This window comes from Eleutherodactylus coqui, chromosome 2 (genome assembly GCF_035609145.1).
Source record: "Eleutherodactylus coqui strain aEleCoq1 chromosome 2, aEleCoq1.hap1, whole genome shotgun sequence".
Classification (NCBI taxonomy): Eukaryota; Metazoa; Chordata; class Amphibia; order Anura; family Eleutherodactylidae; genus Eleutherodactylus; species Eleutherodactylus coqui.
The window spans coordinates 333,263,682-333,335,770 of NC_089838.1; the positions used below are offsets into that span (position 1 = coordinate 333,263,682).

Here is a 72,089-nt window from a genome sequence, read left to right on the forward strand (position 1 = left end):
TTTCATTTTGTACATATGTAGATGCATGCTGGTTGCCTGGTCATACAGCTGTATGTACCTATACCACCTTATTTCTATAAAAGATATCCATTTTATGTGGGCTTTGGCTCAGAGAAGATATTTGTATTTCTAGTTTGCATTAATGTATTGGTTCTTCTTTGCATTTGTGGATTGCATAGTGAACTGCTTTCATGGACAATGATTTCTGGAAGTATTCTTGAGCCCATGCAGTGATTACAGTATCATGCCTGTTTTTAATGCACAGCCATCTGAGGGCCTATATATTTAGAACATCCTATATTGACAATTGTCCTTGTGCACATTAATTTCTACAGATTCTCTGAATCTTTTGATGAGATTACATACTATAGATGGTGAGATATTCAACGTCTTCATACTTTTACATTGAGGAACCATTCTGAAATTGTTCCACAATTTTTAGATACAGTTTTTCAGATTGGTGAACCTCTGACCATATTTGCTTCTGAGAGACTCTGCCTCTTTCACTTGATCTTTTTATACTCAGTCATGTGATTTATCAGAAAATTTACCCTTTACCTGTTTTTAATTAGTACCACTTATTTTTCCAGCCTTTCTTTTTACCCTGTAAAAACTTTTTTTTGAGATATGTTACCGCCATTTATTTCTAAATGAGTTATTTTTTAATGAAATGGAAAAATGTCTCACTTTCAACTTTTGATATATGTTTTAAGTTCTATTGTGAATTAATATGGTTAGATGAGATTTCCAAATCCTTGTATTCTCTTTTTCTTAATATTTATTTACATTTTACACAGCGTCCAAACTTTTTTGGAATTAGGGTTGTAGATAATATATCTATTAAAAGTTTTAGAAGACCTCAATTTTTCCAACATCAACATAGTTCAAGTCTAGCAAATAAAAGGAAGTGGTGCTAATGTTGAAAATGAAGTTAAAAACATAAACATATTATGAAATGTAAACCTAAAAAGCAACAATAAACAAAATTTATAATTTTAACCAAAAGGCTTTTTCAGGAAACACATCAATGAAAGCAACTTAAGGTTTCAATCTGGATCCATACTATTCCTACAGTGTCTCAACTTTCGTAGGTTACTTTAAAACCCTCCATTTCTTTATAACTAATATTGGAACAGACGTATTTACAACACCCTTTAGGGGAGATTTTGAATAGTTTTGCCCCTCATGACAGAGTACATTGCTATCATAATGGCAAGAAAAAGGCAATTAACCAAAGAAGACAGACAAATATTACCCATAGAAGTGTACGTCTGTCCTACAGAAGAATTTCCACGGTCACAGAAAGTACAGTTTTCTATGCCATCAAAAAGCACTTAGAAACTAGAGAAAACTCTGACAGGAAGAGGTCTTGTAGACTGAAGGCAACAACAAAATTAGATGACATGTGTGTGTGACTGCTGCCTCTGATTGGCTCAGCGGGACCAATCAGATGAGAGGCAGCAGTCACTCACCCATTCATAAATTCATGAATGGGTGTGTGAGTGGAATCTGCCTCTGATTGGTCAGGCTGTGACCAATTAGAGGCAGCTCATTCAGCAGGCGGGGATTATAAATCCCCGGCTGCTGAATACTACTCACAGCTGTTCAGAGCAGTTCAGGAGGACTGCCGCTGGCCGCGCTGAACTCCGTCTGCCGGGACCAGGTGAGTATATATATATTTTTTATTTTTACACATTTCTGGATGAATTGCAGGGAAGGGCTTATATATTTAACCCCTTCCCGACAATTCATCCCGCGATCGCTGGCAGCCCATTGCTTTCAATGGAGCCAGCTGTATTGCCGACTCCATTGAATTCAATGGGCTAACATCATTCTTCTCTGCCACAGCTGTTACAGCTGTGGCAGAGGAGAACGATCTTTATGCTGACAATGTGGGGGTGGGGGGTCTCACTCTTGCCACTATTGTGGCTTAATAGTCGGACCTGGGAACTTGAGATGCAGCCCAACATGTAGGCCCTCGCCTGCCCTATCCGTTTCTGTGTCGTTCCCATCACTTTCTTGAATTTCCCAGGTTTTCACAAATGAAAACCTTAGCGAGCATCGGCGATATACAAAAATGCTCGAGTCGCCCATTGACTTCAATGGGGTTCGTTACTCGAAACGAACTCTCGAGCATCACTGAAAGTTCGACTCGAGTAACGAGCACCCGAGCATTTTGGTGCTCGCTCATCTCTAGTTATTTCGGTAAGTCAGGAGTTGGCAACCTGCACATGATCAATGGCACACTAAACAAAAAGGGCTACCACAACATTTTTATATTCCACGCAGTACTCTCTGGTGCATGTCTATTTGGTCATGGGTTCATATTACAGCAAGGCAATGATCCAATACATAATTCTAGGTTATGTTAGAAGTACTTAAAAAGACAAGAAGAAACCGGTAAGCTTCAAGGAATGGAATGGCAAACATTCACCGAAAAGAACTTTACTGGTAGTTAAAAATTAAACCTTTATTCATATATATTTTAAAAGAGCCGTATGCATATATACGTAAATAAATTCCCGAATAAAAGAACCCTTGTCCGTGATACACTTGGACAGATAATGGTGGTTATTTTGGTTATTTATACAAATAGCCACAATTTTCTTATACCCATATAGCCGAGGGTGTCAAAACGGACACACTCTGTTATGCTAGTAACACTATAGCTGTCAATTTTACTCTCTTATCTTAGTCAAATAGTGAAGCAAAATTGTTTAGTATAGATAGTGTATTATAGTTGTTAAATAGCTTGTTCCATACGTGTTTTTTTGGAGTCAAACTTTTTTTTGACAACATGGAGCTTTAATCAGATTATTCCATCTATCAATATATCAACGCGTTTCTATGACACCGAACATACATGTCATTTCATCAGGATGGAAATTATACCACGTTTGGCTTTATCAGAACCTTTCTGTTATACTTTGAATTTTAATTGTACGTGCTCCAGTCCACATTAAGTGGAATATAGCTTACAGGTTCGTCTTGATGTTAAGATTCTATTCAGACTATGAACCCAGAGATCACATTTATTTGAACAGTCCGTACTGGTAGAGACAGACCAAAATTAAGTGTATCAGCTTCTATTCACTGACAGGTGTCCAATGTGGGCTTTTTGACTTTGTTGTATGCCCCGTAAATGTGGGCTTTTTGACTTTAGTGCTCGCCTTTAGTGCTTGACTTTATATGCCCCATAAATGTGGGCTGTTTGTTTCTGCATGCCCTGAAAATGTGGGCTTTAGTGAGGACAGATTAGTGTTCAGCCTAATTTGATGCCTGTCAGTAAACATAGGCTGACACACTCACTTGTCTGTCTTTATCAGTACAGACAGTGTTAGCAAGATTGACTTAGTATCTGTGCATGCCCCGTAAATGTGGGTTTATTGAGGGTAATCAAGTGATCAGCTGGAACAACCTGCAGGTAGTTTTGATTGGACACCTGTCAGTGAATATAAGCTGTTACACTTAATTTTGGTCTGTCTCTACCAGTACGGACTGTTCAAATAAATGTGATCTCTGGGTTCATAGTCTGAATAGATTCTTAACATCAAGACGAACCCGTAAGCTATATTCCACTTAATGTGGACTGGAGCACGTACAATTAAAATTCAAAATATAACAGAAAGGTTCTGATAAAGCCAAACGTGGTATAATTTCCATCCTGATGAAATGACACGTATGTTCGGTGTCATAGAAACCCGTTGATGGATTGATAGATGGACTAATCTGATTAAAGCTCCATGTTGTCAAAAAAAAAGTTTGACTCCAAAAAAACACGTATGGAACAAGCTATTTAACAACTATAATACACTATCTATACTAAACAATTTTGCTTCACTATATAAGAGATATAAGATAAGAGAGTAAAATTGACAGCTATAGTGTTACTAGCATAACAGAGTGTGTCAGTTTAAACAATTTTTGACACCCTCGGCTATATGGGTATAAGAAAATTGTGGCTATTTGTATAAATAACCAAAATAACCACCATTATCTGTCCAAGTGTATCACGGACAAGGATTCTTTTATTCGGGAATTTATTTACGTGTATATGCATACGGCTCTTTTAAAATATATATGAATAAAGGTTTAATTTTTAACTACCAGTAAAGTTCTTTTCGGTGAATGTTTGTCATAGTTTAAAAGAACTTATAGGCCACTGTGACTTCAAGGAATGGAATGGCCTTTACACTCTCTAGACTTAAACCCCATTGAGCTTGTTTGGGCTGAACTGAACAGAAGTGTGAAAGCAGAGCAACTTACAAAGTGAAGCATATTTATGGAAACTCCTGCAACAATGTGGGGGAAGAAATTTCTGAACAATATCTGAGTGTAATTGAAGAAACAATTAGAGATGAGCGAGCACCAAATGCTCAGTGTCAAGTGTATAGACAGACCCCTGTAACATTTCTGTAGCAAGAGTATAGGCAAAACCCTCAAACATTTCAGTAGCAAGTGTATAGGTGGCCTCCTGTAACATTTCTTTAGCAAGAATATAGGTGAACCCCTGAAACATTGGTGTACCAAGATTATAGGCGAACACCTGAAAAAAATTGTTTACCAAGGGTAAAGGCGAAGCACGGAAAAATTGGTTTGCTAATAGTACAGGCGGGGGCCTGAAAAAACTGGTGTACCAAGAGTACAAGTGTAACCGTGAAAAATTTCTGAACCCCAAGGGCAGGTGAAACACATAAACATTTTTTTAAAGATACAGCTCGTTGTTGCTTCATTTGTAACAGAGCCTGGAGGCAGCCCTCTGAAAAAAAGGGGTTTAAGTTAAACTTTTAAAACTTTAAAAACTTTTAAAACTTTTAAACAGAGCCCTTTGGGCCGCAGAAAAATTGGCAGTTCAGCGTGATGACATGCTGTTTCAGGAGGAGGAGGAGTATTATCCGAGAGGGATAGACAAAGCTAATTCTGACCTTTTTTGGGGTGATAGAGGATGCATTTTTCTCCTGTTGCAGCAAAAAGGATCTTTAAGATCAACTGCTTTTCACTGGTGGAGAAGAGAATTCTGTGAAAATCCAGCCTTTGTTCTTCTTTATGAGGGTAAGCATGTCGGCGTTGTCAGTTGAGAGGTGGCTACACTTATCCATGATGATCCCCACAGCAGCACTAAACACCCTCTCTGATGAAGATGCTAGCGGCAGGGCAGGCCCGAACCTCCAGGACGTACAGCGCAAGGTTGTGCCACGTGTCCAGCTTTGACACCCAATAGTTGTATGGAGCAGAGGCATCACAGAGATGGGTGGTACGGTTGGCTATGTACTCCCTCACCATCTTTTTACAGTGCTCCCTCTGACTCAGTCTTGACTGGGGAGTGGTTACACAGTCTTGCCGGGGAGCCATAAAACTGGCAAAGGCCTTGGAGAGTGTTCCCCTGCCTGCACTGGACATGCTGCCTGATCCCTGCACCTCCCCTGCTAGTTGGCCCTCTGAACTGTGTCTTCTACCACTAGCGCTGTCAGATGGGAACTTTAGCATCGCTTTTTCCACCAGGGCCCTGTGGTATTGCATCACTCTCGTACTCCTTTCCTCTTCGAGAATGAGAATGGAAACGTTCTCCTTATACCGTGGGTCGAGAAGGTTGTACACCCAGAATGCGTCTAACGTGTGGGTCAAGGGAAAGGCAGCCTAATGTGAAGTCAGCCATGTGTGCCAGAGTCCCAGTATGCAACACATCATTGTCCTCACTAGGAGGATCCCCCTCGTCCTCCTCTTCAGCCCATACACGCTGAAGAGATGAGAGGGAGGCAGCATGGGTACCCTCTGCAGTGTGGCCAGCAGTCTCTTCCCCCTCCTCCAAAACGCGCTGAGATATAGACATGAGGGTGGTCTGGCTATCAAGCGACATACTGTCATCCCCCATCCCCTGTTCCGACTGCAAAGCATCGGCCTTTATGCTTTGCAGCGAACTTCACAGCAGGCAAAGCAGCGGGATGGTAACGCTAATGATTGCCGCATCGCCGCTCACCATCTGGGTTGACTCCTCAAAGTTTGTGAGGACCTGGCAGTTATCTGCCATCCAGGCCCAATTCTCAAGAATCCAAAGAATTGGAGAGGCTGACTACCACTACGCTGCCCATGTTGGAGTTGGTATTCCACTATTGCTCTACGCTGCTCATAAAGCCTGGCCAACATGTGGAGCATAGAATTACAACGTGTGGGCATGTCGCACAGCAGTCGGTGCACTGGCAGCTGAAACCGATGTTGCAGGGTCCTCAGGGTGGCAGCGTTCCATGGTGGACTTGCGGAAATGTGCGCAGACGCGGCGCACCTTGCCGAGCAGGTCTGACAAGTGAAGGTAGTTTTTCAGAAACCGCTGAACAACCAGATTGAAGACGTAGGCCAGGCATGGCATGTGTGTGAGGCTGCCAAGCTGCAGAGCCGGCACCAGGTTACGGCCGTTGTCACACATGACCATGCTCGATTGGAGGCTCAGCGGCGAAAGCTCTGTAAGACCCTGCAACAGTTTGGGGGCCGAGTGCCTCTTGTCACCTAAGCTGAGTAGTTTCAGCACGGCCTGCTGACGCTTGCCCACCGCTGTGCTGTCGCGCCGCGCAATACCGACTGCTGGCGACGTGCTCACACTTATTAATTGAGAGGTAAAGGTAGTGGAGGAGGAGGAGGGGGAGGGTTTGAAGGATGGGGCATAAAACACCGTAGATACCAGCACCGAGGTAGGACCCGCTATTCTGGGTGTGGCTAGGATGTGAGCGGTCCCAGGCTCTGACTCGGTCCCAGCATCCACCAAATTCACCCAATGTGCCGTCAGGGAGATATAGTGGCCCTGCCCGCCAGTACTTGTCCACGTGTCTGTGGTTAAGTGGACCTTCCAAGTAACCGCGTTGGTGAGGGCAAAATTTATGTTGTAGGAGACGTGCTGGTGTAGGGCTGGGAAGGCACATCGGGAAAAATAGTGGCGACTGGGGACCGAGTATAGCGGGACCGCCACAGCCATCATGTTTCCGAAAGCCTCCATTTCCACAAGCCTGTACGGCAGCATATCCAGGCCGATTAAAGCTTGTGTGTGCTGGTGGGTGGCAGCGTATTTGCGCTTTCGCTCCAACACTTGTGTTAGCGACAGCTGAACGCTGTGCTGAGAGACATTGCTGTATGGAGTGGAGGACGGTAGAGGTGAGGGTGTGGGTGCAGGCCAGGAGGCGCTCGTGCCTGTGTCCTGGGAGGGGGATTGGATCTGTGTGGCAGGTTGGGGCACAGGGGAAGAGGCAGTTTTGTGACCCGGAGGCGGTGAACAGTCTACGTCCCACATTGTGGTGTGCTTGGCCATGATATGCCTGCGCATGCTGGTTGTGGTGAGGCTGGTAGTGGTGGCTCTCCGGCTGATCTTGGTGCGGCACAGGTTGCACACCACTGATCGTCGGTCGCCCGCGCTCTCACTCAAAAACATCCACACCTTTGAACACCTAGCCTTCTGCACGGAGGCTTGCCGTGAGGTGGTGCTTTGGGAAACAGTTGGGGGATTCTTCGCTCTGGTCCTGCCTCTACCCCTGGCCACCCCACTGCCTCTTCCAACCTGTCCTGCTGCTGCACTTGCCTCCCCCTCTGAACCCCTGTCCTCAGTAGGCTTAGCAAACCAGTTGGGGTCAGTCACCTCATCGTCCAACTGCTCTTCCTCCGAATCCTCTGTGCGCTCCTCCCTCAGACTTAGTGCCCTTACTACTATCTCACTGACAGACAACTGTGTCTCATCATCATCATCCTCCTCACGCACAAAAAGCTGTTGAGACAGTTGCCGGAAGTCCCTAGCCTCATCACCCAGACTCCAGGAACTTTCCAATGGTTGGGCATCGGTCACGACAAACTCCTCAGGTGAGAGAGGAACCATTTTTATCCAATCAAGGCAGGGGCCCGAGAACAGTTCCTGGGAGTCTCTCTGCTCATCGGAATGTGTCACTTTCATGGAGTGAGGAGGCTGGGAGGAAGGAGGAGCAGCAGCCAGAGGATTCAGAGTTGCAGCAGTGGACGGCGTAGAAGACTGGGTGGCTGATACATTGCTGGATGTATTTTCTGCCATCCACGACAGCACCTGCTCACACTGCTCTGTTTGTAATAAAGGTCTACCACATGGACCCATAAATTGTGATATGAAGCTGGGGACCCCAGAAACTTGCCTCTCCCCTAATCCTGCAGCAGCCGGCTGCAATTCACCTGGACCAGGAGCTCGGCCTGTGCCCACACTCTCACTTCGACCTCCGCGTCCTCGCCCGCGTCCACGTCCTCTAACCCTACTCCTACCCCTCAGTATGGTGGATTACGAATAGAGCAGACACAGAGTGGTGAAATTAATTATGAAATTATTTGCGTACAGTTGGAGGCTGACAGCGATATTGCAACGCTAATTCCAGGCAGAAGCAAAGAATACGGAAGGCTGCAAAGTAGCCTAGCCATGCAATAGTGATTCACTACACCTCCCACCAGACACACAGTAAATTTCAGACGGTCAGGGGTAGCCCAACGAAGGAGCTTTTCTTTAAGTTTTTTTGAAAAAGAATACAGGCTATATAGCGTGCATATGACTTTCCCTCTATCAGTGGCTGTCGCCGCACGCTGTGCCTTAAGTTGACGGCAGACACAGGTCCTCATGGCAGGGACCCGAGAACAGTTCCTGGGAGTCTGCCTGCTCAGAATATGTCCTACTCCTCATCATGGCGGATTAAGAATAGAGCAGGGCCAAATAAATTACCCCACTGTACAGCATTGACAACTGTGGCTTAATTCACTGCACAAAGAGACTTGTAGATAGCGGAGGCTCTATGCTGTGACTTGAAAAAAGTAACCTGCTGTCCTGTGCTGATACTTACGGGTAATTTACTGCTCGCAGAGACTTGTAGATCATAGAGGCTGTGTGGAGTGGGAGAAGACTCTAAAGCCAGTGGATAGTGCTGGTAACTGCAGCTATCTCAACCCCACCAAGGAAAGGGTATTCTGAGACGCTCTGCACAGCGGCAGAGCTGAAATACTTTGCAGTGGCCCCGGTAATATTACAGTACTGTTTAGCGGTGAGACGGCTGTCTAATTCACTGCGGACAGAGAAGGTATAAATGAGGTAGTTCGCAGCAGGCTAGGAATTATTTGAGTGCACTTTCACGGTGATAGCGGTATTGTACGGCCCTGCAGTCAGAAAAATGTATTACTGAAAGACTGCAAACAGGCCTAGCTGCGTAATACAAAAATGAAAGCACTACAACTCCCAGCAGGCCCCGACTAAAATGCACACAGTCAGATGTTGCCCAACAAAAGAGCTTTGGGGTTTTTGCACGGAGGATCCTACTCTAACACTTTCCCTATATCAGCAGCAGCCATTTCCCTATACTCTGTATAATATACTGCAGACTGAGAAATGATCTGCACAGCCCGAGATGAAAAAAAGAAAATGGTACACTACTGCTCCCAGCCAGCCACAACAGTAATGCACACGGTCAGATGTAGCCCTAAGAAGGACCGTTGGGGTTCTTGAAGACAGGACCTACGCTATCACTTTCCCTATATCAGCAGCAGCACTTTCCCTTAGCTCTGCCAGCGTGTGTCTGAGGCGAGCCGCGGTCGGGACCGTTTTAAGTACTCGGCGGTCACTTGATCTCGCCAGCCAGTCACTGCTGGGGGGTGGGATAGGGCTGGCACATCACAGGATGAAGGGGTAATGCCTTCCCCGCATATCTACTGGCTGGAAAATGGCGCTAAACATGCGGGGAAGGAAATGGAATTGACTTGAGTTCCGCATGGTGTTCGACTCAAGTAACGAGCATATCGAGTACCCTAATGCTCGAACGAGCATCAAGCTCGGACAAGTGTGCTCGCTCATCTCTAGTGTTAACTAACATCCTATCTCTTTACTAAACACAGAATTCAAATGGTGGGCAAAGCTTATTGCACAGCGCATATCCACAGTAATTTCCAGACTTATCCACCCTGATCAAATGGGTTTTGTCTCAGTCGAGAAGGCAAATTTAATACAACCCGCATTATCAATGCCATACATTTCACCAAATCTAACAAAATTCCACTCACCCTCCTTAACACAGATGCCAAAAAGGCATTCAACAGAGTGAATTGGACTTTTATGACTTACACAATGGCCAAATTCGGCTTTCCGCCCCAATTCATAACAGCTATATTATCATTATACTATAAACCTTCAGCTAGAATCCTAGCAAATGGATCACTCTTAAACCCCTTCCCTATCAACAATGGAACTAGGCAGGAGTGTCCATTATCACCAACCATTTTTATTTTAGTGATGGAAGCAATACTACAAAAGGTTAGGCAAAACCCAGAAATTAGGGGACTAAAAGCGAGGAACAGCGCCCACAACACAGATGCATTTGCAGCTGACCTTCTTATCCTAATGCCTAATCCTGAAGAAGCACTTCCCAAAAGCCTTGAAATCCTTGACCTATTTGGAAAAATCTCAAATTTTAAAGTGAACTATAGTAAATCTGAAGCCCTTAATATTTCAGCCCCAAACAACATAATATCTTTACTTAAAAAAACAACACCCCATCATGTGGCCCTCCTCTGGTATAAAACATCTAGGTATCACCATGACCCTAAACCCTGCCCTTCTATTCAAAGCAAACTATATCCCTCTTCTTAAAAAAAAAGTCCGTTCACTGCTACATCAATGTCATATTCCATACCTCCCATGGATGGGTAGGAAAAACCTCATTTCTACCTATATCCTACCCTATATTCTTTATACTCTACAAACAGTGCAAATGGAAATTTTGCTCCACTTCTTCACTAAACTCAACCAAACCTTCTGCAACTTTATTTGGAATAAACGTAAACCTCATTTAACTTTCACATATTAACCCAGAAAAGAGCAGAAGGCAGCTTCAACCTCCCAAATATCCTACTTTATTACAAGGCTATACACTTAGCCAGATGGTTATCATTGTCTAACTTGGACACAAATCTACTTGACACAGGTCTCGAAAAAAAAGACCAATATCTCCTTTGGTCAGATGGTCCCCTTACAACTAGACTTTAAGCTCTCAGCCTGACCACAAAAGATACTAATAAGGTTGTTTGCTCCCTATGCCCTGCTACAGAACCCCAGGCAACACTGGCTCCAATGGTCCCAGCCTCACTAATTCTGGCTATATCAGCCAACAAACTAATGGAGATATTAGGAGCCTGGACACATCTTAGCTCCATGACTATCTTCAATATTATGAAGGGTAGCCACCTAGCCACCTCACCGACCAATCTCAAATTAAAATATTACTACCAGATAAATCACTTAACTTTATTGAGACCCTAGATATATTTAACTCTATTAAGAAATTTCAAACAATTTTTTTGTAAGCGATTAAGAGACCCTATCTGGTTTATGGCTCTCTTGTACAAAGGCTTACTGCTTAATCAGTCCTCAGAGAAACCTTGGTTTATTAGGGAATGAGAAAGGGAACTAAAAATGTATCTAAAGAAGAAGGAGGTTCAAATGGTATTTAATAATTCACATGGTTTCTCCAGGTGTGTCTGAATCCTGGAAAATTCTTTCACAATTCTTACAAAATGGTACAAAGCACCTAGCTCCCTATACAAAGCCAACTTCTCACCAACCAACAGCTGTTAGAGATGTGACACTGACAAAGGCTCTTTATTACACATCTGGTGGCAAAAATCATTTTTGGATCAAATAAACAAAATATGTAAATCCATGTATGACTTTGCTCCAGAGGAGGTCCTATTATGGAAACTTTCTCCACAATTCTAATCATCTAAGAAACACCTTCCGACAGTACTGCTGACAGATGCTAAGTTAATTATCCCTCTCCTATGGGAAGAAAAAACGACTCCTACTTTAGACCAATGGAGGGGCATGGTCTCTCAAATATATAGGTTTGAGGACTTGGTGACTTGGGAGACAGGCAATAGAAATAATTTTCTTGGATTCACTACTCTGCATCTTCCTCGCAATGATCAGAGCCCCCCAATCTTTATTCTAACCATTTGTTCGCCTCAACGATGCTCTCTCCTTTTCTCTTAGCACTATAAACTGCCATCTCGTTGATGTTCTTGTTTTTTTTAATCTGGTTATACTCAATTATCTATCTCTCCCTTGCTAACTGAACACCTTCCTGTTGTGCGCAAACGTCAAGGTCCCACCTCTGGGGCCCAAACCTCCGGGTCTGCAACATGAGATTAGACTTATTTACCAAGAGTGACATTATGTATGGTATCTTCAATTTACACTTGGAAATGGCAACTCATTTCCATACTTCATTTTTCATTAAGCTGTGCTGAGGTTGTCTTTTTATTGTAAAATAAATAAAAAGAGATAAAATAAAACCAGGCTTGGTTACTAAGGGGTTAAAACATTCTTGACCAATGAAAACTGTATAATAAGTTGCATGGTATAAATTCACCAATTGCTACAAATGCTGCATATCTAAAGCTGAGGATTAGGCATGGTAGTGTGGCTACAGAATTTGCGAAGCCCAACAATAATTTTATGTCCATGGCTACTACCATTTGGTGCATTGAATAAACAGATAAAGCATGCCAAATATTATTTCTATTCCATTTCAGCCTGAAGAAGAACCTGAGAGGTTCACAAGCTTGCTATAACATCATGTATAAATGTATTAGCCATTAAGAGGTATCATATCTTCAAGACTATGTGGTTTCTATTGCTGGGAACAATCACATTTTGTGCATGTTACCTAGGTAAATCTATATTATTCTTCAGACACCATTTTGATACATATATATTGATTTTGGATCAAACACTGACAAAAAAATAACTATTATTTTGTTCTCTAATTATCTGCATTATTATACTGATCACAAAGTCTTACTTTTATATCATTTCTAATTAAATATTGCTAAATAGAAATAAATAAGGTGAAGCCCGCAGTATCTTCCAGTATAAAGTCAATGATGTACAGCATATTATATTATTGTTAATTTACCAAATTGCATGCTTAAGAAATGTTTCCTGTATGGCTCTCCTAATGTCTTTATTTTTTAGGCTGTATATAATGGGGTTGACCAGAGGTGTAATCACGGTATATAGCAGTGATAGGATTTTACTAATGGTGACTGTTTGGCCTTTTGTTGGGACAACATAAACACTGAACATAGTCCAATAAAATATGGAGACCACAATGAGATGGGTGCTACAGGTGGAGAAGGCTTTATGTCTACCAGTACTGGATGGGATCCTTAAGACTGCTAAAACAATATAAGTATAGGATGATACAATGATTGTGGTTGGGATTATTACAATTGGAATGCTCATCAAATAAACCTCTAATTGAATACTAAAGGTAGCAGAACAAGAAAGCTGTAGTAAGGGAAGAAGATCACAAAATACATGATCAATGATATTTGGGCCACAAAACTCTAACTTTGATATTGTTATGATGTAAATCATACTAATGGAAAATCCACACAACCAACAGAAGACGGCCAATATCACACATAAAGTATTTGTCATTACAGAGGTATAACGAAGAGGATTGCAGATGGCCACATATCTGTCATAAGACATCACTGTAAGGAGAAGGCATTCAAATGTTTCTGAGGCACCAAAAAAATAAAACTGAGTCATGCAGCCAATAAAAGTAACAGTTCCTCCATTTTTTTGTAGGATATGGAGCATATTAGGGACAATAGTTGTTGACAACAAGATGTCACTGATGGACAGTTGTGAGATGAAGAAGTACATTGGAGTGTGAAGGCTCTTGCTGTTGGACACCAGAGTGATGATCAGGAGATTCCCACATATTGTCCCACAGTAAAGCATTAGAAGAGGACAAAACAAAAACATTCTTAAATCTTCATTGCCCTGAAATGCTAAGAGATAGAAATCAGGGGAAACAGTCAGATTGTTCTCCTGCAGATAGAACAGATAGAAGGCATGGTGTAGTTAAACAAACAGAGTACATATTTTTTGCTCATTACAATATAGAGTTACTGTGGTCCAAACTGTAATACAGGTTACATCTTATATGGATCCCTTACATTGTTCAATTAATCCCTAAAACATAATCACCAACATTCCCAATATTAAAATTAATGTAGAAAGCATCATATAGAATGTAACAATCGCTTGTGCTATACAATTTTATATTTTAGATTATATTGCTTATTATTTATATTATGAATTTAGTTAAAAAAAAAAAAAAGGTTAAATACAGTAATGCAAGTAAATAACATATATTCTATTTTTTATATTTACAGCCTGGCATGTTTTACATTTTTGTAAGAGGATATTCTGGAGTTTGGGAGCAGCAAATGTTTTAAAATAGAAAAAATAATTCTCTTATTTATTCACCTGTAGCCCCAGTGTTGATGTTTCGTTGGTCCATGACCATCTGTGATTTTTTGTTTCTTTTAGCAGTGATGTGCCATACATTCACGTAAAGACTGCAGCCAATCATTGGCTTCAATAGTCATACATACTAGCCTCACCGTTGAGGCCAGTGGTGGGCTGCAGCAGTCACATAGATAGGGCTGCATAAAAATAAACAAAGATTAGAGGGAATGGCAGAATTTGCATCTGCAGTGAGTTTAACAATTGAGGAGTGTTAATTTTTTATTAGTTTTTTTTTACAGGAAGTGTCTGTAGCTTAAAATATCTTAAATTGGGGTATGCCTTTTAAAGAAACAAATAATGAATAAATAAAATATAATTTAAAAAGTAAAAAAATACATTTGTATTAATAATAGAGATGAGCGAACGCGTTCGTCCGAGCTTGATATTCGTGCGAATATTAGGGTGTTCGGGATGTTCGTTATTCGTAACGAACACCATGCGGTGTTCTGGTTACTTTCACTTCCTTCCCTGAGACGTTAGCGCGATTTTCTGGCCAATTGAAAGACAGGGAAGGCATTACAACTTCCCCCTGCAACGTTTAAGCCCTATACCACCCCCCTGCTGTGAGTGGCTGGCGAGATCAGGTGTTCGCCTAATATAAAAGTCGGCCCCTCCCGCGGCTCGCCTCAGATGCCTGGTGAGTTAGATGAGGGACAGTGCTGTTTATACCGGAGCTGCTGTAGGGAAAGAATTGGTAGTTAGTGTAGGCTTCAAGACCCCCCAAAGGTCCTTATTAGGGCCACTGATAGCTGTGTGTTGGCTGCTGTTAGCAGTGGGATTTTTTTTTTTCTCAAAATCGCCTCTGCAGACCGTTGCACCTGGCATTAGGGACAGAAGTGCTGCATAGGCAGGGAGAGTGTTAGGAGTGAGTGTAGCCTTCAAGAACCTCAACGGTCCTTTCTAGGGCCATATTTATCCGTGTGCAGTACTGTCCAGGCTGCTGTTAGCTGTGCTGCATTTTTTTTGGGCTTCTCAAAATCGCCTCTGCAGAGCATTCCACCCTCCATTGATACTGCAGGGAAAGAATTGTATAGGCAGGGCCACAACACAGTTATTATTCATAGAATATACGCAGTGCTGCCTGTTGGTGGGAAAAAACTGAAAACAAATCTATTTGTCCAGCCTCTGTCCGTCCTTACGGGCGGTGGACACGTGTGAGCTGCGTGAAAAACATTGCTAAATCATACGCACCCAGCTACGCTTTACTGCTGGCTTTGCCATTTGCTTTCCTTAATTGGGAAAAAAATACCTGCTCTGCCAGAGTTATAATAACTCTGCTACCCTCACGTTCTGTGACACATAAGCAGGGACACAGCACAGTTATTAAACTTCTCATGTTCATTGAATATACGCAGTGCTGCCTGTTGGTGGGAAAAAACTGAAAACAAATCTATTTGTCCAGCCTCTGTCCGTCCTTACGCCTGTGGAGACGTGTGAGCTGCGTGAAAAACATTGCTAAATCATACGCACCCAGCTACGCTTTACTGCTGGCTTCGCCATTTGCTTTCCTTAATTGGGAAAAAAATACCTGCTCTGCCAGAGTTATAATAACTCTGCTACCCTCACGTTCTGTGACACATAAGCAGGGACACAGCACAGTTATTAAACTTAGATAATTCATTCACTAGAGGCAGTGGGGCCTTTCGTTTTCCAAAAAGGGCAAAAATTATATTTGGCCTGCAGTCTCGCGCCAATTTATTTCCTGCCTGTGAAATCAAATCACTGGTAATACAGCATGCTGAGGGGTAGGGGTAGGCCTAGAGGACGTGGACGCGGCCGAGGACGCGGAGGGCCAAGTCAGGGTGTGGGCACAGGCCAAGCTCCTGATCCAGGTGTGTCGCAGCCAACTGCTGCGCGATTAGGAGAGAGGCACGTTTCTGGCGTCCCCACATTCATCGCCCAATTAATGGGTCCACGCGGGAGACGGTTATTAGAAAATGAGCAGTGTGAGCAGGTCCTGTCCTGGATGGCAGAAAGTGCTTCGAGCAACCTATCGTCTACCCGCAGTTCTGCGCCGTCCACTGCTGCCAATCCGAATCCTCTGTCTGCTGCTCCTCCTTCCTCCCAGCCTCCTCACTCCACTACAATAACACCTGCTCAGGAGCGGGAGCACTCCCAGGAACTGTTCTCGGGCCCCTGCTTAGATTGGGCAGCAGCGGTTCCTCTCCCACCAGAGGAGTTTATCGTCACTGATGCCCAACCATTCGAAAGTTCCCGGGGTCCGGGGGAAGAGGCTGGGGACTTCCGCCAACTGTCTCAACAACTTTCTGTGGGTCAGGAGGACGATGACGATCAGACACAGTTGTCTTGCAGTGAGGTAGTAGTAAGGGCAGTAAGTCCCAGGGAGCAGCGCACAGAGGATTCGGAGGAAGAGCAGCAGGACGATGAGGTGACTGACCCCACCTGGTGTGCAACGCTTACTCAGGAGGACAGGTCTTCAGAGGGGGAGTCAAGGGCATCAGCAGGGCAGGTTGCAAGAGGCAGTGCGGTGTCCAGGGCCAGGGGTAGAGGCAGGGCCAGACCGAATATACCACCAAGTGTTTCCCAAAGCGCCCCCTCGCGCCATGCCACCCTGCGGAGGCCGAGGTGCTCTAAGGTCTGGCAGTTTTTCACAGAGACGCCTGACGACCGACGAACAGTGGTGTGCAACCTTTGTCGCGCAAAGCTCAGCCGGGGAGCCAACACCAACAGCCTCACCACCACCACCATGCGCAGACATATGATGGCCAAGCACCCCGCAAGGTGGGACAAAGGCCGTTCACCGCCTCCGGTTTGCACCCCTGCCTCTCCCCCTGTGCCCCAACCTGCCACTGAGATGCAACCCCCCTCTCAGGACACAGGCACTACCGCCTCATGGCCTGCACCCACACCCTCATCTCCGCTGTCCTCGGCCCCATCCAGCAGTGTAGTTCAGCGCACCGTTCAGCCGTCGCTTGCGCAAGTGTTCGAGCGCAAGCGCAAGTACGCCGCCACGCACCCGCACGCTCAAACATTAACCGTCCGCATCGCAAAATTCATCAGCCTTGAGATGCTGCCGTATAGGGTTGTGGAAACGGAGTCCTTCAAAAGTATCATGGAGGCGGCGGCCCCGCGCTACTCAGTTCCCAGTCGCCACTACTTTTCCCGATGTGCCGTCCCAGCCCTGCACGACCACGTCTCCCGCAACATTGTGCGCGCCCTCACCAACGCGGTTACTGCCACGGTCCACTTAACTACGGACACGTGGACAAGCACAGGCGGGCAGGGCCACTACATCTCCCTGACGGCACATTGGGTGAATTTAGTGGAGGCTGGGACAGAGTCAGAGCCTGGGACCGCTCACGTCCTACCCACCCCCAGAATTGCGGGCCCCAGCTCGGTGCTGGTATCTGCGGAGGTGTATGCTTCCTCCACTAAAGCACCCTCCTCCTCCTCCTCCTCCTCTGTCTCACAATCAAGATGTGTTAGCAGCAGCATGTCGCCAGCAGTCGGTGTCGCGCGGTGTGGCAGCACAGCGGTGGGCAAGCGTCAGCAGGCCGTGCTGAAACTACTCAGCTTAGGCGATAAGAGGCACACGGCCCACGAACTGCTGCAGGGTCTGACACAGCAGACCGACCGCTGGCTTGCGCCGCTGAGCCTCCAACCGGGCATGGTCGTGTGTGACAACGGCCGTAACCTGGTGGCGGCTCTGCAGCTCGGCAGCCTCACGCACGTGCCATGCCTGGCCCACGTCTTTAATTTGGTGGTTCAGCGCTTTCTGAAAAGCTACCCACGCTTGTCAGACCTGCTCGTAAAGGCGCGCCGGCTCTGCGCACATTTCCACAAGTCCCACACGGACGCTGCCACCCTGCGCACCCTGCAACATCACTTTAAGCTGCCAGTGCACCGACTGCTGTGCGACGTGCCCACACGGTGGAACTCTACGCTCCACATGTTGGCCAGGCTCTATGAACAGCGTAGAGCTATAGTCGAATACCAACTCCAACATGGGCGGCGCAGTGGGAGTCAGCCTCCTCAATTCCTTTCAGAAGAGTGGGCCTGGTTGGCAGACATCTGCCATGTCCTTGGTAATTTTGAGGAGTCTACCCAGGTGGTGAGCGGCGATGCTACAATCATTAGCGTCACCATTCCTCTGCTATGCATCTTGAGAAATTCCCTGCAAACCATAAAGGCAGCTGCTTTGCGCTCGGAAACGGGGGCGGAGGAAGACAGTATGCCGCTGGATAGTCAGGGCACCCTCCTGTCTATTTCTCAGCGCGTACAGGAGGAGGAGGAGGAACATGAGGAGGATGAGGAGGAGGGGGAAGAGACAGCTTGGGCCGCTGCTGACGGTACACCGGCTGATTGCCTGTCATCCTTTCAGCGTGTATGGCCTGAGGAGGAGGAGGAGGAGGAGGAGGAGGAGGAGGATCCTGAAAGTGATCTTCCTAGTGAAGACAGCCATGTGTTGCGTACAGGTACCCTGGCACACATGGCTGACTTCATGTTAGGATGCCTTTCTCGTGACCCTCGCGTTGCACGCATTCTGGCCACTACGGATTACTGGGTGTACACACTGCTCGATCCACGGTATAAGGAGAACCTGCCCACTCTGATTCCCGAAGAGGAAAGGGGTTCGAGAGTGTTGCTATACCACAGGACCCTTGCGGACAAGCTGATGGTAAAATTCCCAGCCGACAGCGCTAGTGGCAGAAGGCGCAGTTCCGAGGGCCATGTTGCAGGGGATGTGCGTAGATCGAGCAGCATGTACATCCCAGGCAGTGCAACAGTCTTTAAGGGCCTGGCCAGCTTTATGGCTCCCCACCAAGACTGTGTCACCGCTCCCCAGTCACGGCTGAGTCGGCGGGAGCACTGCAAAAGGATGGTGAGGGAGTACGTAGCGGATCGCACGACCATCCTTGGTGACGCCTCTGCCCCCTACAACTACTGGGTGTCGAAGCTGGACACGTGGCCTGAACTAGCCCTGTATGCCCTTGAGGTGCTTGCTTGTCCTGCGGCTAGCGTGTTGTCGGAGAGGGTGTTTAGTGCGGCTGGGGGAATCATCACAGATAAGCGTAGCCGCTTGTCAACCGACAGTGCCGACAGGCTAACACTCATCAAGATGAACAAAGGCTGGATTTCCCCAGACTTCTGTTCTCCACCAGCGGACAGCAGCGATACGTAAGCAATACGTAGGCTGCACCCGCGGATGGAAGCTACGTTCTCTCTCACCATCCAAAACGGGGACATTTCTGCTTCATCAATCTGTGTCTAATATTCCTCCTCCTCCTCCTCCTGCTCCTCCTCCTGAAACCTCACGTAATCACGCTGAACGGGCAATTTTTCTTAGGGCCACAAGGCTCACTCAAATAATTTTTCAGAACAATTTTTATAAGTTTCAATGCGCTTAAAAGCATTGGAACTTTAACTTGAACCAATTTTTCGTTACACTGGGCTGCCTCCAGGCCTAGTTACCACTTAAGCCACATTAACCAAAGCGATTAATGGGTTTCACCTGCCCTCTTGGCTGGCCATGGCCAATTTTTGGGATGTACATTAGTACTGTTGATACAGCAATTTTTGTGGGCCCTCGCCTACAGTGTAATCAAATTAATTTTTAGCCCACCTGCATTACAGCTGACGTTACCTCAGCTGTGTTGGGCAATGCAATGGGATATTTCTATGTACCGCCGGTGGCTTCCTGGCACCCACCCAGGCAATGGGTCCACAGGGAGTTAAACCTACATGTGTCCACTTGTAAAGAACCCCAGTCTGACTGGGGCATGCAGTGTGGGCCGAAGCCCACCTGTATTACGCACAACATTACTACCTCAGCTGTGTTGGGCAATGCAATGGGATATTTTTGTGTACCGCCGGTGGGTTCCAGGGAGCCACCCATGCTGTAGGTGCACACTGAGTTTTTAATACATCTGTACACTTCTAAAGAACCCGTCTGACTGGGGCATGCAGTGTGGGCCGAAGCCCACCTGTATTACGCACGACATTACTACCTCAGCTGTGTTGGGCAATGCAATGGGATATTTCTATGTACCGCCGGTGGCTTCCTGGCACCCACCCAGGCAGTGGGTCCACAGGGAGTTAAACCTACATGTGTCCACTTGTAAAGAACCCCAGTCTGACTGGGGCATGCAGTGTGGGCCGAAGCCCACCTGTATTACGCACGACATTACTACCTCAGCTGTGTTGGGCAATGCAATGGGATATTTTTGTATACCGCCGGTGGGTTCCAGGGAGCCACCCATGCTGTAGGTGCACACTGAGTTTTTAATACATCTGTACACTTCTAAAGAACCCGTCTGACTGGGGCATGCAGTGTGGGCCGAAGCCCACCTGTATTACGCACGACATTACTACCTCAGCTGTGTTGGGCAATGCAATGGGATATTTCTATGTACCGCCGGTGGCTTCCTGGCACCCACCCAGGCAGTGGGTCCACAGGGAGTTAAACCTACATGTGTCCACTTGTAAAGAACCCCAGTCTGACTGGGGCATGCAGTGTGGGCCGAAACCCACCTGCATTAACCCTTTCCAGTCCACTGTGTGACCTGTGAAGACATTAGGGTTTAAGGCTGTACAGCTCCGTTGTTGGTAGACGTCCGTCGGGGTTCTCTTACTGTATATTGCCAGCCTCTCTGCTGTCGGAGCCTATCCTACGTGTCAGCTCATGCAGTACTGGCTTTAGCCAGCATATAGCGCCGTTGTATAACAGCAGAAAAAGAGTAAGCCCCCTAGGAAAACCATATACAAATTGGATTGGAAAGGGTTAAGCACAACATTACTACCTCAGCTGTGTTGGGCAATGCAATGGGATATTTCTATGTACCGCCGGTGGCTTCCTGGCACCCACCCATGCTGTAGGTGCACACAGAGTTTTTACTACATCTGTACACTTATAAAGAACCCCAGTCAGACTGGGGCATGCAGTGTGGGCCGAAGCCCACCTGCATTAAGCACGACATTACTACCTCAGCTGTGTTGGGCAATGCAATGGGATATTTCTGTGTACCGCCGGTGGGTTCCAGGGAGCCACCCATGCTGTGGGTCGACAGGGACTTCACAATAGGGAGTTGTACCTGCCTGTGACTATGAATTAAAAAGCCCGGTCTGACTGGGGCATGCAGACACCTTGACAGAATGAATAGTGTGTGGCACATAGGTTCCCCATTGCTATGCCCACGTGTGCAGCTCCTGATGGCGGTGGCACAGGATTCTATTTCTCATTGCTTCTGTACAGCATTGTGGGCTATCGCTCCGCCACTTTTAAAGAGGGTCGCTGCCTAGCCGTGCCAACCTCTGCAGTGTGTGCCTGCGGTCCCTCGTCATGGCAGACGCAATTCTAAATAGACATGAGCGAGGTGTGGCATGAGGGCAGCTGAAGGCTGCGCAGGGACACTTTGGTGTGCGCTGTGGGGGGGAGGGGGGGCGGTTGGGCAGCATGTAACCCAGGAGAAGTGTCAGTGGAGTGTCATGCAGGCAGTGATTGTGCTTTGTTGGAGGTAGTGTGGTGCTTAGCAAAGGTATGCCATGCTAATGAGGGCTTTTCAGAAGTAAAAGTTGTTGGGAGGGGGGGGGGCCCACTCTTGCCGGTATTGTGGCTTAATAGTGGGACCTGGGAACTTGAGATGCAGCCCAACATGTAGCCCCTCGCCTGCCCTATCCGTCACTGTGTCATTCCCATCACTTTCCTGAATTGCCCAGATTTTCACACATGAAAACCTTAGCGAGCATCGGCGAAATACAAAAATGTTCTGGTCGCCCATTGACTTCAATGGGGTTCGTTGTTCGAAACGAACCCTCGAGCATCACGGGAAGTTCGTTACGAATAACGAACACCCGAACATTTTGGTGTTCGCTCATCTCTAATTAATAACTGAAAACCAAAGGTTTTGTCTGTTTTATACATTTATCTATTCAGTTTTAGGGTGTAGCCACATGTGCAATTTTTACATGTGCAAAACATTTGCACCTGCAAAGATATAGGTGACAATGGACCTGGTCACGCAATTTTTCAACACGTGAAGTGTGATTTTCTTCTCACACGCTGATACATGAGCTTAAAAATTGCTCGTGTGACTGCTCTTTTAAAGTTTAAAATGGGACAAATATGTAGCAATTACTCTATTATAAAGTCAGTGGTATTTGAAACATTTGCGTATATGGGTTTGGTTAGATAAAAAAGAGTCTAAGACTACAAGGAACACTAATAATTTGCATATTAAAGGTTAAAAAAAATCCTTTGGAAAGTCAAATTCTTAATTCATTTCTTACCTACCATATAATGTAAATATATGTCATGCAGTCACAAAGAGTGTATCAACCCTGTTCCAAATTGGGTGGATGCAATTGCTGTGATTGAAGTTACCGTAGTTTTTAACCACTTAGATGAGGCAGTCAATGCTGACTACAACATCTAATCAGGTTCACGTCACCTAGTAGGAAAATGAAAATAAGGTAACTAAAAAGTTCAATAAAACCCCTCTTCCAATGTTCCCCATAAAAAAGTAAATAATAAAAAGCATAAATGGTATTGTTGCATCCAGAAAAGTTCCAAAGTATACACACATGGGGTGAAGAAAATGATGAAATTGTGGGGGGGAGGGGTTGGTAATTTTACCTACTTAAACCTTTTCAAAGGTTTTTCAGCACATTGAACAATACCATTAAATAATTCAATTTGTCCCACCAGAAAAACAAAAAACAAAAACAAGAACTCATATGGCTATGTTTATGAAAAAGTTATGGTTTGGAATACAGAGATGAAAAACAAAGACAAAAAAGTCTCTAGTTTTCCAAGGGTTAAACAGAAATAAGGTTAGAAGATATTTGCTTATTAGAGTTGAGCTTGATGCTCGTTTGAGTATTAGAGAGAGAGAGAAAGAGGGAGAGAGAGATGAACCAAAAAAAACCCCAAAAAACTCGGTACCTGGCGTGCCACATACAAAAATGCTCGAGTCTCCCATTGAAGTCAATGGGGTTCGTTACTCGAGTAGAGCTTTCGAATTTTACGAAAAGCTTGACTCGAATAACGAGGACCTGAGCATTTGGGTCGCTCATCTCTATTGCTTATTTTTCAAATGCACATATTGCAGGCACTTCAGAAAGCTTAATAACATTTGCTGATCTATTACATAGATTGGATGATGATACTTACATCAGATATTTGATTGTTCTTGATATTCATTTTCATATTATTTTTTCTTTATGAATCCTAATTATCTTCTTAATAAGGGAAAATATTGGAATGTTAGACAAACGACTTGGAGATTTTGTGTTCGTCAAGCAGATAGATATGAACTATTACAGTATTAGGTCTGCATATTTATATGTTAAAGAAGGCAAGATGCCAGGTTACACAAGTCTTAAGAGATTCCATTCTTTTTCTCATGAGTATTTTGTTTCAGTCAGCTGAAAATATACGGTAAAACTTTTTTCTTTTTTTTGAAAAGTATCTATTAAGTTTTACATTGAATAGCTTTGCTTCAGAATAGATAACTTCTAGAAAAAATAACATATAGTATATTGTAAATGAGAAAAGTTAAGGGGAAAACACTGTCAAAACTAGTTTATTTTGAAGGGCTAAAACTATGCACCCGCTCCCCCATTTTTTGATCATGAATAGGGGACAATAATTACAATAAAGGGGTGCAATGTTGTATATATCAAGTACATACAGTACACTATCTTTACTAGCTGAATAAAATATTATTAGAGATGATCGAACATGTTCGGCCCCGCCCCTTTTCGCCCGAACACCGAACTTTGCGAGTACTTCCGTGTTCGGGCGAAAAATGTTCGGCGGTCGCCGTGGCAGCGCGGGGGGGTGCGGCGGGGAGTGGGGGGGAGAGGGAGAGAGAGAGGGCTCCCCCCTGTTCCCCGCTGCTGCCGCCCGCGCTGCCACGGCGACCCCCGCCCCCCGGCGGCCCCCGAACATTTACGCCCGAACACTGAAGTGTTCGGGAAAGCCGGTGTCCGGGTGCGTAAGTGTCCGTAACGGACACGTTCGATCATCTCTAAATATTATCCATCTTAAAGTCCTTAAACAAGGGGGACTTTTAGAGAAGTACATAAAGGCTCAGCCTTCCCGATCTGATGACCGCACTCAATCAATGGCTAGAAGTTATCATTCCACGTATCGTATAAACATTTATAAAGTGGTTTGATACTGAGTACCCGTTGGAAAGTACGGCCACTGAATAACATTTTTTTTTGAGCTAGAGGACACTTGACTTTATCAAATCCCCAAGTCTCTTCTTTTCGTGATATAGATGTTGGTCGGTCCATTTAAAAGATTTTAAAGTTCTTTAATAAAGTTAGAAAGTTGTAATAAAATTCTTCTTTGTTGATTAGTTCTAAATTAGTTTGAAGAAATATACTGACTCTGTGACAAATATCTCAAATATGTGCAAACATACTGTACACATTTTTGCTAAGATCTGTATTTCTATCCATTTACTTTATTCTAGATGCACATTTGAAAAATGTAAGTTTTCTTTAACCATTTACCACATTACTTATCAACATTTTGAGGAACACTTTGTTCTCCTACACCAAGCCAAGATTGCAAAGGCTCATAGGTGTCAGAATGATAGATGTACCTACAAATTACCACGTTTTAAAAAAAACTACACCGCCTAATGCATTCACTTAGTGGTATCATAAGTATTTTGAGCCAATAGGTTTTTTTTTCAGGAGTTAATGCAATTTAGAGGAGAGAAAATTAAATTTCATATTTTTGCAAATATGTCAATTTAAAGACATTTTTTTTCTATAGTACACCTGAAAGTCAAGATTTACAACCCAAAATGGATACCCCTGTTTGTCCTGTGCTCAGAAACATACCTATATTGGCCCTAATATTATCCCTGTTTGCACAACGGGGCCCAAACTGAAAGAAGCAGCTGGTGGCTTCCAGAACAGATATTTTGTTTGAAGGTGATTAAGGCCCCATTGCACAAAAAAAAAAGGTAGTAAGGCAGAACACAGGAATCCAAAATCTCCTCTGATGAATCTCATGGTAAAAACCAGACTTATTAAAGTCCAAACATACACAAACACAACGTTTCAACCATTAAACTATGGTCTTTGTCAAGCTTGACACGGACGTGCGGGAAATCCGGTTGCAGAGGCCCGCAGTGGATCCCAGCTATGAGCCGGTTGTGGCCCTGCACACGGCTGAATAATGTACAGCACATAAGTCCATACTTACACAGGTGGTCATACACCTTTTTTAGTTTATATTTCCAGCACCGTTGCTTAGCATTGACGCGGGTACCCACAGCCCATGCACAATGTAGTTGCATACAGGCTGCAGGTATATCCGTGACCATAAAGAACAATAGGCTCTATGTCACATATATCCGTGGTAAAACAGAACATGCTGCGTTCTGTTTTCTGCGAGTGTTTTACATAATTACGACCCATTGATTTGAGTGGAATTGCATCTGATCGTATTACCGCGGATCAAACACATGTGAAATCTGCAATTTCTATCCAGTTGTGTAAGACTGGTATAAGGTAGATTCCTACCTTTTTTTCACCACTCAAGGAGGCCACCATTCACTTCTCCAGGCTCTCCGGAGATTTTAAATTTCCAAGGTGCTCCCTGGCTCCTGTGCATGTGTCTGGCATTTTACCAGCAGGCACATGTGCAGAAGCCGTGAAGGTCCATGAAGGAGAATCATGTCAGGGTTTAAATGCGGAGGCCTCCAGTAAGAAGTTTCATTTCCTCTCACCAATCCAGTACAACCATACAGCTCCCTGTGATCTTATCGCAGGGGGCTGTATGGAAACCCCGAATGTCATTTGGGGGATTTAAATGCAGCTGTCATAATTGACTGCAGCATTTAAAGGGTTAACAGCCACGATCAACCGCACAGCAGATTGTATAAAACAGCCTGCACCCACGATGTATGAAGATAGATAGCCGTGCAATTTTTTTTTCATACATAACCCGACCCCATAGGACGTGACTATACATCCTATAGCGGGAAGCAATTAATGTACCTGAGACATCCATAGGAGGCCTTACCCTGACAGAGGACCAGGAGAACAGGTGCTTTAATGTCAGAATAAAAGGCATTTCTGAGTCATGGGCTGCTGAGACTCTTAGAACCATAGCTATCAACATATTTACAGATCTCCTGGGAATGGAGAAATTGCCATCCATCATTATTGAAAGGATTCATAGATCCCTTCGTCTTAGGCCTAGAATGGGTAAACCACTGCATGAGGTATTCTGTGATCTCCTCTGTTTTGTCAATGCACAAGCGATTCTCTCAGACAAGAATAAGGATCAACTAAAGTATGCTATTCCAGGACCTAACTCCCTCCACTCTTGCCAAAAGAAGGCAAATAAGGCCCTAAGGGTAAAAATTTTGCAGTATTCATGTCTGTTGCTATTCGGCGTGGAGATCCACAAGGATGGCAGACATATTATAATTCATACTTCATCAGATTTGGAAAATGCTAGGAGCAGTTTGGTCAATATAGCTATCCAGATACCATTCTGGATGCCCTTATGAGAGCTGGATGATCCTCCAATCCCAACCAAAGCTCTTAGAAGGAGGTATCACAGGCTAAATTCCCCAGATTCAGAAAGTCTTGAGATAAGGTAAACTACCCTGAGGTTGATTCAGCACAGGAAGCCTACACTCTAAATCCGGATTGAAATTAGGATTGCTTTATTTGCTCATACTTTCAACAAGTATTTTATCCATCTCTGAAATTACCCTAGCTAAAAGGCTCCATCTGACTTATCTGTTGATGATCTAATTGGTTTTCATCTTTTGATGTTTTTCCAGTTTTAGAAGCTTATATGAAGATTGAGCCTCTCCGCTCATTAATGGAGAGATCTCCCTTGAACCTTCCATGTGACCTGATCCAGTTGTTCTAGTATTTGTTCTTGATTTTACTTGTCAATATGTCTGCTATATTTCTGCTATGGGATGACCACATGTGTGTTGTTGCAGGGCTGCTTGTTGGGGTCGCTAGTTGGGTGGTTGGTCGATGAGACACCGGGCTGGTGTGAGCGGGTCTCTTGCCTCGCCTTCCTTGGTTGGCATCTCTCCACCCCCCTTATGCCTCTCCCTCTCCCTCCTCCTTTCCTTCCCTCCTCTCTTCCTTGATCCCAGTGACACCTTGGGCAAGCCATGGGCTGGTTTGACAGTGCCCGCTGTTCTGCGGGAAGGGGTGGGTGGGCTTGAGGATGGCCAGTGGGGTGCTTGGGGACTGTGGGGGGAGTGGTCCCAGTGGATGGGAGTGTTTTTGGCCCTGATAGGGTTAATTCAAATTTTAATAGTAGTTAAGCCGGCCATGGTCTCGGGGGCAAGAGATTTGTTTCTTTCTGCATAACCCACTGGGGTATGGGACTTCCCGAAGTCTCCTGCTCCAGTGTGTGGAATTGGAATAATTTCTTATTATGTAGCAAACTGCTGGACTCTGTGCCAACCCTCTTCATATGGTCCACACATACGTGGACCATCAATGGTCATCCCTTTCATCACAGGTAGTTCGTCTAGACATACCATTGGGAGATATATTCCCTATTTTTTCAGATAATTTGTTGTTACAGTGGAGCACAGTGTGCCTAGTTAAACTTAAATTCTATTTTAGTCCTTGTAACTACTTATTTGTAACATTTGGTTACGAAACCGGGTCTTCAAGCTCAGCTTAACGTAGTTTGTCTAAGTTTACCCCCTAGCCCTCAATTCTTTCCCTTTCCAGACCACTTAATCCATAGGAGGACTAATCTCAAATGACATATTATGCCACTCAGCTTTTCTTGTACATGCTATCTTTTGTGTACTGAAGCTAGACGAATAACCTCACTGTCATCTCACTAAATGTCAAGGGATTAAGCACACCACAGAAAAGAAGCAGAGTATTCTAGCTCCTGTAAAAATTGAAAACATCAATTTCTTTCCTTCAAGAAACAAAGTTTAAAGAAGATAAGTCCCGACTCCAACATCTACCTCACAGCCGGACATCATCTTGGGAGCCAAAGAGACACCAGCTCTTCACTCCATGGAGCGTTTTGGAGAGAGGAGGGGGGGATACTGTAGGAGGGGAGGGAGAGTAGAAGGAGAGGGAGAAAAAGTGAGAGTGAGAAGAAGGAAGAAAGCCACATGAGGCTTGCCTGAGGGAGTGAAGGGGAGACAACCCTGTGAATACCTCGAATCACTATTCAGGGAAGTCTATGACTCTAATTCCTTCTCAACCCTCTTCTGTGTGGAACATGCGCACCGTATCCTAACTAAAGCCCTGCCTCCAGGAGTGTCTCCATGCATATTGATAGCCAAACTTCTAAATTACAGGGATAGAAATAAAGTGCTGGAACTGAACTGAAGGATGGACCCCATAGAAGTACAAGGACAGGACGTGAAAATCTTCCCTGACTACTGCCTGCAAGTTCAGGGAGGCAAAGTGTCTCTTATGCGCTAAACAGCTGGAATATGCAATGATGTATCTGGCTAAACTTAAGGTGATCAGGGACAACCAGCCTCACTTCTTTGATAACCCAGAGGATGTTATTGCTTGACTTGAACATCAATAAATTCTGATTGTCCTTAAACATCCAAGAGGGAATGGTCAGTCACAGTAACCTTTAATACTCCTTGATGCCATTAAACTTGCATTTACTCTTTCTTATGAGGGGAAGGAGAATCCTCCTTAACGTTGGAAGAATACTTGACTGTGTATTACTTTAATGTTGAGACTGCTCTACGCATACATAGTGAATAAATTGAAACAACTGTTTGCAATGTATTATCTCTCCAGCCTTTTCAGGCTTCTGATTGACTGATCTCAAAAGCCAAACTCTGACCAACAAGGTCTAGTATATTGCAGCCTTATTTATGACCCCTTTGCGGAGGGGCTCATCAACCTCCCAAAGGCTGAACTGGCCACTGTTTTATTTTATACTGAGTTATTTGACTGGTTGCAGCATGTGCAATTTTGGCTCTTACACTGGTCTGCGTATGTTACGCTATTCTGGACATAGACGGGAGAGTTCTCTTTCACCTTTTCTCCTCTCTTGTCCTTTTCGTTGTCGTTTTTTCTGTCTCTATGGAGCAGCTTTGTGGGCCCACGCCCCCATTTTTAATGTAATTTTTCTGGGATTTAAACCTATCCTTAGCTGGGTTAGAGGGGTAGGGAGTAGAGATGAGCGAACGTACTCGTCCGAGCTTGATATTCGTGCGAATATTAGGGTGTGCGGGATGCTCGTTACTCGTAACGAGTACCACGCGGTGTTCCGGTTACTTTCAGTTTCCTCTCTGAGACGTTAGCGCGCTTTTCTGGCCAATTGAAAGACAGGGAAGGCATTACAACTTCCCCCTGTGACGTTCAAGCCCTATACCACCCCCCTGCTGTGAGTGGCTGGCGAGATCAGGTGTCACCCGAGTATAAAAGTCGGCCCCTCCCGCGGCTCGCCTCAGATGCCTTGTGAGTTAGCTGAGGGAAAGTGTTGCTGCTGGTGCTGCTGTAGGGAGAGTGTTAGGAGTGAGTGTAGGCTTCAAGAACCCCAACGGTCCTTCTCAGGGCCACATCTATCCATGTGCAGTACTGTGGAGGGTGCTGTTAGCAGTGTTGCACAAATTTTTTTTTTTCAAAATCGGCAGTCTGCAGAGCATTGCGCCTTGCAGTAATAGTCCAGGGACAGAAGTGGTGGTTAGGCAGGGAGAGTGTTAGGAGTGAGTGTAGGCTTCAAGAACCCCAACGGTCCTTCTTAGGACCACATCTATCCGTGTGCAGTACTGTGCAGGCTGCTGTTAGTAGTGTTGCATATTTTTTTCTTTTCAAAATCGGCTGTCTGCAGAGCATTGCGCCTTGCAGTAATACTACAGGGAGAGAATTGTGTAGGCAGGGCCAGAAGACATATATTATTGATTGAATATAGTCAGTGGGCCCTCCGTTTCCAAAAAAGGGAAAAATTGTATTTGTCCTGCAGTCTTGCGCCAATTTATTTCCTGCCTGGGAAAAGTAACCGCTGTGCTGCACTTCATATAACTGCATTTCTGTGCAACACATATCTTATCTGATTGAATATAGTCAGTGGGCCCTCCGTTTCCCAAAAAGGGAAACATTCTATTTGTCCTGCAGGCTTGCGCCAATTTATTTGCTGCCTGTGAAAAGTAACCGCTCTGCTGCACTTCATATAACTGCATTTCTGTGCAACACATATCTTATCTGATTGAATATAGTCAGTGGGCCCTCCGTTTCCCAAAAAGGGAAACATTCTATTTGTCCTGCAGGCTTGCGCCAATTTATTTCCTGCCTGTGAAAAGTCTCCGCTGTGCTGCACTTCATATAACTGCATTTCTGTGCAACACATATCTTATCTGATTGAATATAGTCAGTGGGCCCTCCGTTTCCCAAAAAGGGAAACATTCTATTTGTCCTGCAGGCTTGCGCCAATTTATTTCCTGCCTGGGAAATCACTGGTAATACAGCATGCTGAGGGGTAGCGGTAAGCCTAGAGGACGTGGACGTGGCCGAGGACGCGTAGGCCCAAGTGAGGGTGTAGGCACAGGGCAAGCTCCTGATCAAGGTGTATCGCAGCCGACTGCTGCGCGATTAGGAGAGAGGCACGTTTCTGGCGTCCCCACATTCATCGCCCAATTAATGGGTCCACGCGGGAGACCTTTATTAGAAAATGAGCAGTGTGAGCAGGTCCTGTCGTGGATGGCAGAAAGTGCTTCGAGCAAGCTATCATCCACCCACAGTTCTGCTCTGTCCAGTGCTGTAAATCCAAATCCTCTGGCTGCTACTCCTCCTTCCTCCCAGCCTCCTCACTCCACTACAATGACACATGCTCAGGAGCGGGCAGACTCTCAGGAACTGTTCTCGGGCCCCTGCTCAGATTGGGCAGCAGTGGTTCCTCTCCCACCAGAGGAGTTTATCGTCACTGATGCCCAACCATTGGAAAGTTCCCGGGGTCCGGGGGATGAGGCTGGGGACTTCCGGCAATTGTCTCAAGACCTTTCAGTGGGTGAGGAGGACGATGACGATGAGACACAGTTGTCTTGCAGTGAGGTAGTAGTAAGGGCAGTAAGTCCGAGGGAGGAGCGCAAAGAGGATTCGGAGGAAGAGCAGCAGGACGATGAGGTGACTGACCCCACCTGGTGTGCAACGCCTACACAGGACAGGTCTTCAGAGGGGGAGGCACGGGCAGCAGCAGGGCTGGTTGCAAGAGGCAGTGCGGTGTCCAGGGGTAGAGGCAGGGCCAGACCAAATAATCCACCAACTGTTTCCCAAAGCACACCCTCGCGCCATGCCACCCTGCAGAGGCCGAGGTGCTCTAAGGTCTGGCAGTTTTTCACAGAGACGCCTGACGACCGACGAACAGTGGTGTGCAACCTTTGTCGCGCCAAGATCAGCCGGGGAGCCACCACCAACAGCCTCACCACCACCAGCATGCGCAGACATATGATGGCCAAGCACCCCACAAGGTGGGACGAAGGCCGTTCACCGCCTCCGGTTTGCACCGCTGCCTCTCCCCCTGTGCCCCAACCTGCCACTGAGATCCAACCCCGCTCTGAGGACACAGGCACTACCGTCTCCTGGCCTGCACCCACACCCTCACCTCCGCTGTCCTCGGCCCCATCCACCAATGTCTCGCACCGCACCGTCCAGCCGTCGCTAGCGCAAGTGTTTGAGCGCAAGCGCAAGTACGCCGCCACGCACCCGCACGCTCAAGCGTTAACCGTCCACATAGCCAAATTTATCAGCCTTGAGATGCTGCCGTATAGGGTTGTGGAAACGGAGTCCTTCAAAAGTATGATGGAGGCGGCGGCCCCGCGCTACTCAGTTCCCAGTCGCCACTACTTTTCCCGATGTGCCGTCCCAGCCCTGCACGACCACGTCTCCCGCAACATTGTACGCGCCCTCACCAACGCGGTTACTGCCAAGGTCCACTTAACAACGGACACGTGGACAAGCACAGGCGGCCAGGGCCACTACATCTCCCTGACGGCACATTGGGTGAATTTAGTGGAGGCTGGGACAGAGTCAGAGCCTGGGACCGCTCACGTCCTACCCACCCCCAGAATTGCGGGCCCCAGCTCGGTGCTGGTATCTGCGGCGGTGTATGCTTCCTCCACTAAAGCACCCTCCTCCTCCTCCGCAACCTCTGTCTCGCAATCAAGATGTGTCAGCAGCAGCAGCAGCACGTCGCCAGCAGTCGGTGTCGCGCGGTGTGGCAGCACAGCGGTGGGCAAGCGTCAGCAGGCCGTGCTGAAACTACTCAGCTTAGGAGATAAGAGGCACACGGCCCACGAACTGCTGCAGGGTCTGACAGAGCAGACCGACCGCTGGCTTGCGCCGCTGAGCCTCCAACCGGGCATGGTCGTGTGTGACAACGGCCGTAACCTGGTGGCGGCTCTGCAGCTCGGCAGCCTCACGCACGTGCCATGCCTGGCCCACGTCTTTAATTTGGTGGTTCAGCGCTTTCTGAAAAGCTACCCACGCTTGTCAGACCTGCTCGTAAAGGTGCGCCGGCTCAGCGCACATTTCCGCAAGTCCCACACGGACGCTGCCACCCTGCGGACCCTGCAACATCGGTTTAATCTGCCAGTGCACCGACTGCTGTGCGACGTGCCCACACGGTGGAACTCTACGCTCCACATGTTGGCCAGGCTCTATGAGCAACGTAGAGCTATAGTGGAATACCAACTCCAACATGGGCGGCGCAGTGGGAGTCAGCCTCCTCAATTCTTTTCAGAAGAGTGGGCCTGGTTGGCAGACATCTGCCAGGTCCTTCGAAACTTTGAGCAGTCTACCCAGGTGGTGAGCGGCGATGCTGCAATCATTAGCGTCACCATTCCTCTGCTATGCATCTTGAGAAGTTCCCTGCAAACCATAAAGGCAGCCGCTTTGCGCTCGGAAACAGAGCCGGGGGAAGACAGTATGTCGCTGGATAGTCAGAGCACCCTCCTGTCTATATCTCAGCGCGTTCAGGAGGAGGAGGAGGAGCATGAGGAGGAGGAGGAGCATGAGGAGGATGAGGAGGAGGGGGAAGAGACAGCTTGGCCCACTGCTGACGGTACCCATGCTGCTTGCCTGTCATCATTTCAGCGTGTATGGCCTGAGTAGGAGGAGGAGGAGGAGGAGGAGGATCCTGAAAGTGATCTTCCTAGTGCGGACAGCCATGTGTGGCGTACAGGTACCCTGGCACACATGGCTGACTTCATGTTAGGATGCCTTTCTCGTGACCCTCGCGTTACACGCAGTCTGGCCACTACGGATTACTGGGTGTACACACTGCTCGACCCACGCTATAAGGAGAACCTTCCCACTCTCATTCCCGAAGAGAAAAGGGGTTCGAGAGTGTTGCTATACCACAGGACCCTGGCGGACAAGCTGATGGTAAAATTCCCATACGACAGCGCTAGTGGCAGAAGGCGCAGTTCCGAGGGCCAGGTAGCAGGGGAGGTGCGGAGATCGAGCAGCATGTACAGCCCAGGCAGTGCAACAGTCTTTAAGGGCGTGGACAGCTTTATGGCTCCCCAGCAAGACTGTGTCACCGCTCCCCAGTCAAGGCTGAGTCGGCGGGAGCACTGTAAAAGGATGGTGAGGGAGTACGTAGCCGATCGCACGACCGTCCTCCGTGACGCCTCTGCCACCTACAACTACTGGGTGTCGAAGCTGGACACGTGGCCTGAACTAGCGCTGTATGCCCTGGAGGTGCTTGCTTGTCCTGCGGCTAGCGTCTTGTCGGAGAGGGTGTTTAGTGCGGCTGGGGGAATCATCACAGATAAGCGTACCCGCCTGTCAACCGACAGTGCCGACAGGCTAACACTCATCAAGATGAACAAAGCCTGGATTTCCCCAGACTTCTCTTCTCCACCAGCGGACAGCAGCGATACCTAAGCAATACGTAGGCTGCACCCGCGGATGGAAGCATCGTTCTCTCTCACCATCCAAAACGGGGACATTTCTGCTTCATCAATCTGTGTATAATATTCCTCCTCCTCCTCCTGCTCCTCCTCCTGAAACCTCACGTAATCACGCTGAACGGGCAATTTTTCTTAGGGCCACAAGGCTCACTCATATAATTTTTCTAAAAATTTTTTATACGTTTCAATGCTCTTAAAAGCGTTGGAACTTTAACTTGAAACAATTTTTCGTTAAACTGGGCTGCCTCCAGGCCTAGTTACCACTTAAGCCACATTAACCAAAGCGATTAATGGGTTTCACCTGACCTCTTGGTTGGGCATGGCCAATTTTTACTGAGGTACATTAGTACTGTTGGTACACCAATTTTTTTGGGCCCTCACCTACAGTGTAATCATAGCAATTTCTATGTTCTTCGCCTGCACTCATGGTACAGAAAGGTGTGTGGGGTTGGCCTACACTTTAGCTACATAAATGTAACTTGGGCCTTGGCTATACTGCAGCTACTGAAATGGAACTAAGACTGCGCTCCCACTATACTGCTGCTTCGGAATTGTTCCTGGGGCCTGTGTAGGCTGCTACTATTACTTAAATGGAACTTAGACTATGCTCCTCCTATACTGCTGCTTCGGAATTGTTACTGGGGCCTGTCTTGAGTGCTACTATTACTGAAATGGAACGAAGACTGCGCTCCCACTATACTGCTGCTTCGGAATTGTTACTGGGGCCTGTCTTGAGTGCTACTATTACTGAAATGGAACGAAGACTGCGCTCCCACTATACTGCTGCTTCGGAATTGTTACTGGGGCCTGTCTTGAGTGCTACTATTACTGAAATGGAACTAATACTGTGCTCCCCCTATAATGCTGCTAGTGATATGTTAGTGGGGCCTGTCCTAATGCTACGGCTGAAATGTTACGAATTATGGGCTCTGCCTATACCGCTGCTAATGGTATGTCTCTGGGGTGTGGAAACAGAGGCTTCACAAAGACATGATGGCGGCGAGGCCATTTCCCACCAACGCGGTAACTGTTAAGGTGCATATAACCACGGACACGTGGAGAGGACACGTAGTGCCTCAAAAACATCCCCCTCCTCCTCCAACAATGAAAACATTCTTGGCAAATGCCTTTGCATTGGTTCGTCTGGTGGCAGTCCAAGAATTTCACCTTTACCGACACAACAAGAGAGCCCCCCCACCATCCCCCCGCCACGGCCCACTTAATCCTGGCCACATTCCGAAAACCAACAAAATAAAACCGCGCTACTAGGTCCGCAGTCACCACCACATTACCACCAACGCGGTTACTGTTAAGGTACATATAACCACGGACACGTGGAGAGGACACGTAGTGCCTCAAAAACATCCCCCGCCACGGCCAACTTAATCCTGGCCACATTCCGAAAACCAACAAAATAAAACCGCGCTACTAGGTCCGCAGTCACCACCACATTACCACCAACGCGGTTACTGTTAAGGTGCATATAACCACGGACACGTGGAGAGGACACGTAGTGCCTCAAAAACATCCCCCGCCACGGCCAACTTAATCCTGGCCACATTCCGAAAACCAACAAAATAAAACCGCGCTACTAGGTCCGCAGTCACCACCACATTACCACCAACGCGGTTACTGTTAAGGTGCATATAACCACGGACACGTGGAGAGGACACGTAGTGCCTCAAAAACATCCCCCGCCACGGCCAACTTAATCCTGGCCACATTCCGAAAACCAACAAAATACAACCGCGCTACTAGGTCCGCAGTCACCACCACATTACCACCAACGCGGTTACTGTTAAGGTACATATTACCAGTCTGACTGGGGCATGCAGACACCTTGACAGAATGAATAGTGTGTGGCACATAGGTTCCCCATTGCTATGCCCACGTGTGCAGCTCCTGATGGCGGTGGCACAGGATTATATTTCTCATTGCTTCTGTACAGCATTGTGGGCTATCGCCCCACCACTTTTAAAGAGGGTCGCTGCCTAGCCGTGCCAACCCTCTGCAGTGTGTGCCTGCAGTTCCTCGTCATGGCAGACGCACTTATAAATAGACATGAGGGTGGTGTGGCATGAGGGCAGCTGAAGGCTGCGCAGGGACAGTTTGGTGTGCGCTGTGGACACTGGGTCGTGGGGGGGGGGGGGGTTGGGCAGCATGTAACCCAGGAGAAGTGGCAGCAGAGTGTCATGCAGGCAGTGATTGTGCTTTGTTGTAGGTAGTGTGGTGCTTAGCTAAGGTATGCCATGCTAATGAGGGCTTTTCAGAAGTAAAAGTTGTTGGGAGGGGGGGGGGGCCCACTCTTGCCGGTATTGTGGCTTAATAGTGGGACCTGTGAACTTGAGATGCAGCCCAACATGTAGCCCCTCGCCTGCCCTATCCGTTGCTGTGTCGTTCCCATCACTTTCTTGAATTGCCCAGATTTTCACACATGGAAACCTTAGCGAGCATCGGCGAAATACAAAAATGCTCGGGTCGCCCATTGACTTCAATGGGGTTCGTTACTCGAAACGAACCCTCGAGCATTGCGAAAATTTCGTCCCGAGTAACGAGCACCCGAGCATTTTGGTGCTCGCTCATCTCTAGTAGGGAGGGCAGGAAAGTTGGGGTTTGTTTATGGTAGAAAGCTGAATCTCAGGTTAAACCCACGGCGTGATTGTCTGTATAAAGTTGTGCGAGTAGCATATGCCACTGTGAATTTTTCATATATTCCCTTGCTTTGTTTTTGTTGACAAACTTAAACTAATTTCATGGAATGTCAGAGGTCTCAATTCTAAGGTTAAGAAGACATTAGTGTTTAACCCCTTAAGGACATGGCCTATTTTGGCTTTGAGGACCAAACAATTTTTGGTATTTTTTCATCTCCATTTTTCAAAAGCCGTATAAGGGCTTGTTTTTTGTGTGGCGAACTGTAGTTTTTATTGGTACCATTTTTGCATACATAGACTATATTATAAAACTTTTATTATTTTTTTTATGATCGTAGGGAGAGAAAAAGCATTAATTCTGCCATAGATTTTTTTTTTAAGCGTTAATTATGTAGCATAAATGACACACTACATTTTTTTCTGCAGGTCGGTATGGTTACAACAATACCAAAATTCTTATATTTTTTTTAGGTTTTTCCACTTTTCCACAATATAAACCCTTTTTTTGGAAATTATTTTTTTTTTCTAAATCGCTGTATTCAAAGTCCTATAACTTTTCTATTTTTCCATGGACGGAGCTCTGTGAGGGCTCAATTTTTGCGAGATGAGCTGTAGTTTTTATTGGTACCATTTTAGGGTACAAACATTTTTTTTTAATCACTTTTATTGCGTTTTTTGGGAGGCACTTTTTGCCATGCAGGATAAAAAGCATGTTCAATTTATTGTATGCGCCGTTACGGACACGTCAATACCAAATATGTGGGATTTTTTTAATGCTAATATGAGAAAAAGCAAAAAAAAATGTTTTTTTAAACTTTTTTTTACATTTTTATTTTTTTACTTTATTTTTCTCTTCTTTTTACACAATCTGTGTCCCTCTGAGGGACTTACACTGCAGGACTGAAGATCGCTATGATAAGGCATGGCAGGACTTCTCTCCTGCCATGCCTTATCGCTTATTACAGTGATCTTAAGCAATGGCAATACAGGACGCTGGTATCTGGCATCCTGTTGCCATAGCAACCAGCCAGGCTCTCGCGATTACATCGCAAGAGCCGGCTGAAATCACAGAGGGAGCGCGCTCCCTCTGTGAACCCTTTCCCTGCCGTGCTCTACTTGGATCTCTATAACGTAAGGGTACGTCATTTTGTGGGAAGTACCCCGCTCCCATGACGTACCCTTACGTCATGGGGAGGGAAGGGGTTAATTTCCTTAAAAACTACTCTTCCCATATTATTCTACTGTAAGAAACACATTCGCAAGGCTCCAAAGGGCTGGCACTTAAATGGGCCATAATTGGGTCTGCCTATCATGCCATGTATTCTAATTATACCAGGAGTTTGACCATCTTAGTAGCCAACCATCGTATTTCCTTTTAATCAACTGCATATCGACCCTAATGGTTGCTTTGTTATATGACAAGTTCTCTTTAATGGGCAACCGCTAACTATAGTAAAAGTTTATATACCACCTCCAGCTAATATCTAAGTACTATATGATATTATGGTCAAAGTGATGTTCCTAGATTCCAGCCCATTGATATAAATATGGGAGATTTTAACCATATTATGGACCCGGTAAGGGACTGTCTCCACCAGACAAATCTGACAAGTTCCCCATTACCTACATGGGCCTCCTCTTATTTGATGGAGGAGATATGGCGCTTAAAAACTCACATGGCACAGCATACTCTTGCCACTGAGTTTTGCATGGTTCCTTTGCTATTACTCAATTACACTAAGAAAAATCTCCTGCGCTCCCAGCATCGAGTTTTCGACCAAGGAGATAAAAATAGTCAACTACTGGCCTATCTTGCTAGCGAAGGCAGTGTCATACTCCCAATTACGACAGTTTGGGATGTATCCGGGGCTAAGGCTACTGACCCTGAGCTCATTGACAATACATTTGGCAAGTTTTACACGAACCTGTATACTTCTAAGCTCACTTGCCCCGATGGAGCCCTAACTGTTCATCTAGACAGTATTACCTCTCCGAAATTGCTTGAAAGTAATGTGGATATGCTAGATGGAGACTTGACACAAGAAGAGATTGTGGAGGCTATTGAATCTTTCCCAAGTAGGATATCTCTGAGACCTGATGAGCTTCCAATGGAATGGTACAAAAATAATATAAAACTCGCAGCTTCGAAACTTTTTGCTCTATACAATAGTATCCTTCAGCAAGGGACTCTGCCAGGGACTATGCAAGAGGTCCTGATAGTTTTAATTCCCAAGCCCAGAAAGATCCAGAGGACTGTGACTAATACCGCCCTATCTCTCTCCTTAGTAACAATATTAAAATTGTAGCCAAAGTATTGCAAATGTATATTAATAGGGCCCTCATTATACACATTATACATGCCGACCAGTCAGGATTTATGCCAGGTAAAAGTGCAACAATCCTAATCTTCCACATTAACAATGCATACCAGACGCCGTCTTCTGAAGACATCAGGGAATCACTACTCTCTCAGGTATAGTGGAAGTGGGCGATCTCTGCTCCTTCTTACCACTGTGGATATGTTTTGGCCTCTCCTGGAGCTCCCTCTTTAGATATTTCCAATTCTGATATGCCCTTAGAGCCCAGTTTGGGGGCCTTAACATCCCCCTAGCCTTGACCAGGCTGAAAGACCAGGCACAGATGGCTAACCTCCTGAAACCTCTCTCTAGTTTTTATAGGCAGTTGACACGTAGCCTTATTCCCCTAAAGGATAGAATTCTTGAGAAATGGGGCTCAGATATACCGGACCTGAACTGGGATGAGTGCTAGGAACAGACTATATGTTCTGGGAGTGTCATGTTTTACAGACTTACTGGCAAGATATTCTGGAGTTTATGGAATGAAATCTGGGAACTCCGCGTATTTTACACCCTAGGGTTTGTCTCTTTGGCCTTGTGGAAGACATACCTATTGACGCTACAATATGCATGCTATGCAAACTACTGCTTTTTTATGCTAAAAAAGTAATATTACTCATCCTCCCCCTTTAGCTGGGCCGAAACCCACATTGAATACCTGGGGATTTTAATTACAAAAACCTTGAAAACTTATACAATAAAAACTTCATTCCCCTTCTAGAAGAAATAACAGCTTTACTACGAACATATGACTTACCCTTTCTTACCTGGTTTGGCAGGAAAAATTTGATCCAAACATACATTGTCCCTAAAATCCTATATAAATTACAAATGTTGCCAATCTCGCTTCCAAACTCCTTCTTCAAAAACATCAAATCAATCTTCTCTAGATTTCTCTGGAACAACAGAAGACCCCAATTGCCACATAAGTTGTTGGTTCAGAGAAGGGAGAATGGCGGCATTAATCTACCAAACATGTCACAATATTACAAAGCAATTCAACTAAACAGATGGCTAGAACTGGAGAAACCCTCGAAAAATCCAATTGTAAGTGCGTTAGCACAATCATCCCATGGAACAACTTTCACACGAGACCTATGGCTCCCTGCACGTAAAAACTACAAAAAGTCTTCATTTGACCCGCTTTTAAGTGGAGCATGCGAAACCTGGGATTCCTTACAAGGGGAACTCGCCCCGCCTCCATCTCCTATAGCACCACTGACTCTTATCCCCGAGTACCAAGATACAAAACTTGATAAACACACAGAACAGCTGTGGTCTATCCTAGGTAAACTTACTATAGCGGACCTTTGGTCTCACCGCTCCATCAAAGGCACACAGCTCACCGAAAAACTACTAACATCACTATCATGCCCCAACCTTAACCAACTACAAATCCTACATCTAACTAAAACCCTAGAAAAAGTTAACAAAACTTTTCCAACCTCGCGTCTGCTAACTGAACTTGAGCGAATAGCGGCGGCTCAAAACACCCATGGTAGGAAACTCGCTCTCCTCAAAAAAAAATTCGTAACCTGCCAAGACACAACTAGACCTGCATTCATCAGATCGTGGGAAATGGAGCTGAAGATACAACTGTCAGACAAAGAGGCATAGTCAATTCTGAGCAGCTCACACGGCCACTCCAGATGCATCAGAATACAAGAAAACCATTACAAATTACTAACACGCTGGTACAAAACACCAGAATGGCTCTATGCCCACAAACTCTCAAACTCAAACAAATGCTGGGGATGTAAAGAACATATATGCTCCCTGGTGCATATCTGGTGGACCTGTCCACTAATAAGACCCTTTTGGGACCAGATTCAAACCAAAATAAAAGAAGTAGTCAACAGCACTTTTAACTTCTGTGTGGAACACATACTTCTAGCCAAACCGTCAGAAGACTATAGACCCTCTAAAGCAAGTCTGACCACACACCTTATACCGGCAGCAAAAGCACTAATACCCCTAACATGGCTCCAGCCTCAGGCACCAACCTATGCACAATGGATGGCAAAGGTAAATGAAATGCGCAGATTCGAGGAGCTAACGAGTTGGTCATGCAGAACACATAAACAATTCAGAAAAACGTGGGAACACTGGCCAGGGAACCCACCTCCACAACACAAATAAAACAGCAACAAAACTGGACCTTACTCTCTCACTCACTAGCACAGCCCAAAAATCTCGAGTCACAGCTCTTCTCTTTAAAGAAATCTAGATTGTAAACTTAACATACCTGCCCGCAGGTATGAGACATCGTCAGATATAAGATATAAAAGATGCATCCCCCCCACCTCCCCACCCCATCCCCCTTCACATCCCCACCCTCTAAAATAAAGAATGAGGAAAAAAAAAAAAAGTAATATTACTCAACTGTAAGCAGAAAACCCACTAGGACTGCCTGGCTGCGTAAAATAGATCATGTTACCCCCTTATAAAAATCTGACATACATGACTTGAGGTTGCCCTGCTAAATTCAATAAGATATAGGACCGGTAGATTGAAACTCTGTTCCTTTAGACAGCTAGGCTTGTTACCTATGCCATGGAGTTAATATCGCAACTGCCCCTACAGTTTGATGGGAAGTACTGTGGAAATTATACAGGTGCCTCATTAACAAACCTATCATCATGTACAACACCACATGTCGGCTGCAGTGGTTTATTCCCCTTCCATTAGACCAGCAATGCAAAGGTAAAAGTTTGTTACCAAGATGGTGAGCAGTCTGCAAATCATGTCCTATGAAGAACGGTTAAAGGATCTGGGAAAGTTTAGCTTGCAAAAAATAAGGCTAAGAGGAGACTTAATAGCTGTCTACAAATATCTGAAGGGCTGTCACAGTGCAGAGGGATCAGCCCTACTCTCATTTGCACAAGGAAAGACTAGAAGCAATGAGATGAAACTGAAAGGGAGGAGACATATTAGATATTAGAAAAAAACTTTCTGACAGGGAGAGTGATCAATACGTGGAACAGGTTACCACAGGAGGTAACATAGTAACATAGTAACATAGTTCATAAGGCCGAATGAAGACAATGTCCATCTAGTCCAGCCTGTTTATCTTCCTGTGTTGTTGATCCAGAGGAAGGCAAAAAACCCCAAGAGCAGAAGCCAATTAGCCCTTTTGGGGGAAAAAATCCTTCCCGACTTCCTAATGGGAATCAGATTGTTCCCTGGATCAACCCCTAATAGTTCCTACCTGCCTGTATACCCGGATTAACAATTAACCTAAGATTTATAACATATAATATCCTTCCTCTCCAGAAAGACATCAAGTCCCCTTTTAAACTCCTCTATGGATTTTGCCATCACCACTTCCTTAGGCAGAGAGTTCCACAGTCTAACTGCTGTTACAGTAAAGAACCCTTTTCTATGTTGGTGATGAAACCTGCTTTCCTCTAAATGTAGCGGATGCCCTCTTGTTACCATCATAGTCCTGGGTATAAACAGATCCTGGAAGAGATCCTTGTATTGTCCCCTCATGTATTTACACATAGTTATTTGGTCGCCTCTTAGCCTTCTTTTTTCTAGAGTAAATAGTCCCAATTTGGATAGCCTCTCTGGGTATTCCAGTCCCGTCATTCCATATATTAGTTTAGTCGCTCTTCTTTTTTTTTTTTTTTCAAATCAAATTTTTTATTGACATTTTGAATTTTATAACAAACAACGACATGCTATGAGAATATAAGACAACGTCTCCAGTAGTAAATAGAAATCATGAATAAGCAAAAAATAGTTCCTTGAGATACCAAATGCTCAATTTTAGTGCAGAGACAAAAAGGTCAGCGATATTAATAACCATTGGAAAGGGAGATCCACATCCGGGGTCGGCCCCAGACGGGATATCTCTGGGTCCAATGCAATATCCAAGAACATAAAACAAAAAGGGGGAGGGGGAACAGATACAGTAGGGAGCTCACTACGAAGGATAGGGTCGGGAGGGGAGAGTTAGGGTGGGGGGGGGGGTAGGGAACAGTAGGGGGGTCGTCTCGTGCCACCCCAGTCGCCGTCTCTCACGCAGTCCGTTCCCAGCGAGACAGAGCATAAACATACTGAAGAGACCCGGTAAGACCCGGGGGTCCTCCTCCAATCGTGAGGACCGAGCTTTGGGGGGGTGATGTAATAAAATGATGTGATAGTGACAGTGTTGCTAAAGATAATAGTAAAGATATTAATAATAATAAAAATAATAAAAGATAATAAAAATCTTGATAAAAATCTTGATAAGGGGGATCAAAAGTCCAGATACCAGAACGACATGCGGAAGGGTGGGGGAACTGGTGCCGTCTCACGAGGTCTCGGGGGCCTCCCGGGCTTGGCCTATATCCCTCCTGATGGCTCGCCAAGGGCTCCACGTCTCCAAGAATTTCTCGTGGGAACTATTGGCATAACTGCTCAGCTCTTCTAAGCTGGCCAGGAGGTCTAGTCGCTCTTCTTTGAACCCCCTCCAGTACTATAACATCTTTCCTAAGCACCGGTGACCAGAACTGTGCGCAATATTCCATGTGGGGCCTGACTAGTACCTTATATAATGGAAGGATAATGTTCTCGTCCTTCGCCCCTATACCTCTTTTAATGCATCCTAAGACTTTATTTGCATTTGTAGCAGCTGACTTGCATTGGTTACTGCAGTTTAGTCTACAATCCACTAGTACCCCCAGGTCTTTTTCCATATCACATTTCCCTAGCAGTACCCCATTAAGTGAATATTGGTAACATCCGTTTTTGCTGCCCATGTGCATAACCTTACATTTATCAACATTGAACTTCATTTGCCATTTTTCTGCCCAAGCCCCCATCTTATCCAGGTCCATTTGTAGCCGTACATTGTCCTCCGTTGCATTAATTATATTGTATAATTTTGTGTCATCTGCAAATATTGATATTTTGCTGTGCAGCCCCCCTATCAGGTCGTTGATAAATATATTGAACAGAATAGGGCCCAATACTGAACCCTGTGGCACCCCACTAGCGACTGTGGCCCAATCAGAGTACGAACCATTTATTACCACCCTCTGCTTTCTATCATTGAGCCAATTCTTCACCTAATTACACACTTTTTCACTCAATCCGAGCTGTCTCATTTTGTATATTAGCCTATTATGAGGCACGTGTCAAATGCTTTAGAGAAGTTCAGATATGGTGGTGAGATCTCCTTTAATGGAAGTGTTCAAACAAAGGCTGGACAGACATCTGTCTGGGATGATTTAGCGAATCCTACATGGAGCAGGGGGTTGGACCCGATGACCCTGGAGGTCCCTTCCAACTCTACCATTCTATGATTCTATGAGAGGTTGGACACTCAGGAGGAACAATCCAGTATATGTCATCTCCTAATTTTTTCACCCTTACACGTGGCAGACATATTTTTTTTTTATAAAATCCGTTTTTATTGAGATTTTTCAGTAATACAATCATGAATAATCACATATTCGACTCATAGAACATGTTTAACATAAGGACCTCCATTAAGCTCAGTAGGCGCAATAGGTCTAGAGCAATCCAATAGGCAGACGTCACTTTAAAATAGACAACAAATTATACAAGACAATAAGTAACAAACTATGACAATGGGAGGTAGGTGAGGGAGAGAGGGTGGGAAGTAGATACTTGAGTCCACAGAAATCTAGAAAGTGAAGACAAAGGGCGTTCTCAGTATGGCAGCTTTATATTAGTTTAAAGCCTAAAACCCATCTAAGATACAAGCCATGCCAATCAAAAGTCTAAAGTCAAATCTGACATGGGGGTGTGGACCTGCGACCTCCCTAGTCTGATAGCCAAGTCAATGTTTACACTAGAAGCCAGATCTCACCTCGCGCCAAGGGTTCCATATCACCAGAAATCTGTCATGGGTGCCACTCGACCAGCTGAACAGTTCCTCCAAGTTGCGGGCCAGATCAACTCTATCCCTCCCCTGAGTCAATGAAGGGGAGGACTTTTGAAGCCATAGCAGGGGGATAAGTGCCTTTTCCGCATCCAGCACATATGCAATTAACCTCTGTTTCAGTGTGTGAAACCCCCGTGATGGCCTCCAGAGTAACAGGATCTCTGGGGTGAGAATGAAGTTAGGTGAGAGCTTCCGTAGGATCACCTCGACCTTGTGCCGAAAGGGGATCAGAATCGGGCACTCCCACCAAATGTGCAGGTATGAGCCCGCTCCCGTGTCACTTCTCCAGCATCTACAGTGTGAGGCCAATTTATGATCAAAAAGCCACTGAGGCGTCCTGCACCAACTTACTAAAAGTTTGTAGTGAGCCTCTTGTGAGAGGGTACAGGGAGATAGGCCATTTTCTGGGTTAGTTGAGTATCTCCTGAAGACAAGTTAATACATAGTTCTCTTTCCCATTAGTAGAGAAATGCTGGTTTGGAAATAAGCGTGGAAGAGATGAAATGCTTACAAAGGAAAGCAATTCTTCTAGACATGGGCTTGCCATTACTTAAAGTCTTATCAAACACGGAGAGAGGCCTCATATAGATGTATGCCTTCAGGAAGTTCCAAAATACTTTCTCCACCTGTGATGACTGTAGGAAGGAGAAGGACTGACAGGGTAGAAGGGTCAGTAGGGCCTCCCTCGGACTTAAGTGGGCAAGGGTTTGTTGGTCTCTAAAGTTTCAGCCAGTAAATGTGGAGGCTTACCAGACAGTTGTCCGAAGGAGAGCCCATAAAGCATGGTAGCGTGCGAAGAGGGGTGAGCGGTGAAGGTTTCAGGGCCAGAGTCTCCCTTAGAACGTCCCAGGTCTCACATGGACCCTGTAAAAGGGGATTAAAGCTTTTGGCTCTGTAAATATTCTTCCCCGGGAGCCAGAGGTCGTCCAGGAAAGAGATACAATACATATTTTTGACTAAGTGTAACAAAAGGGGATCTCTTAGAGGACTGGCCATCTCCATCCAGTAACTGAGATGGGATGCTAGGTAAAAGTCACGGATGCAGGGCAAACTAATCCCCCCCCCCCCCCCCTCTGAACCTCTCTTTATCATTAGGCTATATGCCTGTCTGGGCCTCCTCTGTCTCCAAATATATCCTGTGAATACTGAACGAAAAGTTTTAAAAAAGCTCGCTGAGAGATGGATTGGTAACATACGGATCTTATAAAGGATTATAGGAAGGATGTAGGATTTTAGTATGTTTTTCCTGCTGAACCACGAGATGATGGGCAGGTCATAGTCACGTAAGAGAGTTTTAATTTTGGCGATAAGAGGTAAAAAGTTAGAGGGGTATAGGTCTGCTATTTTCTTAGTTAATTTTACACAGAGGAAATCAATTGCTGAGTCTGACCAAGAAAACTGGGAGTTAGCTTCTAAAGTTCTACAAAGGCCTAGGGGGATAGAGACATTTAAAACTGTTGATTTGGCAAAATTAATTTTGAAATTGAAAAGGTTCCCGAACTGTTCCAGGAGGGAGATAAGTTTAGGGAGGCCTGCCTCTGGTGAAGTAATCAAAAACACGATGATATCTACAAACACTGCAGTAGAAAGCTCCTGCCCTCCTCCCCCCCCCCATGGCCAGGCCCTGTATCTCGTGGTCTAACCTGATACTCTGGAGCAACGGCTCCAAAGCGAGAATTAGAAGGGTAGGGGAGAGTGGGCAGCCCTGGCGGGTACCATTTTGGATGTCGAATGGCAGGGACAGAAGGTCATTCATTTTCAGTCTGGCATAGGGTACAGAGTATAGAAAAAAAATGGCTGAGACAAAGGGGAGTGGTTAGTTAAAGTGGAGAAGAACAGAATGCATACAATGCCAATCGACCCTATCAAAAGCCTTTTCGGCATCAGTACTTACTAAGGCTAGGGGAATTCTTTTTGATTGGGCAAAGTGCATGGCATGTAAAATGCACATACAATTATCCCTTCACAAAGCTTACCTGCTCCCTATTGATCAATTTTGGGATGAGGTCTTCTAGCCGATTAGCCAGAATTTTTGCCCACAATTTGACATCCAAATTTATTAATGAGATGGGCCTATAGCTGCCACACACCTCCGGGTCCTTGTTTTTTTTATGGATCAGCGTGATATGGGCTTCTTGGGCTTGCCTCGGGGGGGGGGGGGGGGGGGGGGGGGGGGGCATTGCCTTGTAAGAGGAAATTAAAGAGTTCGGTGGCAGACATTTTTGATAACATTCCTGTAACTGACACATCCGTTACTCAGGACTCCATGAAATGAATGCTGAAAGCTTTGCAAATTTCTCAGCAATTTTGCTTAACTTGTCCAACACATCACTTCCCCTATTATTTAGGCTGAGAATAAGATTAACCATGTGCAATGGCAGAATTTATAACTTTGCAGAATATGCAACATCATTGATGTGTGTTATATTCAGGAACCAGAGCTAGATCAACTCAGAGCAAAGGTGGCTGATTCAGAGGACAGGTTACGTCACAATAATGTCACATTTTGCGGGATCCCAGGGATTGTGTCTCCCTTCAAATTGATGCACAATCTGGAGAAATTTATGTAAGCATTGCTGCCAGAGTGCTTCATACAGGACTTCATAAAAGATAGGGTGCACAGACTTCCTTGCCCTAAACATTTGGCTTACCGTGTTCCAAGAAATGTTCTTGCCCGTGCTAATTTCTACCAAGTGAAAGAAAAATGACTGGAGGCTGCATTATCTCTCTATACAGATATTATTAGCAGTAACTTTAGCACAAAGGTGACAACTACTTCCTGTTACCGCAATGCTTGGGAAAAGTAAAATCTAGACATGAGCGAGCACCAAAATGCTCGGGTGCTCGTTACTCGGGACGAAATTTTCGTGATGCTCGAGGGTTCGTTTCGAATAACGAACCCCGTTGAAGTTAATGGGCGACACGAGCATTTTTGTATATCGCCGATGCTCGCTAAGGTTTCCATTTGTGAAAATCTGGGCAATTCAAGAAAGTGATGGGAACGACACAGCAACGGATAGGGCAAGCGAGGAGCTACATGTTGTGCTGCATCTCAAGTTCCCAGGTCCCACTATTAAGCCACAATAGCGGCAAGAGTGGGCCCCCCCCCCCTCCCAACAATTTTTACTTCTGAAAAGCCCTCATTAGCAATGCATACCTTAGCTAAGCACCACACTACCTCCAACAAAGCACAATCACTGCCTGCATGACACTCTGCTGCCACTTCTCCTGGGTTACATGCTGCCCAACCCCCCCCCCCTGCACGACCCAGTGTCCACAGCGCACACCAAATTGTCCCTGCACAGCCTTCAGCTGCCCTCATGCCACACGATGGCCTCATGCCACACCACCCTCATGTCTATTTATAAGTTCGTCTGCCATGAGGGGGAACCGCAGGCACACACTGCAGAGGGTTGGCACGGCTAGGCAGCGACCCTCTTTAAAAGGGGCGGGGCGATAGCCCACAATGCTGTACAGAAGCAATGAGAAATCCAATCCAGTGCCACCTCCATCTGGAGCTGCACACGTGGGCATAGCAACGGGGAACCTATGTGCCACACACTATTCATTCTGTCAAGGTGTCTGCATGCCCCAGTCAGACCGCGTTTTTTTATAAATAGTCACAGGCAGGTACAACTCCGCAATGGCAATTCTGTGTGCACCCACAGCATGGGTGGCTCCCTGGAACCCACCGGCTGTACATAAATGTATCCCATTGCAGTGCCCTGGACAGCAGAGCTAACGTCAGATTAAATGCAGGTGGGCTTCGGCCCACACTGCATGCCCCAACCTGACCGGGGTTTTTAATTCATAGACACAGGCAGGTACAACTCCCTATTGTGAAGTCCCTGTGGACCGACAGCATGGGTGGGTGCCAGGAAGCCACCGGCGGTACATAAATATATCCCATTGCAGTGCCCATCACAGCTGAGGTAATGTCATGTTTAATGCAGGTGGGCTTCGGCCCACACTGCATTCCCCAGTCAGACTGGGGTTCTTTACAAGTGGACACATGCAGTTACAACTCCGTTTGGACCGACAGCATGGGTGGCTCCCTGGAACCCACCGGCTGTACATAAATATATCCCATTGCATTGCCCAGCACAGCTGAGGTAATGTCATGTTTAATGCAGGTGGTCTTCGGCCCACACTGCATGCCCCAGTCAGACTGGGGTTCTTTAGAAGTGGACACATGCAGTTACAACTCCATGTGGACCGACAGCATGGGTGGCTCCCTGGAACCCACCGGCGGTACATAAATATATCCCATTGCATTGCCCATCACAGCTGAGGTAATGTCATGTTTAATGCAGGTGGGCTTTGGCCCACACTGCATGCCCCAGTCAGACTGGGGTTCTTTAGAAGTGGACACATGCAGTTACAACTCCGTGTGGACTGACAGCATGGGTGGGTGCCAGGAAGCCACCGGCGGTACATAAATATATCCCATTGCAGTGCCCAGCACAGCTGATGTAACGTCAGCTGTAATGCAGGTGGGCAAAAAATTAATTGGATTACACTGTAGGCGAGGGCCCAAAAAAATTGGTGTACCAACAGTACTAATGTACCTCAGAAAAATTGCCCATGCCCAACCAAGAGGGCAGGTGAAACCCATTAATCGCTTTGGTTAATGTGGCTTAATTTGTAACTAGGCCTGGAGGCAGCCCAGTTAAAATAAAAATTGGTTCAGGTGCAAGTTTTAACGCTTTAATGAGCATTGAAACGTATACAAATTGTTTACAAAAATTATATGACTGAGCCTTGTCGGCGTGATTACGTGAGGTTTCAGGAGGAGGAGCAGGAGGAGGAGGATGAATAGAATACACAGATTGATGAAGCTAAAAGGTCCCCGTTTTTTATGGTGATAGAGAACGATGCTTCCATCCGCGGGTGCAGCCTACGTATTGTTTAGGTATCGCTGCTGTCCGCTGGTGGAGAAGAGAAGTCTGGGGAAATCCAGGCTTTGTTCATCTTTATGAGTGTAAGCCTGTTGGCACTGTCGGTTGACAGGCGGGTACGCTTATCCGTGATGATTCCCCCAGCCGCACTAAACACCCTCTCTGACAAGACGCTAGCCGCAGGACAAGCAAGCACCTCCAGGGCATACAGCGCGAGTTCAGGCCACGTGTCCAGCTTCGACACCCAGTAGTTGTAGGGGGCAGAGGCGTCACCGAGGACGGTCGTGCGATCGGCTACGTACTCCCTCACCATCCTTTTACAGTGCTCCCGCCGACTCAGCCTTGACTGGGGAGCGGTGACACAGTCTTGCTGGGGAGCCATAAAGCTGGCAAAGGCCTTAGAGAGTGTTCCCCTGCCTGTGCTGTACATGCTGCCTGATCTCCGCGCCTCCCCTGCTACCTGGCCTCGGAACTGCGCCTTCTGCCACAAGCGCTGTCGGATGGGAATTTTACCATCAGCTTGTCCGCCAGGATCCTGTGGTATAGCATCACTCTCGAACCCCTTTCCTCTTCGGGTATCAGAGTGGAAAGGTTCTCCTTATACCGTGGGTCGAGCAGTGTGTACACCCAGTAATCCGTAGTGGCCAGAATGCGTGTAACGCGAGGGTCACGAGGAAGGCATCCTAACATGACACAACTAGTCAGCCATGTGTGCCAGGGTACCTGTACGCAACACATGGCTGTCCTCACTAGGAAGATCACTTTCAGGATCCTCCTCCTCCTCCTCAGGCCATACACGCTGAAAGGATGACAGGCAAGCAGCATGGGTACCCTCAGCAGTGGGCCGAGCTGTCTCTTCCCCCTCCTCCTCATGCTCCTCCACCTCCTCCTCCTCCCCCCCAACGCGCTGAGATATAGACTTGAGGGTGCTCTGACTATCCAGCGACATACTGTCTTCCCCCGCCTCCGTTTCCGAGCGCAAAGCGTCTGCCTTTATGCTTTGCAGGGAACTTCTCAAGAGGCATAGCAGAGGAATGGTGACGCTAATGATTGCAGCATCTCAGTGGCAGGTTGGGGCACAGGGGGAGAGGCAGTGGTGCAAACAGGAGGCGGTGAACGGCCTTCGTCCCACCTTGCGGGGTGCTTGGCCATCATATGCCTGCGCATGCTGGTGGTGAGACTGGTGGTGGTGACTCCCCGGCTGATCTTGGCGCGACAAACCTTGCACACCACAGTTCATCAGTCGTCTGCACTCTCAGTGAAAAACTGCCACACCTTTGAGCACCTCGGCCTTTGCAGGGTGGCATGGCGCGAGGGGGCGCTTTGGGAAACAGTTGGTGGATTATTCGGTCTGGCCCTGCCTCTACCCCCGGCCACCGCACTGCCTCTTCCAACCTGCCCTGCTGCTGCACTTGCCTCCCCCTCTGAAGACCTGTCCTCAGTAGGCTTAGCAAACCAGGTGGGGTCAGTAACCTCATCGTCCAGCTGCTCTTCCTCCTAATCCTCTGTGCGCTCCTCCCTCGGACTTACTGAAATTACTACTACCTCACTGATAGACAACTGTGTCTCATCGTCATCGTCCTCCTCACCCACTGAAAGCTCTTGAGACAGTTGCCGGAAGTCCCCAGCCTCATCCCCCGGACCCCGGGAACTTTCCAAAGGTTGGGCATCGGTCACGACAAACTCCTCCGGTGGGAGAGTAACCATTGCTGCCCATTCTGGGTAAGGGCCCGAGAACAGTTCCTGGGAGTCTGCCTGCTCCTCAGAATGTGTCATTTTAATGGAGTGAGGAGGCTGGGAGGAAGGAGGAGCAGCAGCCAGAGGATTCAGAATTGCAGCAGTGGACGGCGTAGAAGACTGGGTGGTCGATAGATTGCTGGATGCACTTTCTGCCATCCACGACAGGACCTGCACACACTGCTCAGTTTCTAATAAAGGTCTATCGCGTGGACCCATTAATTGTGAGATGAATCTGCGGAAACCAGAAACTTGCCTCTCTCCTAATCCTGCAGCAGTCGGCTGCGATACACCTGGATCAGGAGCTCGGCCTGTGCCCACACCCTGACTTGGGCCTTTGCGTCCTCGCCCGCGTCCACGTCCTCTAGGCCTACCCCTACCCCTCAGCATGGTGTATTACGAGTAGAGCAGAAACAGAACGCTGTAATGAAATGTGCCGCTTATTGGCCTGTGGTTGGAGGCTGACTTTGCTTACGGAGCACACAGCAGAGCCAGGAAACAATTTTGCGCAAGCCTGTCGTGAGACCGAGGTGCGAATGACTGAGCTACTGTAATTCACAGCGCAGAACCAGTCAGGTGGCCAAAGGGCAGTGGTAGGCCTTAAGTATTTTGCTACAATTTTTTAAAATGGTGAGGTGAAAAAGCAGACAGACACCGTATGCAGCGTATATATGTATACTGTTTCCCTGTGGCGGGATGAGGGCGATCATGTAACGGAGCGCACAGCAGAGCCAGGAAACAATTATGCGCAAGCCTGCTGTAACGCTTAGCTGGGTATTAATTAGCGACTACTACCCCCAGCAGACACGCAGGAAACTGAAGACGGTCACAGGCAGCCCAAATATAGTATTTTTCCCCAATTTTTTGAAAAAGCCCACTGCCTATATAGACAGTATATCTCTTTCCCTGTATCACTGTCCCTGCCTCACCAGTACTGCCCCTATACTCTGTAAAATGACTGCAGACTGAGGACGCTATGGTCTGCACGCCCGATATACAAAAAAAAAAAAGTTGTGCAACACTGCTAAAAGCAGCCTCAACAGTACTGCACACTGTCAGATGTGGCCCTAAGAAGGACCGTCGGGGTTCTTGAAGATGAATATAACACCTAACACTCTCCCTATAGCAGCTACAGCAAGACAGCACTTTCCCTGATCTCTGTCAGAACGCATCTGTGGCGAGCCGCGGGCGGGGCAGATTTAAATACTCGGGTGTCACCTGATCTCCCCAGCCACTCACTGCAGGGGGGTGGTATAGGGCTGGAATGTCACAGGAGGAAGTTGTAATGCCTTCCCTGTCTTTCTATTGGCCAGAAAAGCGCGCAAATTTCTCAGGGAAGAAAATGAAAGTGACTCGAACATCGCGTGGTACTCGTCTCGAGTAACGAGCATCTCGAACACCTTAATACTCGAACAAGCATCAAGCTCGGACGAGTACGCTCGCTCATCTCTAATAGATAGATAGATAGATAGATAGATAGATAGATAGATAGATAGATAGATAGATAGATAGATAGAGCGAGCACATTTCTCCAAGAAGGTAAACTTTTGTATGATGTCATGTATAACTTAAGATTGTTTTAGACAGTTTTATAAATAAAAAAAATAATAACTCTGGAATAAAGTTGTTAGTGATTTATTTTCATATTTCTCAATTGCCTGAAACACTGGGGACTCATAAGACAGTAGCAGATAAATCTTCCGGGAGTTGTTCTACCTGGCACCTTGCCTTCTTTTGGTCCATAAATATCCTCATGTAATGCTTTGTGTGGCCTTCATTGGCCATACAAGCTGAAGATGCTGCTGCCTTACATTGTCATCATTCATTTCTAGGATTCATCTCAGAACAGAACGAAGAACAAGCCAAGAAAACAAGGAGAATGACTGTTGAGGCCAAACAGATATCTAATGTGAGCAATGTTAGGCAATTGTAACATCCAAAACATGATTCTAAAGTTAGCTCCAAATGTCTGAGATTTATATTTATGTATCAAAATATCTATTTTGTTCTCCTTGATTTAATTAAAAATGTAATCTTAAGTAGTTAAAGGGGTTGTCCCGCGCCGAAACGTTTTTTTTTTTTTTTTTTAACACCCCCCCCCCCCCCCCCGTTCGGCGCGAGACAACCCCGATGCAGGGGTTAAAAAAACAAACCGCTCAGCGCTTACCTGAATCCCGGCGGTCCGGCGTCTTCATACTTACCTGCTGAAGATGGCCGCCGGGGTCTGCTCCCTCCGTGGACCGCAGCTCTTCTGTGCAGTCCATTGCCGATTCCAGCCTCCTGATTGGCTGGAATCGGCACGTGACGGGGCGGAGCTACACGGAGGCGGCATTCTGCACGAGCGGCCCCATTGAAGACAGGAGAAGACCCGGACTGCGCAAGCGCGGCTAATTTGGCCATCGGAGGGCGAAAATTAGTCGGCTCCATGGGAACGAGGACGCTAGCAACGGAGCAGGTAAGTAAAAAACTTTTTATAACTTCTGTATGGCTCATAATTAATGCACAATGTACATTACAAAGTGCATTAATATGGCCATACAGAAGAGTATAGACCCACTTGCTGCCGCGGGACAACCCCTTTAAAGGTTAAAAAGAAAAAAATGTTACCTGTATTTACCTAGATGCGCACCTTTAATGATCCTTTGAATTTTAAGATGCCATCCACACTGGCATACCTTTACTCCTAAAATGCATACATTTGTATCAAAGAAATGGATAAAAGTGTAACATTTCATGAATCCTTAGGTTTAAACATGGCTTAAACATAGTCAAACTATACATATGTTTGACTACACCGAGCCTGGCATGTTTTTGTGGGATTGAAAAACATAGCCTATAGAGATGAGCGAGTATACTCGGCAAGGCACATTACTTGAGCGAGTAGTGCCTTAGCCGAGTATCTCCTCACTTGTCTTTAAAGATTTGGAGGCCGGCGGCGGGCAGGGAGCGGCGGGGGAGAGCGAGGAGGAACGCAGGGGAGATCTCTCTCTCCCTCTCTCCCCCCCCCCTTGCTCACCCCCGCAACTCACCTGTCACCCACGCCGGCCCCCGAATCTTTAGAGATGAGTGGGGAGATACTCGGCTAAGGCACTACTCGCTCGAGTAGTCCAAGAAAAAAATGTGTGAAAATGTGTGAGTTTTTATTTAACATTGCTGTCAATTAAAAACATATATAAAACATGCGGCTGTATCTTACCATATGCTTAACGTATACAATTTTTATGATCAGGGGCAAAAAAAAAGTGTTGAACTGCAAAACTTTATTAGAAATAATGGTTACAGTGACAAATATATACATTTAAACAAAAAAAAAACCCAAAAAGCGGATTAATATGTATACAACACTCTTGGTTTTAAAAGCGTAAAGGTATGCCTAAAATGCATGCGTCTTCACATGTTTTTTTCAATGTATGTCTTTTGCATATGTGAATGGACCCTTATATCAATGTTTCATTATGCAAATTCAATACAATATTGCAAGATGTGAGAAAATCCTCCTTAGGGTGACTACCCACTACAGTTTTTTTTCACTGCGAAATTCGCAGCGTTTTTTTCTGCAGGGGTCTATGGGACTTGTAATGTTAAAATCGCGATTGCGCAAAATCACAATTTACCATGACATCGCGATAGACCCCTGCAGAAAAAAAAACGCTGCGAATTTCACTGTGAAAAAAAACTGTAGTGGGTAGTCACCCTAAGGCTGCATTTCAAAACAAACCATTGGATGGCCAGATATATTGTAGACAAATATAGTGTGCATAGATCTGTCCTGCTTTCCCTTAGCTCTTGGCTCAACATTTCTTGAGATGTGTAGTGTGATATGGACTGTTTTTGGGGAAAAGAACATGCTTTTGTGGTATTATGTCCAAATATCTTTATCCTATATGTGTTTATTATAGCTACCTAGTGGTTGTAAAGGGCATTGCAGCTCTTCCAGGGGTTTGCTAGCATGTTGCAATATTGTATTCAATTTGCTTTGTGAGGAATTGGAGATTTTATCTAAATTCAAGGAAAGGTAAGGGTGGACTCATATGTACAGCGCCTGACAGAGTACTGCAAAGTCATGTCATTTTTTTAAGCTGATGATCTTGCACCACATATCATGGGATAAATTGAGCTGAAAGGTAAGATAAGATATATATGTGTTGTACAACTTGTGTCGAATGTTGTCAGCAATTTTAGGTTATTATTAGAGATGAGCAAGCATATTCGTTTAGGTCAAATACTCGAGCGAGTATCGTCCTTTTCGAGTATATGCCTGCTTGTCCGCAAAGATTCGGGTGCCGATTCCCCCTCCCCCCCCCCCCCCGCTCCCTCCTGCTCACTCCTGCAACCCACCACTCACCCCCACCGGCACCTGAATCTTTGCGGACGAGCAGGCAGATATTTGAAAAGAATGATACTCGCTCGAGTATGCTTACTCACCTCTAGTTATTATGTACTGACAATAAATATCTTTATAAATAAATCTATGTAACATATTTTTTATGGGAAAGGCTTTATACTTATCACATGTAACTCTATATTAATAAATATAGCAATGTATAAAAGACTTAAAGTGTCATTGTCATTAGAGATGAGCGAACGTACTTGGTTCGGGTGTTTTTGGATTTGAGCACCGCTCTTTCCGGGTAACTGACTACTCGGACGAAAAGCAGAGGGGAACAGGGGGGAGCTCTCTCTCCCCCCCCCCCCCCACTCCCCTCTGCAACCCCCCGCACACCCCCGGCGCCCCCCGAATCTTTTCGTCTGAGTAGTCAGTTACTCGGAAAAAGCGGTGCTCGAGTCCAAAAACACCCGAACAGAGTACGTTCGCTCATCTCTAATTGTCATCTATTGTGAATCCCTTAAACTAAAGTCCCAAGCTCGTGAATTTAAAGTTTGGTTTTTTTTGTAGGACGCTTGATTACGTCCATGCACTCAGTAGCCTGTGGGAGGACCGGGGGAAATGTACAAATTAAAAATTACACCCTGGAACTCAGCGTCCCTTCTTGTACTATCCCATTACTTTAGCTTATGAGGCTTGTAGAAGACAACATATTCCCCTTAGTTTTTTAAAATATCTACTTTTTATTATTTTTGGGTCATCACGGAGCAATTGTGCCTCACTGTAGATTGAGAGAGTCGTAAGAACATTTTGCACCTTTACATTACTGTATTTCTTCTTTGTAGGTCTGTTGAACCAGTTCTTCTATTCACTATGGATACGTAATATATATTATAAATATAACTCTATATAATAGAGTTTCATTGAGTCATATAGGTATCACCAACTGTAATGTAATATACTGCATCATACATTGCATTTGGAAAGTCTTCAGAACCTTTAACTTTTTTATCTTTATTTGTTATGTTGTATCTTGCGCTGAATACCCCATAATGACAAAGGGGAACAGAATGTTAGAAATCTTTTGTCATTTTTTTTAAAGATAAAAGACTAATATTTTCATTGATGTAAGTAGTCGCACCCTGTACTCAGTACTTATTTGAAGCATCTTTAGCAGCAATTGCAGCCTCTTGGGATGCCAGAAGGTTTGCACACCTGGATTGAGTGATTTTCTGCCATTCTTCTCTGCAGATCCTCTCAAGCTCTGCCAGGTTGTATAGGAGACATCTGTGAGCTGCCATTTTTAGGTCTCTCCAGAGATGTTCAATTAAGTTCAAGTCAGGACTCTGGCTGGAGCACTCAAAGACATTCACATCGCTGTCCTTAAGGCACTACTGAGTTGTCTTGGATGTGTTCTTATGGTCATTGTGTTGTTGGAAGGTAAACCTTCTCCCCAGTCTGAGGTCCTTTGGGCTCTGAATGACATTTTCATTAAGAATGTATCTGTTCTTTGTACCATTCAGTTTTCTATCAACCTTGACCAGCCTCTCTACCATACAGCATGATGCTGCCACCTCCATACTTTAACTGTAGGGATGGAAACAGGCAGGTGATGACCAATTCCTGGTTTCTTCCAAATGTAACCTTAACATTGAGGGCAAAAAGTTTAATCTTGGTTTTATCAGACTAAATAATCTTGTTTCACACTGTCTGATATTCCTTTTGGTGCTTTTTGGGAAACTCCAGGTGGGCTTTGATGTGTCTTCTATGGTATGGAGAAGAGGCTTCTTTATGGCCACTCTGCCATAAATCTCAAATTGGTGGAGTGTTGCAGTGAGTGTTGCTCTTCTGAAAATGCCTCCCATCTGCACACAGGATCTTTGGGGCTCATGCAGAGTGACCATGGGTTTCTTGGTCTTCTCTCCTACTAAGGCTTTTCTCCCCTATTTATGTAGTTTGGTGACCAGCTCTAGGTGGAGTCCTGATTGTTCAAAATGTCTTCCATTTAAGAACTATTGAGGCCACTGTGCTCTTTGGAATCCTCAATGTAGCAGAAATGTGTCTGCAACCTTCTCTTGATTTGTACCTCCACACAATTTCTGATCTCTACAGGCAGTTCTTTCCTCCTCATGGCTTGGTTTTGGCTCTGATTTGCATTTTGAGCTGTGAGGCCTTATATAGACAGGGGTATGCCTTTAAAAATATGTTCAATCAACTGAATTTACCATAGGTGGACTTCAATCACAGTGTAGAAACCTCTCAAAGATTACTAAAAAAAATAGAAGTTTCATACCAAAAACGTAATTTTTCTTTTAATTTACACAAGTCCACAAAATAACATAATGAAAAAGTGAAAGGGTCTGAAGACTTTCCAAATTCATTGATTATTTTCTAGAACCTGAAGTTGGACCAATGTACAACATATGGCTAAATTGTTATAATAAAGCAGTAACTGCTATCTGTTGTATACACAGGAAAATAATTTGACTGCAGTCACTGAATTTTTCCTCTTAGGATTTCAAACTAGCCCAGTTGTAAGAATATTCTTGTTCTTTCTTTTCCTCGCTGTTTACTGTGGGACAATATGTCTGAATTTCCTGATCATCACCCTGGTGTCCACCAGCAAGAACCTCCATACTCCAATGTACTACTTCATTTCACAACTGTCCATCAGTGACATTTTATTACCTACAGATATTGTCCCCAACATGCTCCACATCCTTTTGAATAATGGGGGAGCCATTGCTTTTCTTGACTGTTTCATTCAGTATTATACTTTTGTTGTAGCAGAAGGATTTGAATGTTTCCTCCTCACAGTGATGTCTTATGACAGATATGTGGCCATTTGTAATCCCCTTCGTTACACCTCTATCATGACAAGTGGAATTTGTGTGGCAATGACAATCATGAGCTGGTTATTTGGATTTTCTATTATTTTGGTTTACATCATGACAATATCGAAGCTAAATTATTGTGGACCAAACATCATTGACCATTTATTCTGTGACCTTGTTCCCTTACTAGAACTTTCATGTTCTGATACTTTTATTGTCCATTTGGCGACTTATATAATAAGCATTCCAATTGTAATCATCCCAACCACAATCATTGTATCATCCTATACTTATATTGTTTTAACAGTCTTAAGGATCCCATCCAGCACCGGTAGACATAAAGCCTTCTCCACCTGTAGCTCCCACCTCATTGTGGTTACCATATTCTACTGGACTATATTTAGTGTTTATGTTTTCCCAACAAATGGACGAACGCTCACCATCAGTAAAATTGTATCACTTCTGTATACTGTAATTACTCCTTTGATCAACCCCATTATATATAGTTTGAGAAATAATGACATTAAGAAAGCCGTACAGGAAACACTTCATAAGCGCATAGTCTGGTAGATTATCAATAATATTATATACACCACTGAGATGCATTCTGAAGATAATGTAGACAACAGCTTTAGGGCTCCTATCCACTTGCGTTTTTTTTAAGGCTGCAATATCGCAGCGTTTTTTTAACGTGATTGTCAATGGGATTGTCTAATGTTGAAATCGCATTGCACACAAATCACAAAGCACAAACTTGCTGTGTGTTTTTAACATTAGAAAGTCCCATTGACATTAGTGTTAAAAACACAGCAATACTGCAGTGTTTAAAAAAGAACGCAAGTAGGTAAGAGCCCTAACACTAGAAATTCCAACATGAAATTTTTGTTCCACTTATTTATTTTTTGAAACATGGGGGCTTCTGACTTAACCCCTTAGTGACCAATCTTGTTTGTGCCTTAGTGACCAGGGCAGATTTTGGAAATCTAACATAGAATAACTCCCTAAACGTTTTGCATATCCAAGTAATTCTTACATTGTTTTTTCGCCACATATTGTACTTCATTTAGGTGGTAAAAAGAAACCAATGGAAATTGTGTATTAATTTATTAAAAGAGCTAAATTGGGAAAAATCTTAAAAAATTGTCATTTTTTTTCACATTTTCAACTGCAATATGTCAAATATGTGCAAACATACTATACAGATTTTTGATGAGATATATATTTCCCTCTGTTTACTTAATTCTGGAAGCATATTGGAAAAACTTTAGGTTTTTTAACCATTTAGGAAACATTAATTCAATGAATGGCTGAGCACTGCCTCTGATTGACTGAGCACTGTGACCAATCAGAGGCAGCGTTACGTTGTCATTTAATGGCTGAGCGCTGCCTCTGATTGAACACAGTGCTCAGCCAATCAGACCCAGCGCTTTCTGGAGATGGGGATTTTTAAATCCCCGGCCAGGAGAACATACTTTAGAAGAGTTTTGGGGAGCCAGGAAGAAGATGTGCCAGAGCTTGACAGCGCCAGAGAGGTGATGTATATATATTTTTACTTTCTCAGGCAGCTTGGGCTTATTTTCAGGGAAGGACTTATACTTCAGCCCTTCCCCGAAAATAACTGCAGGGGTTGCCTGCATCCCATTGCTGCCAATAGGGCAGCAGCAGTGCCGGCCCCATTGATAGCAATTGGAGAACATCGCAATCCTCTGCCACAGCTGTCACAGCTGTGGCAGGGGATTTTTTCATCCTCACTGCAGTTCCCTCATCATTGAACACTGTGACAGTGCTGTAAGTGTTCAGTGATGAGGGTCTCCCTGTAACATCACCCGATGTTACGTGCAACACGGACCTCGCTGACGCACGCATGTCCTATCTTTTGCAGGTGTATTTTGGAGTATTTTGCACCTGTAAAAAGCATACATGTGAACACTGAATAGGGAACCAGTGGTAGGTAGGTGCGCAGAACAAACGCTCATCTGACTTCGGCCTGAAGGTGTTTTAGGCACACTTGCTGAGCCCTTGAGCGGCCAAAGCATTGGATAACCCCCACAAATGACCCCTTTTTGAAAACTAGACCCCTAAGCAAATTAATCTTGGGGTGCACTACATATTTTGACCCCAAAGTTTTTGAATGAATCTAAACAAAGCAGAAGAAAAAAATTATGATTTTCATTTTTTTGGCAATTGTGTAATTTTAAAAACAGGTTTTTTTGTACAGCACACATATGAAGAAGGATTTGCACCCAAAAATGGATCCCCCTGTTTGACTCAGGTTCAGAAACATATCCATGGTAGCCTCAATCTGCTTACTAAATACATGGCTAAGTCTGTAATGGAGGGAACACCCATTGGACTTCAGTGCACAACTGAATAAATCCAGGAATTATTCTGATTGCCACTATGGAGCCAGGAAGGAATTGTCCCCCAAATAGGTTAATTGCCTTTTGCCTCTTGGGGTTTTTGCTTCCTCTGGATCAACTAGGGGGTGGAAATAGGCTGAACTAGATTACCATTGTCTTCATTCAGCCTAACATACTATGTTATTATGTAAATTCCAGGCCTCATTGCTCAAAAAAATTGACTCCCTAAAAATAATCCCCCCTTCCTTTTTGTCATTCCCTAAATCTTAGATCAAAGGAATAATGTAAACTGTGCGGTATGTCTGAAAACAGGGGTAATTACAAAGGCCTGGTCAGAATGGACACATGGAGCCTAGCTCCTGCATCCATCATTTTGCCGGTGGGTGCGTGCATAGAAGCCGGGGAAGGTCCAGGGAGGAGGATCGCGTCAGGATTTGAAATTGGATGCCTCCAGTAAAAAGTTTCATCTCCTCTCACTGATCGCATCCGTGAAGTGAGCTTAAACTTCACTGTTTTTAACTTTTACATAATCGCCATTATCTATTTTCATAATGGCATCATGTGACCTGGGACCGCTCACCGTGGCCCTCGGCCACGACTCCAGGCTCTCCGCTACCTTTAGTAGCCAGGTGCAAGAAGATTTTTAATTTCCCAGGCCCTCCCTAGCTTCTGCGCTTGCGTCCGACATTTTGCCGATGGGAGCATGTGCTGAAGCTGGGTAAGGTCCGCAAATTTATCTGGGGGGCCATAGGTACGTAATTTCATTTCCCCTCATGAATATGATCCGTGAGGGGAGATGAAACTTCAACTTTTAAAACTTTTTTTTTACTTTTACATGATCGCCATTATCCATTGGATAATAGTGATCCCACGACCAAGGGTCGCGTACCGCGGCCCCCTGTGACATCACTTAGTAGCCAGGAGCTACTGTGGTAATCTGCAGCTTTTACGCATGATGGTAGATAAAACCTAAACTTTTTAACTTTTTTTTACACTTTTTTTATATTTTACATGATCGCTATTATGTATTGTATAATGGCAATTATGTGACTGGGAATCACATACACTTGCTAGCTGGGAGCAGAGAGATTTTAAATCTCCCGGGCTCTGAGGCCTTCTGCGCATGCGTCTGACATTTTACGTCTGGTGCGTATGCGCAGATGGTAGCGTCAGGTCTTAGAAGTACTAGAATGCTGAGGGACATCGCAGTGGATGGAGGTGAGTACTTTCAGCTTCCCTCATGGATCTGATCCATGAGAGGAGCTTAAACCTTTTTTTTTTCACTTATTTTTTTACTTTTGTGTGATCGCATGGAGCTGTCAGCCGCACAGACCCCGGGGCCTTACATCACAGTGAGGCAGTCAATTGTGGCTGTGTGGAATAAGGCCCAACCAACGAGGCTGGCAAAAGTCGTATCGGCAGTCGTTAAGGGGTTAATATTTCTTCCTATAGTCTATTTTGGAAAAAAAATCGTCACTCTAAAGTGCATAGTTTAAAAAAAATGGAGATAGGTAAAACAGCCCAAGGGACATCTTTCTACCATATAGGCAAATATGAAACTCTCCCTGGTGCTAAACATCCTTCGTGACTTTGTGGTAAATAAGCTTGTATCGATGCCTAAACAAAGGAAGATCATCACTTGTGGACTGTAAATGAGATAGCCAGAGGCCTGTATTGTACCTATGAACATTTTACCTACTGATCGGCCTCCCAACGCCAAACTCTCCTCTCTCTAGTCCATCCTAAATGTGGCAGCCAGGCTCATCTTCCTGTCCAGCCGCTACTCGGACGCCTCTGCCCTGTGCCAGTCACTGCACTGGCTGCCCGTCAAATACAGAATACAGTTTAAACTCACCACCTTCATCCATAAAGCCCTCCACAGCATTGCGCCAGCCTACACTGCTTCCCTCATCTCAATTCACCACCCAGCCCACGCCCTCCGCTCTGCCAGCGAAATTAGACTGAGTGCCCCTTTAATGTGAACCTCTCATCCTCGGCTCCAAGGCTTCCTCTGGAACGCGCTACCAAAAGCTATCCAGGCAATCACTGACACACTAAACTTCAGGCGTGCTCTAATAACGCACCTCTTCATGGAGGCACACCATATCCCCTAATCCAAACCCCTCTGTACTCCGCCTGATAACATGCTCCCTGTCCTAGTGACTGCAGTCCCTGCTAGCCGTAATCAACTGGCACCTGCAGTCATAACGACTCCCCCACTATACGGCCTGACCATTGTCTATGTGTATAGCATCCCTCACTCTCCACCTCGCCATACCTGCACATCTCCAGCCCTTTACCTTCTGTATCACCCATTATCAGTAGTATGTAAGCTCGTTGGAGCAGGACCCTCACCCCAACTGTTTCTATTAATTGATTACTTCATGTAACCTTCAGTCTTGTTTTTATTCCCCCTGTCTTGTAAGCGCTGCGGAATATGCTGGCGCTATATAAATAAAGATTATTATTATTATATTATTTTACTTAGGCCTCATGCACACGGGCAGATTTTTGCTGCAGAATCCGAAGCATGCGTCCACCACTGAATTTTGCAGCAATAACCCTCTATAGCATGCTATGGAAAAATGATTCTTCATGCACTCGAGTGGAAACCAATTGTTTTGGTCCTAAAGGCTTAAACACATGGACGTATTTTTCCCCCTTATGATAATCACGGCCATATAAGGGGAGCAAACAAAACCACTGAATTAGTGGATTCATGTTCACTGCTGGAATTCATCAGTTGGGAATAATATGGCAGAGAAAATTAATTCTTGGTGAGGGAGAGAAGATTTCCCTTGTTCAGGCTCAACTGCGCTCCATTCTGCCAAGCATAGTTGTGCCAATGGCAATGTGCTTAAGGGCTTATTCACACAAACATATGCTTTAAGATGTTCACCCATGAATGAAGGGAGGAGATGGCAAGAAACAAGGTGATACCCTGTGCTAGCCCTTGGATTGCTTTTCTTTGCAAAAACAATGCCTGTTCATACGATTGCATGTTACATGCCTCCCATGGAATAGAGCAGCAATTAAATGCCTTATTAGGCCAAGTTGTCTTCTTTTCCCTGCGTTGTGCGCAGGATAACTCCCTCTCCCTCCATTTTCTTCAGCTGTAATACAAGTCTATGGCGCGTTTTTGCATAATCTAATTAAAGATAGGTCAAGACTAGAGATGAGTGAGCATACTCGCTAAGGCAAACTACTCGAGCAAGTAGTGCCTTATGCGAGTACCTGCCCGCTCGTCTTTAAAGATTCGGGTGCCGTCGGGGGGCGGGGAGCAGCGGGGGAGAGCGGGGAGGAACGGGGGAGAGATCTCTCTCTCACTCTCTCCCCCCGCTCCTCCCTGCTCACTCCCGCAACTCACCGCTCTCCCCCGCCATCACCCGAATCTTTAGAGATGAGCGGGCAGGTACTCGCTAAGGCATAAGGTTTGCCTTAGTAGTATGCTCGCTCATCTATATAGTCAAGACCTATCTTTTCGTGGACAAAGATTTTGCATAGAAAAAAAAAAACACATTCGCCTGAATAAATCTACTGTAATCGAAGGCCTCATTTGGTCGCGTTATACTTACGATATTTCCACATGCGGAAATGCCTCCCCAAATATGTTTGTGTGACATTAGACACCCTGCATGCACTGTATGTGTGAAACATATATCAGGAAGGGGTTAAAGACACCATGTTATATATTCCGGAGGTTGGGAGAAATGGAAAGAATGCAGCTGCACAATTTTTTGTTGAGCGTGTACTTTTATGCCGTTCTTGACACAATAACAATTATGCATTCTCTTTGTTCTGTGGGTTAGACTATTATGACAATACCAAATTTATATTGTTTTTTTTAATGTAGTGTAACTTAAAAAAAATGAAATACCTCTAAAAACTGCTTTCTGCGGCCATCTTTTGAACCCTATAACTTTGTAGATCGGGTTGCCGTGGGGCTTGTTTTTGCATTGCGACCTGTAGTTTATATTAATACCATCCTGGGATACATACTACTTTTGAGTCGCCTTTTAATAAAATTTTACTTCGGATACGCAGTGACCAAAAAAAGCGCGATTCTGGCATTGCATATATTTTTTTCTGACAATATTCACAGTGTGGAATTAATAATGTGAAATTTGAATAATCTGGATGCAGAGATACCATTTTTTTTACTTTTTGATTAAAAGGCTGGTAAAAAGATTTTGTGTTTTTTTAAAACTTTTACCACTTTTTATTTTTTTTATACGGATCTTGAACTTTCCGTCATTTGATAACTCTCACAGTATAATGCAATCCTGTAGTTTACTATAGGATTGCATTATACAGTATTCCAACAGGCATTCTATCAAGACACTGGATGCCATAACAATTGAACAGCACCCCCGTGATATCACTGCAGGGGGTGGGGCAATCGAGCCCCCAAATATGAATTGGGGCATTTAAATGATGTCGGCTTTAAAGGGTTAGCAGTAGAGATGAGCGAACCTACTCGTTTCGAGTAATTACTCGATCGAGCACCACGATTTTCGAGTACTTCAGTACTCGGGCGAAAAGATTCGGGGGGCGCTGGGGGGCGGGGGAGGCGTGGCTGTGCGAGGGGGAAGCATTGGGGAACAGGGGGGAGCCCTCTCTCTCTCCCTCTCCCCCCCACTCCCCGCTGCAACCCCCCACTCACCCACGGCGCCCCCCGAATATTTTCCCCCTTGTACGGAAGTACTCGAAAATCGCGGTGCTCGGGCGAAAAAAGGGGCGTGGCCGAGTAGGTTTGCTCATCTCTTGTTAGCAGCCATAATCAGCATTTACGCACACTGCGGCTGTTGCCGGTGGATGTCAGCTGTCAAAGGCAGCTAACACCCAAGGTGTATGTAATGGGCTGAGCTTCCGAGCACTCTACATTCATTGAATCATGCAATGAATTCATGCCATGAATTGCGTAGATTTTTGCCCCCCACCTCGTACTATGTGGGTCTGTTCACTCAGGACAGATTTGCTGCGGGTTTTCCATGCATGAGGAAAATTTACAATAGCAGCAAAGTGGATTACATTTTCGAAACCTCCACAGGTTACAAAAAATATCTGCACAAAGTCTGTGCAAAAATTGCATGCGCGGTGCAGAATATAAATCTGCAGCATATCAAGTTTTGCACTGGATACGCTGTGGAATCTATCTCTTCTCAATGAAGGGGGGAATCTGCACACAAAGCTGCATTACAAATGGCTTCAAATTGGTGCGGGTTTTGATGCAGACTTTTAGACACCAATCAGCTGCAGAATCTCTACTACTGATATTCCACAGCAAATCCACCCTGCGTGAACATGTCCTATGTCCCTCTTGTATTAATGACCCTACTATATACCTCTCTACCGAGTATATATATCCTTCCTAGTAGTGTTTTCTTCGCTCCACAGTACATAACACTTCCTGCATAACTCCCAGCATAAATATATATTTGTATGTTCCCACCCCTGCACATAAGCGGAGGCTCTTACCCTTCAGTCAGCTCTCTCTCCTCTGGGCACACAGTCATGCAACAAAACTTGGTGATCAGCTGCTTTTGTCGAGGGCTCTCCAGCGTCTTACTCGTCACATGTGGACGAGGAGGAATGAGAGGGGTGGAGCAAAACCTGTAAGTCGTGTTTGTTGTGAACAATGATACTGCATACATGGTGAAGAGAGTGGAGTGGTAAGTTCAATGGTGGAGGTGCTGCCTGACCCGATGACGCACCACCTGAGGGCGTGATAGAGCAAGAGAATAGGACTAAAAACTGGCAGTGGAGAAGGCGCAACACTCCAGGTTACAACTAGTAGGAAGTGACCAAAGGTGTGGAAAACGTCTCCTTTTATTTAATAAGGTACGTAATCAGCTTATGAAAACGCGTTTCGGGGATAACCCCTTCGTCAGCTCTGCTGGTTTTTAAAATATACAAGCTATAAAGTACACATTAGTTCCACCTGCTACCTCCTACTCTGCCTTCTAATGTGTACTTATAGCGTGTATATTTTAAACACCAGCCGAACTGCATCATGTAAACTTCAAAATAACGATGAAGAAGATATGTAGGTACCTGCAAGGACTGCACTTACCTATTCAGATTGACATTTATACCTTTTGGATAAAGACTAAGATATGTCAGTTGTATCATTGCTCATTCATTCTTTAGTACAGATCCAGCACTTCTACAATTGATGTAGAAGTAAGCAACGTCGTTAATGTAGCGTGCTTACGCAATATGAGTAATCCGGCAATAGTTATATATCAATAGCTAGGCAAATAGTGTAAAACCATGATTCATAGTTCGGCACATTAAATAAACAGATGTAGCATGCCAAACATTAGTCTGGTGCATGCTACATATGTGTTTTTGCTTACCTGTAGTGAAGTTCAGTCTGTGATGAAAACAGTTTATTGACTAAACAAATATCATGCTCCTTTACATGAAAATATTTCACAAATGTACTTGGTGTTTAGAATACAAAATCTTTTTTGATCTTGGAAGAGTATTTTCCCTGCAAAAAATACTAATTTCTTGCATACAAAATATTGGTAGTAGTAGCCCAATACACATTTGATTACTAGCCAGACATTTTGGTCAAGTTTGCCTTATAGGGGTTCGCAAAGTCCGGTCTTTACTAAAAAATCTTTTTCTGTTCTTAAGGATCAGAGGATTTTTGTTATGTTGCCGTAGCCACAGAGCTAAAGCCCTTTCATTCTTTCATAAACATGACATATGCAAAGGGTTGATTTTGTGAGATCATTTGTGTTTTTCAGTAGCAACATTATGGGATACTTCATAGACGGAACACCAGCGGATGCAGTCCAAAGCAGGCGTGCCCTGCGTTTATTTTTATAACAGCAACACAAAAAGTCCAGCCTTAGTTTCAGGCAAACAAATAATAGTCCACAATCCAGTGATCAGGCAAACAAATAATAGTCCAGAATCCAGCTATCGGCCTCTCCTGGCCTGATCAGGTCGCACTTAGCAGGTGCGGCGCACAGCGGGGCTTCTATGTCCAGCCGGTCACACAGGCTGCCTGGGTCCAGCAGCCATCTCAGCTCCCCTGTGTCCGTGCATCTGCTCTTTCTGTGCACACTAGCACTGGCTCAGCCTCAGCACCTGTGCTGATTGGGCTCACCCACACCCTGGAGTGGAGGAGGTGGAATGGACAGCCCCACTACCAACCTGCCATCTATTCCAAAAAAACAGGCCCGGATATTTTTAAAGCACAGATCTCCAGCAACTGCTTGCTGGAAACCACATTACGCTCCTGGTTTCTTATGTCTGAGAGCGAGACATGACCTTCCTCCAGTCCCCTTATGCATAGTACCGGTACCTAGGGGCGACGTAGCGACCGTCCACCACTACGCCCCTCAGTACCTCACAGATACATATGGCTACAATCTCACCACAAGCGCGATATCGGCATATTGGGATCACAAGTGTTTCCTATTAACTTCAAAGGAAACATTGCATTGTACGGCCTGTGAGTGCCATGCAATGTCTTTCAAGGTCTCATTCAAAACAATGGGTGAAGCATTCTGACAAAATGCCCAAAGATTGAGCGTGTGTTATGTTGGTTTTTTCCCCTAACAGTATAGCTGTAACTTAGGGGGGAAAAAACATTGCTCATGTGCATGAATCCATTCAGAGGAATGGGTTATATATTCATGCATGTTTTGTGTACATCACAAAACATGTACAAGAATATCGCTAGTCTGATTAAGCAGTTACTTAATGATTGATTTTCAACCTCTTCCTGCTGCAGCCTTTTTTGCTTTTTCTTAAATGTGGACCTAAAATTGTTCACTAAGATATTAGCTAGCAGACTGTCCCCTTTTCTTCAACAGATTATACAAAGATACCAGGTGGGCTTCATCCCTCTGCAAGAAGCAAGAGAAAATACCATTAGAGCTGTCAACATCATCCATCTAGCCTAAAAAGAATCCCTTTCAGTATGCCTGTTCTCTACAGATGTTTACAAGGCATTTGATAGACTAAATTGGGAGTTTAAGCATAAAACCCTCCAGTACATTGGACTGGGGTCCCACATGAGTGATAAGCCTTTACACATCTACCTCAACCTCAGTGAAGGCCAATGGCCACTACATTTCACGTTTTAAATGGTATGAGACAAGATTGCGTTCTCTCTTCCCTTCTCTTTGCTCTACATCTGGAGCCTTTGCTGGAACACATTAACTCCAATCTGAGCATCTTGGGGATATGGTTGGAAGGAACCATACAGCCTATGCTGATGATTTACTATCTTTATCTTGATGGCACGCATTTTGCTTCCTAACTTAATACCTGAACTTTGTCCATATGCAAAATTTTCCAACTTAAGATTAAGTATAAAAAAAATCTGCAGCACTTAACATTTACTGACTCCAACCTCTAGTAGTAGATCTAAAAGAATCATTTTCCTACTGATGGGTTAAGACTGACTTAAATGCCTGGATATTCTTCTTACCACAAGTACAAAAGATCTTTATTCAACTAGTTACTCAGGTCTTCTGGGTGAGATTAGGTCAGATCTGAACACTTGGACAAAGGGGTTATTCTCATATCTAGGTAGATGTGGAATCTTTAAAATGAACATCCTCCCAGGAATTCTCTACTGTTTTCAGACCCTTCCAGTTTCTATACCATTACAATTCGTCATATAACTTAATTCTCTACGGAACAATTTTATTTGGGCAGACAAACCTATTAGTATAGCCCAGTCCTCACTTGTAAGACCTAAATTGAAGGGAGGACTGGGTATTCTCGACATGAAATCATCTCCTTTTCAAAGGGTGGTTCGTTGGCATAGACATGGGGACACCAAGTGGTAGGTATCCATAGAGAGGCTCTGTGGGTGCCATTAACAGCCTTGCCCTGGATACAAAGTGATCTTCCCTCTGAGGTCAGAGATCACCCCACAATTGGACCTACGATAGGGATGACCCTTAGGGCCCTCCAGAGACCAGATATTTTCCCTGCATCCTTTGCACTGTTCACAATATTAGGGATTCCCTCATTTTCACCGGGTCTGGAGTGTGAGGCCTTAAGCAGATGGATAGCCAGCAGAAAATTTAAGAGCATGCTGCTTTATTCAGGATGACATGGCTATCAGTGGAGGCACTAGCCAAATCCATTCACCCAGCTTCTGTGTCATCGTCACATACCATTCAGCTTAGACACTATTTCACATCCCTTCCAAATTTCCAAAGTTTTGCCCGCTCAAAGACGTCCTTTGAACAATTATGCATAGAAGGTGGTCCATCTAGACATACTCTTTCTTGCATTTATAACCTTTTGAATTCACAACCAGACACACCAATTCCTTCATACACACGTGACTGGGAGAGAGAGCTGTCGATGTCACTCACATTGGAACAGAGGTGCAAAATTTTAACGTTCACACATAAATCATCTATCTCTAAAAAAATTCAAGATGGCATAGCACCAACGATTTGTATGTGGCCAGAAGCATGTCACAAAAATGCAACAAGAACAGCGCAGGTGATTTGGGTAGGACAAAATTTGTGAATTTGGAAGTGATTCACCACCATAGGTTATGGCAACAGATTGTTTGTCCATTGATTTTAAGTAGTTCAACATAATAGTGGAGGACTTGAGATGGAGGACCTGACGGCATTGGTAAAATTGGTACTACTGGATCAAATTCCAAGACTCCAGGGAATTCAGTAACATCTATAACTCCTAAGTTCACAAGGGTCCTAAAGCATGTTCATAGAGCCAGACTGAGCATGTTATTCCCGCAAGAAGTTTCCCATAGCTACCATTGCTAAATACAATACTTACAACATGCTTAACTACCCTCCCTCTTTTTTCTCTTCTCTCTCCCTTCTTTTCTTTTCTTTTTGTTCTCTCTTTTCCCCCCAGTTAGTAGTTTACTCAAAGAGGATATTTTTCTCATATAAGGGAATAGTTATGAGTTTTTGGCAGGGTGGATTCATATACAGATGAGAGTCATTGGAAAAGTGGGTAGGAGATGTCTTATCAACAGGGTTCCTCTCCTCCTCAACCAAGGGTTGGAAATAATGGCTCATGCATGAGACACATATCACGCATAGATTACCCTAATAACAGACTAACTAGCCCATCCACCAGTGGTTTATTTTACTTATCTTGGCCCATTGTTTTGTGGAATACACCAGTAATGTGAACCATGTTGCTATGAAAAGGAAAGAAGATCATAAATAAAAAAATTATATATATATATATATATATATATATATATATAATTCATTTTAAACTTTGCGCCACGTAATTTCTTTCTAACCATAAAAACTGAGGGGCAATGCTGCTTTATTCCGGAAGAAAAGTACAGACGGAATGGGAAGAGATTCCAATAGACACTCTCCAAAATACTGTAAAAAAAACTTTTTAAAGTAGAGGCTGTTATGGCTGCAAAGTGAAGCCCTTTTCCTACACTATTGGCATCTATAGCTTTGGAATAAAGTGTCCAAAAAGTTCATCTTTTATAAATGGTTCGATCAGGTGTCAACATGCTTTATGGCATACAGTATTCACCTTAACAATGAGAAGATTTATACATATGTGTGTGTTTGATGTAGTGTCATCCTAAAGTCGAAAGAATTGTCTCTGGGATTAAGCTGTAAATATGTATTTTTATATTTTTCAATTGACTGAACCACTGAAGACTCATTAGGCAATAGCAGAGATATCTGCTGGGAGATATTCTACTTGGGACTCTGGCTACATTTTCTACATAAATATGCACAGGCAGAGCATACATTCATCCAGTGATGTTGCTAAAAGTATCATCATTCACCTCTTCAGCTTGTCTTAAG

At 45.1% G+C, this 72,089-nt stretch overlaps 2 protein-coding genes across 2 annotated transcripts; one reads left to right on the forward strand and one right to left on the reverse strand.

The window, feature by feature from the left end:
- Positions 1-5,569: 5,569 nt before the first annotated feature.
- LOC136610359 (olfactory receptor 11L1-like) lies at positions 5,570-26,447 on the reverse strand. Its single transcript, XM_066589591.1, has 3 exons — positions 26,361-26,447; positions 12,977-13,870; positions 5,570-5,614 (listed from the first exon to the last, which is right to left on the reverse strand). Exons 1-3 carry the CDS (start codon positions 26,445-26,447, stop codon positions 5,570-5,572), a joined length of 1,026 nt encoding a protein of 341 aa, XP_066445688.1.
- Positions 26,448-38,584: 12,137 nt separating this feature from the next.
- LOC136610360 (olfactory receptor 10A7-like) lies at positions 38,585-59,494 on the forward strand. The gene is made up of 3 exons (XM_066589592.1): positions 38,585-38,951; positions 53,596-53,672; positions 58,565-59,494. The coding sequence occupies exons 1-3, from the start codon at positions 38,585-38,587 to the stop codon at positions 59,492-59,494; spliced, it is 1,374 nt and encodes a 457-aa protein (XP_066445689.1).
- Positions 59,495-72,089: the final 12,595 nt, after the last annotated feature.

Bases quoted from the DNA above. Each gene is read 5' to 3' on its own strand.
- LOC136610359 (XM_066589591.1), bottom strand. From the start codon at position 26,447: ATGGTTCTAAGAGTCTCAGCAGCCCATGACTCAGAAATGCCTTTTATT. The intron at 13,871-26,360 runs GTAAGGCCTCCT...TTCTATCTGCAG, and splicing joins TCTCCTGGTCCTCTGTCAGG to GAGAACAATCTGACTGTTTC. The intron at 5,615-12,976 runs ATACAGGAAACA...CTTGACCCACAC, and splicing joins ATAAAGACATTAGGAGAGCC to GTTAGACGCATTCTGGGTGT.
- LOC136610360 (XM_066589592.1), top strand. From the start codon at position 38,585: ATGGTTCCTTTGCTATTACTCAATTACACTAAGAAAAATCTCCTGCGC. The intron at 38,952-53,595 runs GTAGGATATCTC...ATTCATTTCTAG, and splicing joins GGCTATTGAATCTTTCCCAA to GATTCATCTCAGAACAGAAC. The intron at 53,673-58,564 runs GTGAGCAATGTT...TTGTATACACAG, and splicing joins AGGCCAAACAGATATCTAAT to GAAAATAATTTGACTGCAGT.